This window comes from Drosophila sechellia, chromosome 3L (assembly GCF_004382195.2).
Source record: "Drosophila sechellia strain sech25 chromosome 3L, ASM438219v1, whole genome shotgun sequence".
NCBI classification, from domain to species: Eukaryota; Metazoa; Arthropoda; class Insecta; order Diptera; family Drosophilidae; genus Drosophila; species Drosophila sechellia.
This window is the reverse complement of record NC_045951.1, coordinates 10593573-10662726: the sequence shown is the minus strand read 5'-3', so window position 1 is coordinate 10662726 and position 69154 is coordinate 10593573. Positions and strand designations below refer to the sequence as shown.

The 69154-nt window shown below is 42.7% G+C and overlaps 10 protein-coding genes across 12 annotated transcripts; 4 read left to right on the top strand and 6 right to left on the bottom strand.

Annotated features, from left to right (window-relative positions):
- Window positions 1–26045: 26045 nt before the first annotated feature.
- On the top strand, window positions 26046–30374 carry LOC6605192 (diphosphoinositol polyphosphate phosphohydrolase 1). The gene is made up of 4 exons (XM_002029995.2): window positions 26046–27174; window positions 28291–28389; window positions 28534–28689; window positions 28751–30374. The coding sequence occupies exons 2-4, from the start codon at window positions 28291–28293 to the stop codon at window positions 29027–29029; spliced, it is 534 nt and encodes a 177-aa protein (XP_002030031.1). The 5' UTR covers window positions 26046–27174; the 3' UTR covers window positions 29030–30374.
- An 82-nt stretch (window positions 30375–30456) lies between these two features.
- Window positions 30457–31055, bottom strand: LOC6605191 (endocuticle structural glycoprotein SgAbd-8). Its single transcript, XM_002029994.2, has 2 exons — window positions 30947–31055; window positions 30457–30882 (listed from the first exon to the last, which is right to left on the bottom strand). The coding sequence occupies exons 1-2, from the start codon at window positions 30956–30958 to the stop codon at window positions 30526–30528; spliced, it is 369 nt and encodes a 122-aa protein (XP_002030030.1). The 5' UTR covers window positions 30959–31055; the 3' UTR covers window positions 30457–30525.
- A 1381-nt stretch (window positions 31056–32436) lies between these two features.
- On the bottom strand, window positions 32437–33320 carry LOC6605190 (larval cuticle protein 4). The gene is made up of 2 exons (XM_002029993.2): window positions 33221–33320; window positions 32437–32946 (listed from the first exon to the last, which is right to left on the bottom strand). The coding sequence occupies exons 1-2, from the start codon at window positions 33230–33232 to the stop codon at window positions 32554–32556; spliced, it is 405 nt and encodes a 134-aa protein (XP_002030029.1). The 5' UTR covers window positions 33233–33320; the 3' UTR covers window positions 32437–32553.
- A 981-nt stretch (window positions 33321–34301) lies between these two features.
- On the bottom strand, window positions 34302–34982 carry LOC6605189 (larval cuticle protein 4). The gene is made up of 2 exons (XM_002029992.2): window positions 34880–34982; window positions 34302–34742 (listed from the first exon to the last, which is right to left on the bottom strand). The coding sequence occupies exons 1-2, from the start codon at window positions 34889–34891 to the stop codon at window positions 34350–34352; spliced, it is 405 nt and encodes a 134-aa protein (XP_002030028.1). The 5' UTR covers window positions 34892–34982; the 3' UTR covers window positions 34302–34349.
- A 3531-nt stretch (window positions 34983–38513) lies between these two features.
- LOC6605188 (mitochondrial inner membrane protein OXA1L) lies at window positions 38514–40477 on the top strand. Its single transcript, XM_002029991.2, has 3 exons — window positions 38514–38732; window positions 38844–39900; window positions 39966–40477. Exons 1-3 carry the CDS (start codon window positions 38649–38651, stop codon window positions 40148–40150), a joined length of 1326 nt encoding a protein of 441 aa, XP_002030027.1. The 5' UTR covers window positions 38514–38648; the 3' UTR covers window positions 40151–40477.
- Window positions 40478–41062: 585 nt separating this feature from the next.
- On the bottom strand, window positions 41063–41952 carry LOC6605187 (MIP18 family protein galla-2). The gene is made up of 2 exons (XM_002029990.2): window positions 41574–41952; window positions 41063–41521 (listed from the first exon to the last, which is right to left on the bottom strand). Exons 1-2 carry the CDS (start codon window positions 41692–41694, stop codon window positions 41172–41174), a joined length of 471 nt encoding a protein of 156 aa, XP_002030026.1. The 5' UTR covers window positions 41695–41952; the 3' UTR covers window positions 41063–41171.
- A 597-nt stretch (window positions 41953–42549) lies between these two features.
- Window positions 42550–43993, top strand: LOC6605186 (sarcoplasmic reticulum histidine-rich calcium-binding protein). The gene is made up of 2 exons (XM_002029989.2): window positions 42550–42659; window positions 42825–43993. Exons 1-2 carry the CDS (start codon window positions 42648–42650, stop codon window positions 43893–43895), a joined length of 1083 nt encoding a protein of 360 aa, XP_002030025.1. The 5' UTR covers window positions 42550–42647; the 3' UTR covers window positions 43896–43993.
- A 312-nt stretch (window positions 43994–44305) lies between these two features.
- On the bottom strand, window positions 44306–45534 carry LOC6605185 (biogenesis of lysosome-related organelles complex 1 subunit 4). The gene is made up of 2 exons (XM_002029988.2): window positions 45301–45534; window positions 44306–45246 (listed from the first exon to the last, which is right to left on the bottom strand). Exons 1-2 carry the CDS (start codon window positions 45442–45444, stop codon window positions 44881–44883), a joined length of 510 nt encoding a protein of 169 aa, XP_002030024.1. The 5' UTR covers window positions 45445–45534; the 3' UTR covers window positions 44306–44880.
- Window positions 45535–45602: 68 nt separating this feature from the next.
- LOC6605184 (ATP-dependent RNA helicase DDX42) lies at window positions 45603–48275 on the top strand. The gene has a single exon (XM_002029987.2). The coding sequence runs from the start codon at window positions 45665–45667 to the stop codon at window positions 48023–48025; it is 2361 nt and encodes a 786-aa protein (XP_002030023.1). The 5' UTR covers window positions 45603–45664; the 3' UTR covers window positions 48026–48275.
- An 868-nt stretch (window positions 48276–49143) lies between these two features.
- On the bottom strand, window positions 49144–66063 carry LOC6605183 (zinc finger MIZ domain-containing protein 2). 3 transcript variants are annotated; one of them, XM_032719260.1, is made up of 11 exons: window positions 64926–66063; window positions 53930–54470; window positions 53674–53835; window positions 52464–53233; window positions 52286–52404; window positions 52088–52220; window positions 51807–52020; window positions 51000–51736; window positions 50801–50930; window positions 50297–50686; window positions 49144–50233 (listed from the first exon to the last, which is right to left on the bottom strand). In XM_032719260.1, exons 2-11 carry the CDS (start codon window positions 54455–54457, stop codon window positions 50102–50104), a joined length of 3315 nt encoding a protein of 1104 aa, XP_032575151.1. In that variant the 5' UTR covers window positions 54458–54470; window positions 64926–66063; the 3' UTR covers window positions 49144–50101. The 3 variants fall into 3 exon arrangements, with proteins under 3 accessions (XP_032575151.1, XP_032575150.1, XP_002030022.2); XM_032719259.1 differs by having other exon boundaries at window positions 65292–66062; XM_002029986.2 differs by lacking the exon at window positions 64926–66063 and having other exon boundaries at window positions 53930–54672.
- Window positions 66064–69154: the final 3091 nt, after the last annotated feature.

The following is a 69154-nucleotide window of genomic DNA, read 5'->3' as shown; positions in this document are numbered from 1 at the left end:
CTGGAGATGTGAGCGTGAGGAAACTGTTCGATGAGCTCTATTCTGAGTTATAAATTGAAGGTAGGATTTAAGTTAGTAAAAGCCCTGCAAAAATATTTCATACAACTTTTATTTAATTAATCATTTATTTAGTAGAGAGAACTTTAGAGCAAAGTTTGTCATATTTCAAGTTCTGCTCTCAGCATCCTTAAGCTGAAATCTCCTGCAATATATAGAATTAAATCTTTAAGCAGCTGTGTACTTGCAGGTATAATTACTTCTTTAAAGGCTATTTGGCTAAAGGCCATCTCTAGGTGCTACTGTGCTAAAAGTTTAGCATGCGGAAAATTAACATGCGGCTCAGTTCGGCTGGGCTCTCAGCTCTTTTTAGTTCTGGTCAGCCCCCCTTCTGGCTTCACCATTCGAGTCGGGTTTATCTCTGCGTGTTTCCCACTTACAGCGACGCGAGGGGAGTTGGAGAAAAGGCGGGGGGCGGCGGCGGCGGCTGGGAGATTTCCCTGGTGAGAAAAGTCAACGGGCAGCGGCTTCCGAGGGGCAAATTGAGCGTGTGACCAAAGTCAAGTGCAGTGAAAAGTAATTAACTGGGATTGGTGGGCCAGTGGTGCGGTGGTTGGTTAGTTCAGTGGTTCGCTGGTTCGCCACTCAGTGGGTGAGCGACCACCGAGCGGAGTAGACAGAGACTTTCGAATTATTGAAATCAAATGGCTACGATTATTAATTTTAATTCTGGGAAAGTTATCAGCCAGCAGTGACTGATCCAGTCTGATCCGACACAATCCCAATCGATTCGATTGGCGGTCCAGGACCAGGCCTATTAAAATATTTGATTGGACCACCGACGGAGTGAGGGACCATCCAACGTTTCTATGTCTTCTTATTCCCTGATTGAAACATAAAATTCGTCTCAGTCAGCCCCTAAATGATTTCTCCATCGGCTATTTTTAGTGAGAGAAGGAGGGAATATTTCCCAGAACTGTCCCAATCTAATGCAATTTGACATGCAACAAGGCAAAGTCAGTCACCGACTCCGGGTGACTTCCATATCCCCCAGCAGACTCCCCCACATGAGTACAGTGATAAAATATCCATGTTAATATATTTAATTGAATTAAATTTTCTACCTATCTATATATGATATCGTAAAACTTGTTATTTTATCATAAATTTAAAAGTTTATTGTTGATCTCTTTATTCTTATACTAGATTTGATTGTATGGCATGCATTGTATATTTTCTCAGTGTTAGCACTTTTCTCCTTTGCTCTGCAGACCAACGGATAGGAGGATGACACTTGTCTCCGACTGAGTATCCTCCCTCTTCTTCAACGCCCCTTACATCTGTTTAGGGTGATATTTTTTTGGAGAATGCATATCAAGCTCATTACATTGCAAATTGCAGACGCGGATTCAGTTTCCTCGAATAGTTTTCGCAGCGAGATCCATCTCCGAAGTTCAACACACTGAGGTTCTTCTGGGATGCCACTTTTCACACATGTCTCCTTTGCGATTTTCCCCACTTGTGGTTGGTGCGGGTGCATGTCTCATATATACATATAAAGTGTATATATTAAGATCTGCAGACAATCTGTGGAACAATGTGATAAATCTTCTGCTCTGCCAAGTGCAGGCAACTCTGGGTGGGAGTGTTTTCCTGGCTATCGTCTCGTTTGGGGATAAGAGGTAATAATGGGGATAAGGGGCTTATAAATTCAGTAAACGATGGACAAGCTTTAGAACCCATGGAAATTCAACCAACTAAGCTCAATATATAGTTATTATAAAATATTATTAAAATATTATAAAATATTGTGTAACTAATAAAATAGCTAACAAATGCTTATACATTTATCTAATAACGTATTGTATACATTGTACTTTTTGTATAATTTGTATCCTTCGCTATTTAGAGTACAGGGTATCTTGCGTATGATAAAACTCTTAACGATCGTGGATTTTTCTCTCCATTGCTCCACTGAAAGTGCAATGTTCAGACGGGCAGACAACTGCTCTTCCGTCCTGTTCCCCGCCATTCCGCCATTCCCGGCCATTTTCAGCCCCCTTAACCCCCTGCTCCCTTAACCCCTGTCTCCATTGACTCCTTCAGGCCTGTGCGCCACACCAACGCAGCCAACAACTTGTACATCATTTTCAATGCTAAGGCAACATGAAGAGCAGCCACAACGAACAACTTGGCTCATGTGGCCGGCAGATTTGGTCTGCTCGTGCATTTTTTCTCCACCACCGAATAGTTGAGCGCAAATTACAAATTCAAATTTAATTAAGTAAAAAATTAAACAAACATGCAGACGCGTCTGCGTTGTACTTTGTCAATCTTCTTGGGCAAAAGGCGAACCAAAAAAAAAACCGAGGGTATCCGGAGGTGGGGCGTCTGTCAATGTGACAAGCGACAAGCGGAGGAACATGGAGAATTCTCTTCAGTTTACCAGATAATACCCCTTACCCACCTTCAGATGCAAATCAATGGCAGCGCAATTGACATCGGCACTTCAATCGATTGTCGCTCCTTCTCGCACTCTTGTAATACCCGTCTCTGTCGCACCTCTAAATAGCCGCAGAGCTATAAATGTTTCAATTAAAATAAAATAATATGCCCACTCGACTTGGGGCTCGCCTTTTATGGCGGCACAGTCGAAGGTGTTTGCTACGCTCCTTCTGTTTTCTATAGTTTTTCTTTTTTCCCGCATAATTGCATGGAGCGCTAGCCAACCAGCCACCCAACCACCCAACCACCTATGAGTTATGAACCACCACTTCTCGGCCAGCGAAGAGTGTCTATTAGAGTCCGGCAGGCATCAATTTGCAATGAGCATTGAAAATAGGGCTGTGCAGCGAGCATTCAATTAGGAAAATCACAGTAATGTGGAAATTATGGCATCAAGAAGAGCCTTCAAGGATATGAAGGCGGATATTAAATTGAAATTCTACCAATTTGGAATATATATTACAGCGAAACTGAATTTAGTCATACATAAATGCATAAAGTGAATAAGGTGAGTATTAGAATTGCATAAAGCTAATGCCAATATCAAACATCTCTAATATAATGGTATAAGAATTATATTCAAAACTACTTAACTCATAGTTATCTCCATACATAAATCTATATGAAACTCAAAACTACAAAGTAAGTTAAGAGAATGCAACAGCAACATAAACAATTTGCTGAGAAAAATATTAACTGATCAGGCAATCCGAACACATTACCATATTCTAGCCCGTCATAACCGATCGCAGTTTGGTCACAGAATTCTTTAGCTCGACAAACAGGCAAATCGCCATGACTAATCGCAGTTCAGTGACTCGAAGGCCCAGCCCAGTGCGATTCCCCAGACTTTCCATATAGCACCTCGCTTTGCGGCAAAACCCCGCATCCCATCATCATCCCAACTCTCGGGCAGACCATCAGACCATCCAAAACTTCAGATGCGTTGCCGTCCATTTGCCATCCATCAGATGTGAGAGGAGTAGTACGAAATGCATTTGCATTTTGCATAAAGTTGGCAACGTTTTTGGCCTGCAGGGCGCATTGGGAATCGCGCTTTGTCAACGGTACTTTGTGCCATAAAGCGTTTAGCCAATCGTACGAGTTGGCAAATGACAAACTGGCCAATGGACCAAGAGACCAACAAACCAACAGACGTACCCAGCGGCCGGACAACCTGTTGCCAGCTGGCCAACTAATTATGGAATCGAATGAGCCGGGCGACGACATTAATAATGGAATATTTAGCATTGAGTTTATCGGCGGCACCTACATGAAATCATCATTAAATGTTGCAAACTCGTTTGCCGCAATTTGCGGCAGCATTATCCATGTGCCCATCGACTGGATGTGGAGGATGTGGCAGTTTCCACAGCCGGAACGTGACTGCTCCTCCGCCGAGGAACTGGGAAACCCAACGGAGGCAATTGATTTGACTTCCGCTCTGCGTGTTCTCGACCTCAGGAAGTGGCCCGACAAAGTCTGAACCCTTTTCAATATAAATCAATTTCGATATTTGCCCACTGACTGCTGAAAGAGAAGTAGGGAAAATCTTAGAGATGATTTTACAACGCTCTTTAAAAAGGATAGAATCAAAATCACTGGATTACAAAAATCTGTAAAATTAAAATGAACTCAAGGGAATAGATATTTAAAAAAAAAAATCAATTATTCATTTCATAATGGAACATAATACAAAAATTTAAAATTTGTTGATATATTTCATTTAAAGCCAACACAATTCATAGGTAAGATTTTAATATTTTGGAAATAATCTTTCTTTTTGTGATATTTAGAGCTCTCTTAGCTAGAGTAAAGCCCCAATGAAAACGGAACTCGCAACATACGTCAATGTGGCAAAAAGGACAAGCCAACTTGGCAACAAGGGCAGTGAGAAAAAAAACAAGCTAGCGAACAGAAAAGCCAAGAAAAGAAATCTCAAGACGTTTCAAATTTAAAATGCGATTTTCCGAGAGAAGGAAGGAAAGGGAAGGGAAGACTGAGCCACCGCACACATATGCCAAGTCAAATTGAAAGGATAATTCGCCCGCAAACACCCTCCTGGGTTTCGCATGTGTGTGTGTGTGTGTGAGTATCCTTGGGCGAGTTTATCCAAGACCCCGCCCGCCACATTTTTCTGTTTTTGCCCCAGGACTCGCTGGCAACTGAAGTCTACTGCTGATGGCATGCTAACACGCCTTTGAATTTGCCAATTGCTGTTGGCGTACAAAACACTTAAATTCTCACAGCCCGAGAACTGAAATATCCTTATGCACCCGTATTCCCATCCGAGCATATATACATATATATATTTCGAATATATATGGACGGCGGCTGCTGACTGTCTGCCTGGCCCAATGGAACGACTCGAAGAGCCTTGGCCTGCCGCAAGGATTGTAGAGCACGTTTACGAAATAGAATTTTTAAGCAAGTGCCGAGCTGTAGAAGGTTTCTCAGTGGATTAGGATTTGGGTACCACGTACTATGGGAATTATGGGGATATTGTGTTTAAAGAAGTCTCGAAAGGATAAAAAGGCAGTTTTAATTAACTAAACCACTTGGTTGTTAATTTTTCCAAAGGTACAACGACTTCTTTTAAATATTTTAGCTTAGTTTCGAATAATATTAAATAAGTTAATTTGAAGGTGACACCAAATAAAACATTATGGTAACCGTACCAAATATCGTCATGATCTACTTAAGGTATCTGATAGTTGACAGAAAATTCAGGTTACTATAAGATTAACTTAGTATCAGTATGCTTTCCTCTCCCATTCCTATCACTTTACAACTACCCTGCTTCCCTTGAGTTCAGCTGTTAGCACCCTCTCTAATGAATGTGCATCGGTTCAATATGATTTCCTGCACGATTTGTTTGTTAAAGGGCAATTAGTTGATAAGGGCTATCCTAGCACACTATCCTCCCACAGTTCCGGAAACTTTTCGGGGGGATTCCCCGGCACACACGAGTCGGTGGCGACTGCTGCATAATAAATTCGCTAACCACGTAATGCTGCAGCTGCAGTGCAGGGATTTCGCATACATTTTTTATGCGAAACACCCGCCCAGAGACGACGAAGCAGAACGGCGGAGAAAGGTGGAGAAAGGCAGACAGGAGACACCGAAAGGACTCCAAAAACTTGGGTCAGAAAGTTTAAGGCAAGTCAAGAGTTAACAATGCGGCTTCAACGTGTCGCAGGATCTGAAAGTTGCACTTTACTCCACTTATTTTCTCCCCCTTGTAGAAACCGAAAAACCTAAAGGATGTATTTGGGAAAATCCTTTAAGTTGGCCTGCTAATTGGATTTGCTGAGCTCAATAAAAACGAAATTAAATCCACTTTCTTGGTGTGACCACCAAGCCCTCTACTTTGGTTGACCATTGGACACAAAGTTTTTGGCAGCCATTATGCATAGACAACTATGAATATTTGGAGGAGTTGCCTCTCCCAGGAATTGAGTTTTAGTGACTCGCCGAAAACTTTTGCATATTAAAAGGGCATAAAAAGCAATGGCCACAATTTCCGTTGCCAATTGCATAAAAAAGAAATCTCTGGCTGGCTTTATGTTGCATAACCTACGTTGCGTATGCGCTATTTCTCCTCTATTCCTTCGTTTTTGGCAACAGCCGCCGCACCAGATAAAATGTCATTAAGCCAAAGTGCAACAAGGACGGAAGAGCATGGAAGGGGCTAAGAATTCGGCTGAGGAGGAGCAGCTGCCCACACAGTGGTCAAGAAAAGTGCTCGCACATTGCGTGACGACGCCTTCGCATGCCGAAAAAAACAGCCAAGGCAAATGGAACAGCAGGACACGGATATGGGATATGGATACGTGCTATGGGATATGCACTTCAAGGCAGGTAGAAAAGGAGTCGTAGTCGGAGTTGGAGTCGGAGACCGGGTGCCTCCTGTTGACCAGATTACGCGCACGATATGCTAATTTACAAGGGGCCACGCTCGCAGCGAAGGAATTGCAGATGGAGATGGCGATGGCGCTGCCTTGTTGTGGGCGATGACACGATGGCCACGCAACGGTCTTAAAGAGCACTGCGAGAAAAGCTCACGAGGATCCTAAAACTAACTGATTCATAAATGTAGTGTAATTAATTATTGTAAAATCCAGGATCTTTCTAAGTAATTATATGAAACCTAACTATATCGTTGCCAAATTTTTATGCTTTGCTTACCTATAAGTTTACAGAATTTGTGATTTCTTTAGATTTTTTGGGCATCTACCCTTTTCTGCGAGTGTAACTGCCTGATTCATATCAGGCGCAGAAAAATGTGGTAAATACAAGCAATCGAGTTGTAATAAATTTCAAGTGTAGCGCACCCGCGCCCCAAAAAACCAGAAGGCATGGCAAAGACTCCAAGGAAGAGCTCTTAGATTTGGAAGAGTGGGAACTTGTTGCACGCATGTGGACACACGCATGTGGAATCAGCGAAAGAGGAGCCATCGGCGGATTGGGGTGATACGTAAATAGGCGTTAGAAAGGTCTAAGCTGAAAGCCGTTGATATCTGGCAAACATTTCACCTGTTTGTGGCGCCCAATGGGGCACATAGGCCCACCTTTCCCGCACCACCAATTCAGCCATTACGTCCCCCTCTTGACCAACTTCTTTTGCGGTTTAAAGCACTTAAATATCGACTGGCTGGTGCAACGGTTGCATGCAACAAGCGTCAATCACCCGCACAAAACTGAATATAAAAACCGTTGCCTGTTTTGCTATGGAAAATTGTTGATTTGCCGCTTGATTGCGTGCGTGCTGGAGTAAAAAAATAAAAAAAAAATTATAATAGTTGGGGGCGACGTGGTTGAGAGGGGGAAACGGGGTCTCCATCCTGAGGCACCTGCACCTGACCATCGGGTGATTATAGAATCGCACTTAGAGCAACGGGAAAGGAAATTCAAAAGAAAGTTTTATGCCTTGAGGTTGGATGGTCTATTAAATGCTGTAAAGCGCCACCTATTGTCAGCGGGTGAGCACCTCGGGCGCAGTGCAAAGCTATATAAATAAATATATATATGCCGCGGCATAAGTCAGCCATCGAGGGTTAAATGTTAGGATAGAGCTCAAGTACAGGCCATGCGATCACTGAGTGGATAGGGAATGTATAGGGACTACGAACTAAAGTATACCCTGTAGGTACCAGCTTCTATACATTTTATATTCATGAGCAATTTAATCTTCACAATTGAAATATATTCAAAGCATATTAGTACGAATATACGAATTATACGTATTTCCACTGAAAAGTAAATATTATTATGGGTATTTGATAATGCCATAGCTTGATTCATAGTATTCATTCATAATATGCGTAATATTCGTAGTATTCATAGAACCCACTTTACCTGGCACCTAGTGTCTAGGTGCCGACACCCCAGCACATATCCCTGATGCCCCAGCCCACTTCATCCTGTGCTCTTTTATGACACACATTTTTATGCCGGAAGTCTGCCCCGTGGCGTTGCAGCAAACAGGAGGAGACATCCGCGGGGCGATTGCGAAAGGGGGCCGAGCCAGGAGGGAGGCGGTCTCGAGGGCCCCCAACTGGGTGAGCAGAGCCTGGGAACGGAAGCTGTTCTCCACCAGCAGCAGAAGACTGGCCAAACGACAAGTCGAGCTCAAGACTGGCCAGCGGCAGTCATTAACAGCTCCCAAGCGCGGTAATTAAGCGTCCTTCGCCAAAACGAAGGTGAGACTTTGAGTCAGAAGCCCAACTGCAACGCCTGGAAACCTGCAACCTGGACAACCCCCAATGCCTCCGCCTTCGTCGCCGGCAGTCAGGTGTTAATGGAAAATTTGCATTTTCGTTTAAAGTTCGCTGGGCCGCATGGTTAATGCCTTGCGACGCATCGATTCGTCATAAGCTGGTTAATTGAATGTTTAAATGTTAGACAGGCGCAGAGTGAAGGGTGCCACCAAAGCCCGAAACTCGTTGAGGGGCGAGCTCAATTGCTTTGGCAACGGTTGTAAAAACCGACTCAGACCAACCAGAGAACCACACATCTGTGGGTCAAAACTGACAGTCCTCAGAACTGTTACCAATATCAATTTAAACATAGAATTTATGACAACACTAAAATAGATACCAAAATATTGCATCACTATGCTTGCAAATTTCAAAGACTTTTTTTTACTAGATCAGTGTTACTTAAATCCTAAAATATTTCTTGAGTTTAATCACTAAAGTGTAGTGGAGAGTCAGTAAAGGCAAAAGCAAGCTATAGAACAAATTGTTACTAATTAAGCTATTGGTGGAGAAAAACCGCAGCTCTAATCCAATTAATAAATACTTTACCAAACACAATCCCCATTAAATGTAAAGTTTTTAATTAAATGTTCCAAGAAAATTCAGTGCAATGCTCGAAAAAAAACCTAAGCCAACGGACTATTATGCATCGTAAAGCGTAAACATGGTCAACTTTTTATAGATTTGCAGCTGAGATATTCCCTGGAAATCTTTGACGCACAATTATGAGCAGACTTCGGCGGATGGGGCAGTGGAATGTCAGCGCGGACCATTTTTCTAAACATTGTCCTCAGCGCTCCTTGGGCAATGGATAGTGATTATGGCACCCCGATAAGCATATTGGTCAAACGATCCGTCCGCCGATTGGCGCACCAAAGTGGCAAGAGCAATTTGTAGCCGGGTGAACGTGCAACGACCAAAACGGCAGCAAACCCAAGCAAAATCAAGCCAAGCCAGGCCAACCGAGCATTTCATTTCATTTTTTTTGTGGCTGCTACGGCCGCTTAATTAATAGACAGCCTCACTGGCCGATTGTGCTGACCACTTACCACTTGCATATGATCAGTATGTGTTGATTGCCGGTAAGCATACACTGCGAGAAAATATCACTCAGACGGAAGAGTAAAATAGTAACTATGTCACATACTAAATCAGCAGAGGTAGGCTTTCAGCTGGCAATATAGCTGACTTAAAACATTTTTATAAAATAAACTAACTCAAGAACCAATTTGTACATTATAGCTGCTCACTTTCAATGAATGATTCTATGAATAACTATGACATATGTTGTATTACAATACCCTTAATACCTTACAGCAGACACGATGTCATAAAATATAGACAAAAAGATTTAAGCAGAAAATTTATAAAGTTATGCATGATGATTTCATTATTATATTATTCCAGAAGTTAGAATACCTGGATCTACTGTATGCACCCACCTTGCCGTATTCGATATTCAAAATGAATTTTAAAAGACTGCTCCACATTTCCAATAAACATAATTCCGCCTCCGATTTGGCATTTTCCCCAGTGCCCGGCCAGTCGTGAATCTGAATCCGTATCTGTCCGGTGGCCGCGTATCGTGTTCGAATCTCCTATAGCCGCTGCTTTTATGGGCCGCAGTGTGTTGACAATTTTTGCCATATGTGCAACGGCCTTCGCGGCCGTTCTTGTCGCATAAATCAAGCTGCAGTTGCAGTTGCAGCAGCAGCAGCCACAGCAATTGCAGCTGCAAGTCACCGGCGCGGGAGAAAAACAAAAGCGCTGTTAAAATATATATATATATATGTATATGCAATCGTGTGGAATCGAAATTGCGGGTGTTGTTCGTTTCCCAGCCTGCCACAACGGGTTTTCCGCTCAGGCGACCTTAGAAAATATGCAACTGCAACGGCGACAGCAATTTATTGCCCAGCCATCAATGGAAGTCAATGAGCTGCCACTCCCCCAAGAAACCCCCCTCCGACTAATCCTAAGGTCGCATGTGGGTGTACCTAGTAAAATCCGAAGGGGTAACTCTAAAACTCCACTGCACCTGCTGCTGTTGTTGCCGCAACTACAGCTGCAACATGCCACATGCAAATTTGTGATTAAGGTCAGCCGGCAGCATCAGCAGTCGCTCAACTCCGCAAGTCTGGGACTCAGTCTAGCGAATTTTAATGCTCCTCCGATCGTGGGTGTCTCGCTCGAAGATGATGAGTTGACCGGGGGGCCAAAAGCTAGCGGAGGAGCCAGGGGCCAATCGTTTGTCAGCCAGAACTGACGGCCCCAACAAATGGAAAGAGTCATTTCAAGCTTGATTACTCATAGCGGATGATTAGAGACGAAATGTTGGGGGGAGACAAGTTAATGGAGATTTTGTTACTTTTACCTAAAAGTGGAATAAAATTAACTTTATTTTCTTATATATGATAACATTTTACTAATGTTTACTTATATTTTTGGTTTGCCTTTCGCACAATGGCTAAGTCTTTTAAATGGCCAATAATGTTATTAATGATTAATAATCTGTCATGAATTCCGGAATAAAATGAATCTTATGAGGAATCTATGATCTTACTATGAGTGAACTATCCTGAAATAACTAAAGACCATTCCCACACACTTTTAACACCTGATCCTGTGATCCTTCTATGTTTTATCCCAAAAAATATCATTGTGAAAGCCATTAAATAGTGGTGGAAACTCGCCCCAAGGAATCCACTATCGCTTAGCAATTTTGTGTGCAATTTCCAAGATTCTTTTGATTTGTTCTTCTGGGTGGAACCCCAAATTTCCCCACCAGTGCAGACAATTTTGCGGCTGTTAACGACAAATGACATTCGGAAAGCTATGAATTTTATGGGCAGAAAGAGTGGATTGAAGTGGATTCGCGTCTGATGGAGTGAAGTACGAAGTTTGCGGCGGTGCAGTGATGCAGTGGGGTTATGGTGTGCGGGTTATGCGGGTGCTGCGACCAAGGAACCCGAGTAGAAACCCCCCGCCGGACCGACCCCATCTAGCCGGTTTCACCTGCCAGTCGCAGCACCTTTCCTCCGTGTTGCCCCTCCCAGTGAGGTTGCAACGTGGTGTAATTAATGCAGCAGCAGCTGCGCTTTGCCTTCTGCACCACCGCCCCCTTTTGCCGCCAGCTCCGCACTGCCCCTTGACCATCGGGCTCTTATCTCTGGCTGGCGTATCGAACAAGAAAAGAAATCTTTTATAGTCTTTTGCGGTTTGTCTTTGAGTCATTTTGGCATGCATTTGGCATCGATTTAGAAACGCTCGCCTGCCCCGCGATCCGAGTGCGTGAGTGTGGGAAACGTGGCCCGAGTGCACCACCAATGCCCCAACGGGGACCCAATGTCCCGACACTGGGAAAAAAGAAGTTCAAATCATATGATTCACTGAATAGTTATGAGCAACTATTAAAAACATCGCTCAACCAAGTAATATATTTATTAATGGTTTATTCCATTTCATTAAATGATCATGTTTGTTTAAAGAATACAACATTTTCGCGCAGTGCAGGCGGGTGAAATGAGCGATTCCAATCGCGTTTCTTGGCTCTTTTGGCGCTGCCAAACGGAGCGCGGCACCCGCCGCAGACCGATTGGAATCGGCAGTCGGAAAGCAACAGCAACCACAGGAGCAGGAAAAGAAGCATCAGCGGGGAAATTGAAATGGCCATTGCAATTGCAGCACCACCGCCTCCTACAAGTTTTCAATTTCTCGTCTGGCGCTTTGACAAGCGAATTTTTGGGTTATTTAATTTCTGCCGCCACCGCAGCAGCCGCCAAACAGATGAAACCCGAGCGATAAGCGCCTCCCAAAAATTGCATTTCATTTGCACTTGCATTTCGCGCAGAGCAAAAACTGCAAATTGATGTGGGCCCCAAATCCGCCCAGAAGACATATCATCTAGAAGGAGCAGGGCCCTCACGCAAATGGCGGGTCAAGAATGCCATGTTTCCTGAACTGCTCAGCTCACATCCGTTCCATTCCGCTCCAGTCTGTGTCATCAGCATCAACATGATGCGGGTCATAAAACTGAGGGGGAATAGTGCACGGAAGACCTGGATACCCTGTAAAATGATGCGATAAAAGCAAGTTACTTGTATTGAGCAAAACATTTATTCTAAGATATATGAATTTTAAAGGTGTGAAAGTAGCAAGCCGCAGTTTCAGGTTATCATAGAACATTGTTGCACGAGTAATATAGACTCAATAAATCTACAGAGACAAACCTCCTCCCCCGTCTATCATACCCTCTCCTGCAGGGTAGCAAAGGCCAAGAGTCCCGGCCCAAAAAAGAGCTTCCAATTTGTGCGGCTTGTCGTAAAGTGTTTGTGTTGTTTCTGTTTCGCATTTTTTCGCCACTTGGCTCAGGCTTCAGGCAGGACTAGCCATTCATTCATTTGGTTTTTATGAGCCGAGGCGGCAAGCGGCGATGAATGTGCAGCAGGATCTGCAGGTCGTCCTGTTTGCCAGTTGATTAGAAGGCCAGGTGCCTTGTGGAGCCTGCTTAGCCACGTCTTGCTGCGGCATGTCCTGGCACTCGTGTCCTAGTCCTGTTTCGGTTTCAGGTTCTGGAATGGGCATGCAGAACACCTTGCTGTTGATTTACGCCTTGGCTTATTGCTTTTTGGCCTGGCCCAGACACCCACAGCGAAAAAATAAAATACTTAATGGCACAAGGCAAAAGGCTAGCGAATGCGCAAACAAATGGTTCGGCATTTTTTAGAAATGTCCAAATGTTTGGCACTGTGTTAATTGTGCGATAAATTTAATATTAGATACTGCCAGCGATCAGTAAATCAGCCATTGGATATGCTAGAGCAATATAGAAACGAATGCACTGAAAAAATAAAATAATAAAATATATTTTAAATGAGATATAAATCTGCTTCTAAATTCGTTTCTCTGTGGGATTGAATTAATCGAAATATTAAAAGTTAATTATGTGAATCTATGTCAACACAGTTTTCACTTGAATGCGTGCTGAAGTAACTGAGTTAACAAAAATATTTTAAATTGCAGTTTCAGATTGATTAAAATTTGCTGCACCAATTCGATGGACGCTCCCCTTTCTCCGCCCGAAATCCTCAGTAAATAATGAGAAGGCCGTGCCACCGAATTCACCTTGGATCGTGCCGCTCCATCTTTCCCCGCCATAAGTGAGTGATGAGAGATCGCAATCGGGAGCTGCTGATTGCAGATGATCCGATCCGCGGATCGTGTGTACACAACATATATACGAGTATAGCGAATATATCAGTATCAAACTGTGCCGGTCGGGCTACTCGAATTGCGTTGGCACCTGCAGCCAGCAGCTTCAACTGCTGCAGCCTCCAACTGGGCCGCGGTCCTCATTTTACAGCTCAATGAAGTGAGTGAAAGGGGAGAAGCAGCTCGAAACTGGAGCAGTCTAATAATGCAGGGAAACAACTGAAATGGCCGCCCGGATCCTGGGGAAGGGAATTCGCCAGCTGCTGATTTTTACTGCATAATTGATGACCTGCGAAAGGGGAGCAGACCTCGTTGCAGCCACTGCCCAACGAAAGCTGGGGATGAGGTGATGGAATGGGCGCAGCCTTGACAGCCTCGCACCTCAGGTTACGCACTGATTGCGCATACGCAGCGTGTAACGCACCGATTTTCTCACACAGTCAATTGTGCACTACAAGAATTTATGCAGTTCATAATTGGTAAATACTTTTTGATATTACAATTTTAAACAAATGTAGGAATGAGTAGCTATAGAGTACAGAAAGCAATTATTTAAGTTAACATTAACTCGAATATATTTTGTACATGTAGGTGATTTTTTCCTTGCTCTTGAAAAATGTTAAATGGGAGGAGCACTGAAATGTGCTGAGTTATATGCAGCTGTATTAATAATTATTATCCTGTTTTCTTGTATCTTTTAAACAAATTTATCTGATTATATGTATCATACTTTGTTAACTTGTAACGAGATCATCCCTTTCTTAATTAAGATATCCCTTATATCCATTGCTTTCGAAATCATAACGTCAACTTTCTCTCAGTGCTCGACGCGTTTTAATAATTGACAATTAAAGTAGCAATAATTGACAATAAATATTAAAGGCAGTGCCGTAGCGCCATGGGCCGCTTATGCAGCTACCGCGGGCTTGGCTCAGCTTGGCTCGGCAATTAATGGCGCGTTTTAGCCATATAAAGTCAGCTCTGAGTCTGGGCCTAAGTTCCAGCCCCTGTTTAAGCCCCAATCTTGATGTCAAACGTCAAACGGAGGCCGACTACGATGATGATAATAATGATGACGATGCCAATGCCTGATGCCAGATGACGACAGTGTGAGAGCTTTTGCCTGTCGTCCGATCGACCGTAGTTAATATAACTCAATTAGCTGCAAGTTGGGGCCGATAAATCAATCAGACCGATAACCAGAGTGGGTCATCTAGATGGTGAGGAGGGTAATGGTTGACTGGCGGAGCAGATTCCCTGCGGTTTGGCACCTGGCTGCGACTCGTCCACTGATGATTTGCGTGCCGCGCTGCCATTTCTCAGGATCGCATTTAACATCCGGTCCTGCCAAAACTCCCACTCCCGACTCCAACTTAATTGAAACATTTTTGCGTAAGCGGTCAGACAACTTAAAGGGGGGGCTGCGGCACAGGGACGTCGGACAGGGTGCCCATCGATAGAGGATAGAGGGGACATGGCACCTCGCCCACGCACCATTTTGTAGAGGAGACTCCTGTCCCGCAACTCTGCCACGGCTTGTCACAAATTGAAAGCTACAAGCGGCAAGTACACGATTTATGTGGGCCGAATGGGTTGGGGGAAACTATTGCACGGGGGAGGGGGTGAACAGATGGTACAGATACACTAGAAAAATATTTGTATCATGTATCAAATCGCACTTGAAAAGTTACTTCATTTCAAAATGGTGCCTTTTAATGATACTTTTTTATTTAAAGGTCTGTTATGAATCTCAATTCAAGCTGCTTATCAACTTTCATTTGATTTTCCACGACAGATCTTTTTTTTCAGTGCATAGGATCCGTTCTGTGGTCAAGAGCTTGTTGGTTGGCACTCGCAGTTCGGCGCTCTTAGCTTCGAACTGAAGTTAATCCAGCGACATGGCCATGAACGCCGCCAGTTTATGGCATTTTAATGGTCACTTAATTTTGTTTATGTTTAATGGGCACGCCCCTGTCAGCTGTCCCCCCTGCGCCCCATGCCTTTTGGGCACCCCGCCCCCGGAGATATATTGATTGCCGATTAACCGAAACGATCCGATGGAGACGCCATTGTTTGCCAAATTGCGCATAATTTCAGCTAGCTTTCGCAGGAGCGCAGGAGCTGTGGCACAAAAATATTTGACCAAAAGCCTGTGCAATTTTAATCAGCTTGGCGTCCCAAGGAGGAGCATCCCATTCCCACAGACGCCAATCGTCATGGTACACATGGCCATTGGCCGATCTAAGGCTGAATGGCTGAATGGTTGAATTAACAAAATCATAAAGCAAATAGTCCGACCATATCGGGGCAATCCCTAGGGTGAGCTGCGGTCGGGACACTCTAATGATGATGAGCGCATCGCTTTTTCAAGCAAATTGCAGCCACATTTCCTTTGTCGGCTCTCGCACCTCGGGATCCCAGTTTCTGGTCTTCCACTCTGCCATATGGGCTCTTAACCCTCTGCATACCCAGGTGACACATGTGTAACATTCCGAAGGATTATGGGGAATGCTTTAATACCACCTGCAGACTCCACTTATTGCCATCGATTTGGTGCGAGTTCGTAGTTAAGTACGAATGGACGTGGATATTGGCATTCTTCTGTCAATTTATATAATTAAAAATTTAAGTTGATTGCACTTTAAACTCCTCATTCTTGTCTTTTTTTAAATGTTTGCTTAAAAAATACCTAAAAAGGTTGATTTCCTTGAAGAATTAAATTAAATGGGTAAAGTAACTTTAGCTTGGATCCAAAAGTTAAATACTTTATTCACTGGCCAAAACTAAAAGTTATCAGTGGGTTAAGCTGACCATTGTCCGTGGAAACCACCGCCCGCTACCCACTCTCCCCTCGCCCACCCCACGAATCGTAATGATTTATTGGCCGCAATTTCAGCGACATTTTATTGCATTTTAATTAGCGTAATTTCAATTCTTGCCGCCGCCGCCTCTGCCGGGCAAAACTTTTGATAGAACTTTCCGAGCTTCGGGGGAAATTAGAGAGGCGATTAAGGTGGGGATTACGATTATGGGGCCAGGAGGAGCAAGGCGAAGGGGTAGGGAGTTTCCTCAAGTGAAACTCAAATGCTCATTAAATTTGATTTAACCGCCTGTCACTCGCCGCACCCACGCCCTTTATTTTCCCCCAGCTCGCGTGTCGTCGCTCGACGCCCACAAATAGTTCATAAATCCGCAAGATTTAATAACTCATAAATGCATGTAGATGCAACAAACGACGAGCAACAACAAAGCCCGTACAATGTGCCACATATTTTGAATGTCGCATAAAGAGCTCTACGCCACTAAAATCAGGAGAAGTCAGCATCTGCACACATGAGGGCAAATGGTGAAGTCGAAGCGTGAGATACCCTAGAAAATATAAATAATATGTTAAATATATTATTATAGCAGCTTGAATTATTAGTACCTTAACAACCAAGTTCCCCAAAGGTAAATTGTAATATTTTATAACGGATAGTAAAGTAATCATAAAATCATTAATAAATTGTTTTTTTTTTTTGTCCAAATTTAATAATATTTAGAGTTATGGAATGTTTGTATAAAATTTAAAGATATATATTAACTTTATTTTCAAAATGCCTCAACTCTTTAGGCAGGGCATAAGATCTTAAGTGGAAAATTGGTAAAGAAAATGTCTCACACCGAATCTTGAGCCAGATACCAACTACGAAATCATTCACCATCGAGAAACAACTTCCCACGAGAAGCAAGCGATGTCCTTCCTATAGAATAATTCATAAAATCGCAGCTAAATAAATAAAATCCCATGCACCGAGGTAAATGATTTCGCCAGCGAAGTCATCTTTCTTCGCAGCGCTGGCAAAACGATGACAAATTGCTTGAAATAATATAAATTTTGCAGCCAAGACAGTAAAAACTGTCTGCACGGCTGTCCGTCTGTCTGTCTGGGCTTTTGGTCCCCAAGAGCAGCTCGGGCTCCATACGAAATAGCTGGAGTTGGAGCTGGAGTCACACTTTGGAGCTGGTGTTTTGGCATGGGAGTCTGGCTGGCGAGTAAACTGTTGTTTTTCACGACGACGCGTGTCACATTGTCCACCCACAAGAGCAGACGACAGGCCAGACTGTAAATCCGTATGTGGAGATCGGCGGAGTGGGGAGTGGAGGGGCTTAGGAAATTTGCATAATTCGTTGGGAATTGCGTCTGGGGAATAGCACACCCACGCCTCCTCCGCGGGGCAGACTCCAAAATAACGCCCTCACTTTCAACCATTTCCTACAAGGGCCAGCTTTTACATCTTGTTATTAGTAAAATCGAATGTGAAGGAAACTTGATCTCTTGCTAAGAAATCTAGCACCTCTCCAATTTAATGGGATTTAGAATGGTTTTGGCTTTTTCATAGCAACTTAGTAACCTAATCTTAATTGTGTAGTTATTCCAATATGTCAGCAGTCATAAAGTAAATGTCTAAACTAAGCTGCTTACTATATGTATAATATCCGTCCTTAAAATGTATTTACAATCTTTTTCCTTTTGGTATTATGATCAAGTAACCAAATAGAATTAGAAAACGAATCATTTTGAAAACACATTAATGTACATATTCGAAAACCCTAACGGGTAACAGCGGTTGTTTGGGCTGACAATTGACCACTATTTCCCAAAGATTTTCATGTTTAACCCTTTGCTGCGCCCGCATGTCTCTCTGTTGCGCCAACAATGACAACAAATTGATATCAATGCGATCTGGACTCATTAAGTGGAACAAGCTCATTACTCGCAAACGCAGCCGAAGTGATCAATAATTGTTGGGATTTTCATTTAATTTGTTTGAATTAGCAAGACGGAGGCGGCAATTCCCCAGCCACATGGCGTGCACATCATAAATCTTTGTAAATTTATCGTTATCGCCCAATAAAGTGTCACTGGCGATATAGCACCTCCAACTTATGCAGCTCCAAGCTCCAGTTCCTGGCATCCCGTATGAGTGATAAATCGAGTGCGTCCAGTGCGTTTGAAAATCGCAGGCAATTAAGGAGCCGGAACAGCGCTCCACCAGCAGCTGTCTGGGAACCAGCAGCCCAGTCAAAAGTCGCCACAGCAAACACCTTCTGCCGCATGTGGCCACTGTGCACCGTGGGCCATATCAGCACGGCATCTCTCACTTCGGCGGCGGCGTCCTCTGATTGCAGCGACATGCTCGAAATTACTTTTCTGTGTACAAACTGGCACTCGCTGGCGAGCCAACAATGCCCAGCTCCGCCTGGGATGTGGGAGATTTACGACCTGAGCAGACGCCTAAATGCCCTAAAAAGTGTGAACTTCAAGAAAAGTATCTTTAACTTAAGTAGGCATATATATATATTTAAAGGTGGATGCATGACAATTACAATTATTAAGCATATAATTTGGATTGGAAATCGAATCAGGATTGCTGCTGTGTAAGTATACTAATGGTTATATATTGATATCCTATTTATGTATCTTCTTATTATTGTAGATTCGAATGCCATTTATTGCCCACCCTGATAATCATTCTCTATGAACCCAACTCATACCCTTTCCAAATGCACCACTCATCCCTAACGGCTGGGAAATCTCGGTGCTATGCCCATGCCAAATGCCAGTTCAGATATCATTGTCTTACCAACTGCTACACATTTTCACACACTCCTCGAGGATTTTGGCCAAAGGAGTGTCCAATCGGGATTGGTGGTGGTGCGGAGACGAAGTGGAGCGGCATCGGCAGCTGCGATAAGCGGGAATTAAATAATTTTACACTCCTCGCGATTATCGGCAGCGATTGGCGATGCCGATTGCCATGCGGATACGATTTGGTATATGCTAACGAGCTGGCTGCCTATAATTGGCCCAAAGGAGCGGAGACTCTTCGCCAAGACGAAGGGGCGGAGGACGTGGCCACGCGCTTTCGATTCGACTCCTTTGGGTTTTGGACCGATAGCTGGCTGGCTGGTTGGCCTTTTGGTTGGGCTGCTCGCTGCGTCTCGGGAGTCCAGTAATTGACAAACAATTACCTTTAACGCAGCATTGTTCCCCGGGACTCTTTGATCCATCGGCATTCGTTCGGCATTCTGGCTTTCAAGTTGCGAAAGGAGGCAAACACCTCAATTTTGGTAGCAATAGCCACCCCCCCACCCCCACTGCTTTGCCTATTTGGGAGGGGGGTACTCCAAGGAATCAGCGCGGACCCATTGAGCATCGGAAATCGGTAAGCAGCTCCAGCTCCATCTCCATCTCCAGCTCCAGCTCCAGCACCCGCACCCACCAACACCTGCCTTTCGGAAACGGGCAACTGCACACAACGGAGATCTCGGCCAGAGCCGGCGACCATAATAATAAATATTTCATGAAGCTGTCAGCAACAAATAATCTAAAAACTGCACCGCACTGGCCAAAAGCCACAAAAGAAGCCGCCAGCCAGTGGACCACGGCCCAAAGTCAAGCTCAAAGGCAGAGCCGAGCCCAAAGATAGTACGAAGTGCACTCGAAAAGATATGAATATGAATATGAATGATATGAATATATGAAACATTTCTTTGATTTTATTACTAAGCAATCAAATGATTTGTGTAGAAGAGCTTTACATTTGCATTACTATTATTTGAACCTAATATATTTTGGTATAAATTGCATGGCACTTCTTTTCTCTCAGTGCACCCATCAAAATCAGACTTGAGCTGAGAAGAGCTAGCAGAGCTATTTGCGGCTCACAATGAACACTCGTCGGCTCTTGTGGGTGTTATTTCGCCCATTTTTAGAAGTTTTTTTGGGGGGGGGGCAGGGGTGATGAAGGCTACCGATCGGAATGCAGAGTGCACACACACAAATAAACAATACATTAACTTATAGATAGAAAGAGCAGCGCATTTATTAAACATAAATTCATGGCTATATGGATATGAAAATCAAATTCAACTGAAAGAATCCCCCGGGGTTCTCAAAGATTTCAGTCGAGGATTTGGTCCATTGTAATGTGTCAGGGGACATGGAATTAGAATTTATTATAAAGAGACGTCGATAAGGTAAGTGAACTTATATCATAGTTTTTGCTAAAAGGTACTTAAATTTAAATAAATTACGCTTGATGCTGCATTAATTTCTATGTGAAAGTATGCACCTATATAAATTTAACATTTTTTACATTAAATCATAACATGTTTGAAACCTAGAAGTATGAATTTGATATTCGAGATGCTTTTTTATTAAAATTAATAAATTTATGGACCCTTTATAGCTACATGCTTTTAATATGAAAGGCCTAAATAATAATTTAATATTCTCACAATATGACGAAACCGCTTGAACCTCCAAATTCCCAAGCCTTCGATCGCAGTGAGTCCTCTTGGACAATGATGGATGCACTGACTGCCATGCAGCAAAGTCCCCGCATCGACTTATAGCCACCTTCTGCCCATCAGCGATCGCGGCCAAACCGTACCGATTTGAGCCTGTTTCAGTGATCTGGAGCAGCCGTCGTCCGGCTCCATGCACCTGTCAATACATTTGACATAAACCGGTCGCCTCTGAGCTTACGCACTGCTGGGAGTTTTGGAGTTTGGAGCTCGGAGTTGGGAGTTTCGGTGTGGAATGGGCAGTTGGCAAGCTTGGGCGGGGGCTCAACTCGGCTGCTGGAGTGGGATTCGATCGGGAATGGTATCGGGGAATGCCTGACGGACCTGTTGCCGTCATCATCATCATCATCATTATGGCCATCTTGATCGTAGCAGTTGTGGTCGTCATCATTTGATGCGTCAAACATGCGCTCAAACGCCTCGATAGCGACAGCGAGTGCAACTGCAGCAGCCACTGCAACTGCAACTGCGACGCGTTGGCGACTGCAGAAAATTTTTATTATTATTATGACCATTTTAGCTACCAAGCAATGCGTGGAGCAGGCGATCAAGTGGGCCGTTCAATGCACTGAGAGAAACTTCGTCAGAATACCCAAAAAAATGTTTTCAAAAATGTAATTAATAGTGGGCTGAAATTATCTAAAATTACCTTCTAGCATATAGCTAAATTCTTTTAATAGTTACATGTTGCTATTTCTTATGATTTTCTATTACACATATGTATAGCCTGTAAGTAAATGGTTTCAATAATTAACTAAATAAATTGAATATAAAAATAAAAAAATTAAAATTATACTATGGCTTCAACTTTAAACACTTGATTTAGTACCCTATTTCAGCTCTCTTTTCACAAATTTAAATTTCATTTTTTCATTCATTTTTTCGCGCAGTGCACCTTCAATGTCTGAGATGCGTCTGCGCCGGCGCAGCAGTCGGCCAATAAATTGTGACGCTAATGTAAAGTGTGGCAAGCCATTAGTAGAACGAACGGCAGCTCAGTCAGGATCGGTTGTTGAACCCCCGGGACAGCTGACGGTTCTGGATTCTGGATGCTGAATGCTGCATACTGGAAGTTGGATACTGGGAGCGGGATCCCATGCTGGAGCTGGCTGTGTGGGAAGAGGCGAGATCTGAGGCGGCTGCCACGCCCTGCAGCAACTGCATATATGTATGTACATGCATACCTGCCCACTAAGTTGGCATTTTTATGGCATCCGCCGCCAACAGATTTCACTTCCAGCGGAAAACGGAAGCGGCCAGTTGGGCTGCACTGCATCGTCGGTCGTGATGGGTGGAGTTGGGTTGGGGCCAATTCAAATCAACTCCCCAGCGGAGACGACTTCCTCAATGATGGCTGCAGTTACTCATACCCTGAATGGAGAGAGTGTTACTTCTAAGCAGGAGACTGTTCATCTATAACAATTATATTTTAGCACTTTATATTTAAAAGAATGTAAGATTAGTTCCTGATTATTACTATTTTGTCACTAAATTCCAATATTCCAATACAATTTAAAAAAAAAATTAATAAAAATGTTTTGGCTGATGCACAAACTTCGATTTAAGCAACCAAAGTAAATATTAAAGTGTATTAAAAAGTTCGTTGTGCTGCTGGAGCCTTCCTTTCTGGTTTTTTGTAGGCGCGCTGTACTCTCGCTTGTGGTTTCGATTTAATAGATTAATTAGAGGCCACACCGGACCAGCGGCCGCCCAGTGATCAAGCAAAAGTAGTTGTCGCCGACGGACTTCCGTCAAAAAATATAGAAAGAAAAAAAAAGCAAAAGCGACGTGCAGTTGTCACAGCAGCAAATGCAATTCCAGCAAGTTAAAGTTTATAAAGCGCTGAAATCGCAGAGGTCTTCGCCTGCTGCGGTGGCTGTCCAAGTTTTTTTTTTTTTGCGCCGACCTCAACTTCAACCTCATCCTCAGATGCAGGAAACCACAAGGCACTTGATGCCAAGCGATGGCGGCGCTGGTGGCGATGCCGCATTTCACTTGGAGGCGGGAAGGCTGCTGCAGCAGGAAAAGCGGGTGGAAAGCCGGGGGAAATGGGGGGCGCGCCCAACGAGGACAGAACGTGGTTAGCAAATTTATTATGTAAACGGAAATACGGCATATCCTTGCCCAGGCAATGTCGGCGCCGCAGCAATAGAAATAGTTTCTAGCCCGCTGCTAAAAAAAGCAGGACAAAGGACTCCCGACTCTCAGAGATGCAAAGGGGTTTTTTTTATAAAAAAAAAGATAGCAAAAAAAACTATAGAAATTAAATGAATCTAAAGGCTTGAAGAGGAACAACAAATAAAATATTAAATGTAAAATTAAGTGACTTGGGAAAGAATCATTTATATTTTATAGAGATGTGATTTATGAATTTAGTTTGTATATAAAGCACCATTGTAAATGATTTTAATATATTTTTTGGGTTATTATATTTTTAAAATATTTATTAGCATTTTGATTTTTATAGGTACAGGCTATTTTTATAAATATATTTTTTTTTAATTTTTACCACTAATACATTATGAATATCGCCAAGTGCCCATCACTGGACGCCAGAAGGCGAAGGAGCCTGCTCGTAAATCGCATAAATTGTATAATTCTGTGCACTCCGTTGCTGTTGTTCTTGTTGCATGTTTGTTGCTTCGTATTGCTTTGTTTTGTTTTGCTGCCTGTTTGCTGCATTTTGTTGCCAAATTGCGTTTGTAGGTGACTCCATGTCCTTTATCTCCGCCCAGCTCCTTCCGACTTCAAGTGAAACAGTATGCTGCCAAAAGGAAAAAGGGGGCGGCAAAGTTTCCCGGCCCGATGATAGGGGCGTGGCATTAGTGGGATTAGTGAATTAACGACAGATTGCGACACCTGCGCCAGGAGTCAGCAAGTTTGGAAAGTCCTGTCGGATTGAATCCCATTTGCCGGCTCAATTAACAGTAACTTAAGGGAATCGGGTTCATTTAAATTCATGAAGTTTCCTTGCCACGTGGTCACGAGTTTTCCCCGGCAAAGGGAAAAAAAATGGGCAGGGCAAAGGGGGCGAACAGGACAATGACAGTAGACAGGACGAACGAGCGTTGACCACAACAGCCGCAGGATAACGTACGAAAAAAAAAATAGAATTGGGAAACAGGGAAAGGAAAACAATTTTATGGAGGAGAAACAAGAAAAAATTGTGCAATTGCGAAACAAAAATTAAGTGAAGGCAGAACGAAAATAAGTGCATTTTGATTTGGTCTATGGATTTTCGAGTTAGTCCTTAAAATTGCTTCAATTGGAATACGAAATAAAAAAAAAGGCAATACCAACACAGTTAAAATTTAAATTTGCACAGCTTGCATTTATAAAGATTCTCAGAAAATCAAAAGGGGATCTCAAAAACTCAAAATATTCCGGATATTTAAGCCACAGGGCTTAAAAATTTCATTTTGCTAAAAATATTTGGTTTAAACAACGTTATTTAGTTAAATTACACAAACGCTAAATACTGCAGATTTATAACAAACACACTTCAAATATTTTATTATTTGATTGTACAAATTTAAAATCATAGAAATGCAATACAACATATTTGTATTGAAGCATTTAACGTATACTTAATATTTTAAAGTTGTGTTATTCTCTGCATGAACTTGCCGTTCTAGTTGCCCGCTTCGATACCCAGAGTTCCTGGAGGACCATTGCCATCGCCTCCTGTCCACATTTGATTTCATTGCTCTCTATCTGGTTGAGGTCATACGAACGCATCAAATAGGCAAATTTTTTGGTAGCCAGAGCGACGCCTCGTGCCAAATTTATGACATTGAATTTATGTGCAGCAAGGCGTGCCGCTCCTCCAGCCGAAAAGTGGGCGGGGCTGGACGAGGAAGTCGGGCAGGAGCAGTCGATCGATTTGGCAGAATTAACATCTAAACAAGTGGAGCTGTGGAAGATGCCCAAGAAGACCGAAGCAGCCGATGAAAAAAGCGCGTTAAACTGCTTAACACTTCTGCATGGTCACCCAAAAGAAAATGGAAATGAAAACGGCAATGGAAATGGAAACTGAGGCCATAACTCATGCGACACGATGCCGGGGCAAATTGTCTAAGAAAAGCCAAAAAAGGAAATGGCAATGCATTAAGAAATAAGCAATTTGCCTCAGTCGCAAGCAAAAAGCGCCAAGCAGATCGCAAAAGGAATCGCCGAAGGAGCCAATTGGGGGCGGAGTACTCCCCCCGAAATGGCTAAGGCGAGCCAAGGACACGAAGGAATTCCCAAACCCCATGTGCTCCATGCTCCATGCTCCATGCTAAGTAGTTGCATTAAAAGCTTACAACAAAACCTGCGACAGACAACAGGACAAGAAACAAATTTTGGGTAACTCGCTGCGCCTGGGTCATAAAGTCATGCCCTCCGACCTGCCCGAAAGTCCTCCTGGCACTCCCCCTCCATTGCCAGTGTATCCTCACCGAATTTTCCTGGCAGCGACTCAAAAATGTGCGACTCTCTGGGCGGCGTTGGGGTTTCTAGCGTGTAAATCATGCGGACTTGCATGCAGAGTTCAAATGCTTAAAGATAATTTAAGATTAATTTAAGTTTATTTATGCTGAGATACATTAACACTATGAAAATCTTGTTAGGTTACTACAAATTTTTGAAATAAACATGGATGTTCTTCTCGTTAAGAATTTTATAGAAAAATAACGATATAAAGACTTTTCATCGCCAAAAACAAAAAACAGTGACCAAATTTTCATACAAGAGAGCCGTAAGTTTTAATACAGAAATAAGCTGCAGAATATTAAAAATTGTTATTTTTATACATAATTTTTATTCCCATAGTATTGGATCTTGAAATATACATGAGCGCCCTCCAGCGGCTATTATGTAAACTGATTATAAGGTCGTGTGAAAAGCGAAAGAGGGCGCCACAGCAACAACCAAAAAAGCAAGTAAAAGCTCCGCTTTAGCGGAGACCCCACCCATAAAAGCAATTGAACTTCTACAAAATACTAATGTATGCAAACCTAATCTGCACTATTGCACATTATGTTTAAATTCATAAACTTACTTAATTTTAACTAAATATTAAAATCAGAAAATAAAACAGCTCACAAAGAACGCACAGAATTAACAAGCTTAAACATATCCATACCCCAATTCGAAAGAGCTTTTTGGTATATTTACAATATCAAAAACGACACAAGCGGTATATAGATGAAAGCCGGATGGTTTAACTTTCCGATAGTCGTACGGTCACACTCTTTGAAAGTGAATAGAATAAGCGTGAATAAAGCGAGAAAAGCAAGCGCTAAACGTGAGACTGTGTGCGTTCGCCGTCTCTTCGCACCGAAGTGGATTAATTCCGTGGATGGAGTGGCACAATAAACACAACAACTGGAACGCGTTTTGTCGTTTTGTTTTCCGCTTTTCCAGCAGCCGTGCGCCAATTCACTTCGCACATTCTTCGCAGCCGGATATTGTGGAGGCAATGGAAAGCGCAAGCATGTGTGCATGTGTGTCGCTGGGATAACGGCGAAAAAGGCGAAAGAGGAGCTGTGAAACGGCAACAAAATCAAATAACTTGAGCTGGGATCTAAAATCGGATCTCAAGTTTGAGGACAAAGAACGAGTGAGAACGTGAGAGAGACGAGGAAAAAGCTACTCACACACGCATACGAATAACCGCTTCGCACGCTCTCCCGTGTAAAACCAATACAACAACAAAAAACAAAAACAACATGCAATATTTGCAAAGTAGTTAAATAATTCTGCCCTGTCTGCGCTTTATTTCCTTCTTCATTTCGGTTCTCCTCGTTTTTGACTTTTTGTTGTATATTTTCAACAAGTTTCTGTTTCTCGCTTTTTCCCCCACACACACACACACACACACACCCACCCACACAAACAAACAAACAGTTCTTTTTTCGTTACTACTTCCGAACAACAACACACGGTACACGAACACCGACCACCAATACCAATACGAAAACAACGTCTCGTGTGACGTGCGAGCGCAGAAAGTGTCGTCTTTAGATTTTGTTTGTGCACTTTTCGCCATTTCCTTTTGTATTCCATCGAGTGAGGAACAGCGGAGGCCAGGGAGCGCAAGAGTGGCCGAGAAGCACCTGCGAAATAGCGGCACGAGATCGCCAGAAAAGCAGAAAATCGCAAGAAGCAAAAGCGACCGGCTCACCACTTCCACACGCAAATACACAGAGCCCCCCATCACACACACACACACATCCAACACTTGTTGCAGCAGACGAGGAGAAGGGGCGACAGAGCGATAAGAGAAGAGGGGACGAGGAGCAGGAGGAGAACAAGTGCCTAAGAAGACAACAACGCGCATCTGCTATCAGCGAATACCACTGCAAACGTAAGAACGGGGATAAGCAATGGGGTGGAACAGACCTGAATGATACCCTGCAAGCAATACGTTGATAGAGCCCCAAAAAGTAAACATATATGTAATATCTTATGTAAACTATGGGAAATGCGGTGATTACACATCTAGATACAACAGTATAAGAATGCATTGATAGTAGCTTAAAATGTTTACAAGTACTTAAAAGTATAATGAATTTCCTTTGTGGGTCTTAGTAGACTATTCAAATCTCAAAAAGATTGCATTAATAATGTGTTTGCATATAATTCCCTACTAAGTATAGAGTAATTGTTGGGGAGTGTGGAGTATTCAGGCATAAAAGTGGAACATCGTTAGTAAGATATTTAGATAATTTATTTAAGAGTTTCGGTTTTAAGTATGCCAAGAAAATTGACTTATATTGCAGCTAAGTATCTTTGCAAACTTAAGCACAATTGGATAATTTGAAGTAAATGTGGCTCTTTTTCCGTGTCCAGTTATTGGTGCTATAAATTCGCGTCTATGAAGATAACGCTTAATACTATTTATAGTTGATATAGTGCCAATAAACACGTTCTAGGATCTCTGCGGTTATCCCATCTAGCTTGTTTCGTATGCTCTCCCCACCGAATTTAACGGTCTGCTAATCTGTCCGATTGGGTTCCTAAACGTTTTCCGATTATAAACACAACACCGATCAATCAATATGTTAGCAACGTGTTGATATTGCTGCCCAGTCTGGTTTCCTCCTCGTCAGGTGTAAAATGTAGTGCCATACAATAGTACCAGTAATACCATTGACGAGGAACGGAATCGGAAAACGAGTACGGCATGCTATCCACGGAGAAAGACCGGCTGATAAGTGATAAGCCGGACGGACAGGCAGTGCAATTCGCCGATGGGCCCACAATCTCGCATCTGATAAGGTCGGAATCACGATTTTCATGTGCCGCACATTTAAATTAAACGCGTCAAGCTATAAAATGATATATGAAGAGCTTTGCAAGCTATCAGCGATTGTTATTTTCGAACGTGCACATAAGGGGGTAAATTATTGAGGGGATCAGGCAGGTTAAACTTATGGCCATCGAATGTGACTGTTCCTATTTTGGGTGTTCCACTTTCCAGATGGTCAAGGAGAAGCCCAACTCGACTCGCATCTACGACAAGGATGGATTCAGGCGCCGAGCTGCTTGTATTTGCGTGAAATCGGAGAACGAGGCGGAGGTGAGTAACAATTCGTAAGCTTGATTATATAATTTGAAGTCCAGATACTTTTGGCTTCGCAGGTTACAAATTATTTCGCAATTCAAAGAAATAGCATTAGGGTTTTCCCAGAAAGTAACTAACAAAATATTTACTTGTACCCAGGTGCTCTTGGTAACCTCATCTCGTCGCCCGGAGTTGTGGATCGTTCCAGGAGGCGGCGTTGAACCAGAAGAGGAGTCATCGGTGACAGCCGTACGCGAAGTGCTCGAGGAAGCCGGCGTGGTTGGCGATCTGGGTCGTTGTCTCGGTGTCTTTGAGGTAAGTTCGAAGTGAGCTATATTCCATTCAAACTGATTCTAATCTGTGTGCCGCCGTTCAGAACAATGACCACATGCATCGCACCGAGGTGTTCGTGATGAACGTCACTCAGGAACTGGACGAGTGGGAGGATTCGCGGAGCATCGGTCGCAAGCGCCAGTGGTTCACCATCGATGATGCACTCTCGCAGCTGGCGCTGCACAAGCCGACTCAGCAGCACTATCTGATGCAGCTGCAGCACTCGAAGACGCTGGACAACACGAATCGCGTGGTGAACGCCACGCATCCGCCCAAGTTGACCAATGCCGCCACCCCAGCCGCATCGCCCACTACGGCATAAAGACATCAGGATGCAGGATCCGGATCGCAGGAAGCAGTAACCACACATGCACACCACACTTAACCGCGAGAGTAACACTAACCCCAAAACTAAACCCATACCGAAAACCAACCATACACATTTTGACATTTTGGAAATTAACAAATAGACAGGCAGTCTTCTAGATTATGTTGGTTAAGCGACACTTATGTTACCCCGCATCCCCCACATAGCCCCATTTGCGTTTAAGTTTAAGTCAAGGCGTTCATTTATGTCTTTAGTAAATGTATCGGAACTAAATTTATATGTTTACTCCAGAGCGAGTGGAGAGGAGGTGAAGAAACAAAAACGCTACTCGATCAATGCTAAGCGATAACTTATATTATTCGAGATCTATAACACGACGCAGAAGTAGACGGAAACCACATGTAATAATTTTTGAGCGAATAGCACTTTTTGCAAACACGAAATGAAACTTAAAAAAAAACTAAAACTAGTTGGACTAAACAACAAAATCCAGAATAGCGATATCTATTAGATTTTTCTACTCTTTTTTATAATTTACTCAAAAGGCGTCTTAATTGATTAATGTAACAAGCAAACCAATTGGAATCGGCTTTAGCAAGTGCAAAAGGAGATCTTAATTAACTATGCTAAGCGGCCTAAATAAAACGAAAACTATTTAAGCGATGACTAACGAATCGATTTCGTTTCAAATCACCCACAGTCAAGAACAATTTTTCAAAAAAAAAATAGATCAGAAAGAAATGAAACCTAAGACTCGACTTGCGACGAACTAGACAAATGACGGAAACTAAATCATTAGAAAACCTAATTATATTAAACAACAGTTGCCTATGCAAGAATATAAAACCCACTGCAGGGGAAATTTAAGGATAAACGTTAACTTATTGTAAAAAAAAAAATGCGAGAAATTAGAGGAGCCAGCAAACAAAATATTATGAACTAATTCAACTACTAAGAGTGCACGTTGTACTTTTCAGAAGCATAAATAAATAAAAGAACAATTGCGATTATAATATAAACACAGCTAGGAACGAAGAAGAGTAGCATGTTTTCAATGTGATTTAAGAGATACAAGATACATACGAGTTAAACAATTTGATGTGACATTTTTTCGATGATTTTTTGGCACTTGAAAAGCGCGCAACAAAACGAAATTTTAATTCAAGCTCAATGGAAGGAAAGTCTGGCAGTTGAATCTATGATTTGATCAGTCTATCAATTGTACTTTAGTTGCAAACTAAAGCCGACAAACGAACTTTTATCGGAACGCTAAATTATATCACAAATTGTTGCAATTAAACAATGATTTACAACCAATAAAGAATAAAACAGAACACAGCGTGAGTTGTTTGCTTTTAAAAATCAATATGTCACTATGTTTTCTATTTACTTTCAGCTTAAGGATCTTCAAACAAAAGATGGTTCTCTTAAATTTAGTTTATTTTGTATAATAATTTTGCTACATTAAATCTATTTTGTGTGTTTAAGGACTACTTCTTCAGCTGAATCCTCTGGAATGGATGCGCCTCGATGTAGGCCAAAGCCTTGAGGATGTAATCTGGAATGGGAGGCGGCGTGGGCAGATGAGCACCAGTCGGACGGTATCCGTTCTCGTCGGCAGTGTACTGCAGCTGGATGGGTGTTCCATCGGGAGCAGCGTAGCTCACGGATCCCGTTGCTTGAACTCCACCCACTCCACTCTCCTGGGCATCGATGCCGTTGGAGGTTCCGTATTCCCAGCTGTATGAGCCATCCGGCTTGATCTCGTTGCGGTATTTGGTGGTCTGTGCCTGTGATTCGTCTGCAGCTCGGATGGCGGCCACCAGGAACAGGGAAATGATTAGCGCCTTGATGCCGGAAAAGATACACCAATTAGATGTGCTATTATCGCTATTAACGCATCGGACTTACGGTCTTGATCATTTTGGTGCTGGACTTGCTGCAGTTGCTACTGATTACTGATTACTGATCTCCAAGTTCGGCGACAGATCGTTTTATACTCCCAACGATCACTGACCTACACCTACACCATCGCCGAACAGGTGACTCCTCGCCATTCCTAATTATTAATTTAATTCGCGCATCTGAAAATATGAATTTGACCGCGTTTTTACGAACTTAGTAGTTCGCCTAATAGCTCCGTTGTCTTCTGTTGTTTGTTTTTACTACGGCTTTACGACCCAGGTGCTCTATAACCCCGGCAACTTATGAGTAAAGGCCTCTCCTTATCTGCGCCTTAGAAATCGCAGATCAACGCTCTCGATTTACAGACGCTGCCACACAATGCCTCTTTTCTTATCTAATCTTGACTTATATTCATAATAAATAAATAAATCGTAAGTCGAACATGGAGTTGCTAGAGATATTTCAGCGAAGATGGCACACTCTCTTTGAGTAAAATAATTAAAATAGGGGTATATGATTTAAGAAGTGATATATATTTTAAAGGGAAAAGTTGATTGTACTAGGAATTAATTTTATTTAAATTTAAAAATGTATCATTTTAAAGGATTTAATTAAACTAAAAATGTTACACGCATTTCAGTGATCACCAAAGCCAGTTACCAAGTCAACCTACCGCCTTCTGAATAGTTAGAGTATCCGATATGTAGGCGCCAAAATACTATACGCTCTGTCACTCGATTAGCGGCTTTTGTTGTTAATGATATGCAAATGAAATATGAATGCGGGCAAATGCCGGCAGAGCAGTTTGCGTTTGGATATGAGACGAACTTGAAACTCAAACAAAACACCAAGTGTCATCGTAAATTTCTAACGACTGCTGCCGATTTGAGATAGTTTAGCTTGCATTTAAATACGTTTTAAAACGTTTGACATTTTGGTATTATCCAAAAAGTATACTATTGAATATGAATTTTTATTATATATAAGCAAAAACAATTCGTATGTTAATAATATAACAGATTATAAATCACTCCAACAAATACAACTAAGTTTTATACCCGATAACCGTAGAATAAGTGGGTACACTAGATTCGATGAAACATTTTTAACAGGATGAAGGATGTGCGGATGCCACTATCCACGTCGATCTGCCAGTGTCCGTACGTCTATTTGTCCGTCCGTATGTCCGTATGAACTTTGAGATCTCCGGAACTATGAAACCTATAGGTTTATTTGCTTACAAACTTCAAAAAAATGTCACGCCCACTAATTTTTAAAAATTTTGGAATATTTTGATTTCATCAAAAGGTATCTAATCGTCTATGAACTCCATTGTTTCGTCCATCTAATCGTCTATGAACTCCATTGTTTCGTCCATCATAACCTTGGACCTATAATGCTAAAGAATTGGGATATATTTTTTTGATATTTCCCACGGCTTAACTTATGAATTTTGATCTTGGCCCTAAGCAACGAAAATTTGACTTTCAAGATTGTTTTCTTTACATCTTCGTCGTGTATTTGTGTAATTTTTTTCTTCTTTATTTTAAAAAATTTTTTAAATCGTAATAAAGCTCTTTTGAAATGTTATCACATAAGACTTCCACTCGCGCTTAACCGATGAGCCTCTTCAGGGCGGGCCTGCGGTACTCCTGCTCGACGTACTGGGGATGGGTGCGGATGTACTCCAGGCTCTTAAGGATGGCAGCTGGGATTGGGGGAGGAGTGGGCAGGAGAGCTCCCTGGGGCTGGTAGCCGTTCTCGTCGGCCACGTACGAGATCTGGACGAGCTCACCCTCGGGAGAGTACCAGGAGAATCCTCCGGTGGCGTGGTTTCCTCCAATTCCGGACTCCTGGGCGGCGATTCCGTTGCTGGTCTCGTACTGGTAGTTGTAGTTTCCCTCGGGCTGGATGTCGGAGCCGATCTTGGTGATGTAGGCACCAGCTTCCTGGTTGTAGGTGGCAGCACCGAAGGCGCAGGCCAGGACGGCGGAGGCGACGAGCATCTAGAAGACAAGGATGCAATTTGGGTTTTGATGACACATGTAGTTGAAGTTCTCAATATCTTAAAAGGTCAGTTCTATCCTTGGTATCTATAAGTCCGGTAGGTTTTTTTATTTAACTGATTTTTCGATCGTTAATATAAACTATATGTTATATTGGTTAATATTTTGATATCCTTAAACATTTTAGTGGCACTAATTGTTGGGAACACTGTTTTTCTGCCACTAATTGTTGTTTTCCATTGCTTTTCTATAGTTATCCTTGCGATATACTTACGTAGCGGAACATCTTGGGTGATTTGGAGGAGTTCGTGTGTCTGCGACTAAGAGACGACTCTGAATGATGACTCTGTGGCTGATCGGCAATGTTTTATAGGTATTCTCGATGCGAAACCCGATCCACCCAAACAACTTTTACGGCAGACGGCAGGAAACTCATATGAATGACAATGGCCAAACTGAGATTGACCAAACTGGAGCGGCTTAAAAAGGTAAAGAGCCACATACGCACATAAGTTTGGCTCTTAACTTTTGCGTAAGTATTCATCGGGCAAGATAGTTATATTTAACATAAAATTCTGCATATAAAAAAGTCATATTCACATATATTTTAATAGTATCTAATAAGTTTTGAATTATGAATTAACATCTACTAATTGATTAAATTCCATCCTTATAAAGTATTATTAGATTGATTTCACCCAATTATGGTACAAAATATCAAAGATAATATAATCAAATCGTTATCATTTTACAATGAGCAGATTAATTAAAGAGATTAAAAAGGCAGATTAATCAGATAAACCTATAATGCTACTGATATTCTTTTTTTCAGTAAGCAATTGTTTTTAATTAGTTAATTAAAATATATTTTTTTAATTTTAAAGGTCATAAAAATAAACAGTTCAACCTCGTTCGCAAAAATGCATATTTGTGCATATTTTATTTAAATAAGTGGGGTCAAATAGTTGGTATTGGTCGGAATAAGTACTATAATTCCAAGGACTTGATAGTGGATTTCTGTTTGATACTGGATGGAAAGTATTTGGGTTGCCCAAAGGTTTTAATTTGGTTCTTAAAATCTAACATAGAATTGCCAGTATTTTCCCACTATAAAACAAATTGGAAGGTAAAGTAGCATATCCTTAAAAAAAGAATTTTAACAAGAAAGTTTGATAAAATTGAAATATGAAAAAGTGAAATATAAATAAGTTTGCTGCGTTACCTCGTAGAATATTAAACCATATTTAATATATTAAGCACCCATTATTCTTGTCCATCTTAATAGTTTGAAATATTTTAAACAAAAATATATTTATGTAATTTTTTCTTCTTTATTTTAAAACATTTTTTAAATCGTAATAAAGCTCTTTTGAAATGTTATCACATAAGACTTCCACTCGCGCTTAACCGATGAGCCTCTTCAGGGCGGGCCTGCGGTACTCCTGCTCGACGTACTGGGGATGGGTGCGGATGTACTCCAGGCTCTTAAGGATGGCAGCTGGGATTGGGGGAGGAGTGGGCAGGAGAGCTCCCTGGGGCTGGTAGCCGTTCTCGTCGGCCACGTACGAGATCTGGACGAGCTCACCCTCGGGAGAGTACCAGGAGAATCCTCCGGTGGCGTGGTTTCCTCCAATTCCGGACTCCTGGGCGGCGATTCCGTTGCTGGTCTCGTACTGGTAGTTGTAGTTTCCCTCGGGCTGGATGTCGGAGCCGATCTTGGTGATGTAGGCACCAGCTTCCTGGTTGTAGGTGGCGGCACCGAAGGCGCAGGCCAGGACGGCGGAGGCGACGAGCAGCTATAAAGGCAGATGGATCCCAGTTAGTTACAAATTTTTGGATTGAGTCCATGGAAATATTTCAGGAAGTTCAAAATATCTTAAAGAATTCTAAACACATCTCGTTGCAGCTCGAAGTAAATATCCTTTTGACTTACGTAGCGGAACATCTTTGATGGCTTGGAGTGCGTTTGTCTAAACTGAGAGACGACTCTGAATGGTGACTATTCTGCAGACTGCTTAGGGTTTTATACCAATTCTCGACTTGAAACCAGATCCAACCGAAGCAACATTTACGCTCTGCTGCAGGAAACACATCTGAATAATAATAAAATCGAATAGCCAAAATTGACCAAACTGGAGCACTAAGAGTGACCTAAGAGCCAAAGAGCTACGAACAAGTTAAAAAATCCACTCTTTTAGTTTTCAATCAAACCAAGATGTGATGCACATTCACACAACTAAGGTGAATAAATAAGACAAGTAATCGAAATTATTTATGAAAATATTATACATACACTAAGGCCGTTTCAAGCATTAATTTTTCATAAATGAAGAGTTTTCCAAATACTTTAAAGCTTCATTAAAAAATAACAATATATTTTTTAAAAGGTTACCAATGCTATTTGTATGTTAACTAAGTTTATTTAGCGAGTCCTTATTTCCTTTAACATCATTTTTCGTAGCTAAGATTCTTTTCTAGGCACCTTATTCCTAGATTGTCACACATCGGTCGTACCAGCTTGACCGCTGCTGTGCGTGTGGGCACAGCAAAGAGCAAAAGTTAATACGAACCCCATGCGGCAATGTCAATGTCGCAGCCACATAGGTCTGCTTGGAGGTTCGAGATCCGCAGACTCCAGTTTCTGGTTCCAAATTCAGTTTCAGGCGGCGCACCCAAAAAATTGTATTAATTAAATGCATTTAAAACACCGACCAGTCTCGATACAATTTTAGCATAATTTATGGTTTTACTCCGGTCTGCTCAATGGTTAACTTTTCCAGTTCGATTCGTCAAACCTTTTCTGGCTCTACGCGTGTGTAAAGTCCGTCAGAGGTGCTGAAATGTGTGCGTTTAACAAATTGGGCCATTAAAGTGAGTTAATGCCTAATTGGTACACAAGTGAGATATCAAACTGGATTAACCCGTTGCCAGGCGCGCCTAATCCGCCTTATCCAAAATCCAAAGACTGCAAAACGTATCGTGTCACCAGCGGCACCTTTAATGCGATTTTTCGAAATATCAGCTCATATTCTAGCACAGTGGTTCGCAACTAGTTCTTAAGCCAGCAGGAAGTTGCAAAAAGTAATATTTTCTAATATTTTTGAACACCAGTCCTCAAAGTAGCGATTAATAGAATCAGATATAAGTAGAATCAAATATTGATATCCCATTTAGGGATGGGTTTTATTTGACTAATTTCTTTTTGCAGTTTTAAATATTTTGAAAATAAATAATATATTTTCCTTTTAAAATGAATTTAACAACATTATTTAAATCTATATGCAAAAAAAACCTTAAAAAATTTGTATATCCTTTTTTGAAGCCTTAGAATCTTTTGATCCTTTAATGACTGCATTCTGTACACTGTGCTGATAGGTTTTCGATGTGCCAATGAAATTATTCAACCTGGGGGGCATGGCCTTGGGCAGATATCCATCCGATGAGAACACGTCGCTCGTAAAACTAAACTTTATGACACGCCAATAGTGAAATAGTCCGTCTGGGCGGATCGATGGAAGTGCTTGTGTTGCGTTTAATACAAAGTTGGATTTGTGGGTTTCGGTAACATGGTAACGTGCCGAAGACATTCAAAAGATTTATTGATTTGTGCCGATTTTTTGGGCATAGTCTCGTGTTAATTCTGAGAACAGATCGAACATTGATTACGTATTTAGCACCCTTGGATTTGCTGTCGTCACGAAGTCAGTCGGGGCATCCCCTCTGAACTTTATTCCCATAATTATGCATAGTGCCGAGATACGATTATGATTATTAATTTAATGCCACTTATTAAGGTCTCTTAAAGTGTGGCTATAAGGTGATTGGATCTCTTAAAGCTTAGTCTTTACTGTCACTGATCAACCTTGTCGAAGTTTTCGCATAAATTTAAATAAATCATACTAAAATAGTTTTAAGTCGCTCAAATTAGTCGAATGTTGTTAGTCGTTTTAAGGGCCAAGTTTGGACTAGATGCCAAATGTAGAAATAAATCCCAAAAGATAGTACCGACATAAAAAGAGTAAGGTCGATTTGAGATGCCCAAAATGATGACATTTGATATATTTGAGTGACTACTTATTAACGATTATCTTTTGTACTCTGATCGATATTCAAAAACTGCATCATTCGTTCGGTCAGCAACGTTTTAAGCGTAAACTAGTTACAAATATTATATTATTTTTAGTCGATTTATTCGGTTTTCTCGTTTCTTTTTTCATTAATAAACAAATTGGCATCGCTTTGAGATGCGCGTCAATGGCTTCGGCGGCTTCAATAATTCACACCGATTTTGGGCTATAGATATGTATAATTTCGTATATAATCTCTCAGGTTTCGATTCAGTTTTATGCAGATCAGGCGTCAATATTGGTGCAAGTTTTGTCAACCAATCCGAAAAGAATTTATAATTTATTTTTCCCATGCCAATCTTAACATAAAGGGAATCGTATTTCTAATGAGAACTGAATGTTTTTGATTTTTAAGCACAGGCGAAATATACACTATTTTAAATTAAATTGAAATATTACAAAATATTATATATTACCAATCGTTCGAAAAAATGTAGATAAGCAAAACTTATTGGATTACTTTTCATTTTAAAGAATATTTTATTTGATTTACTTAGATTTATTTTCATTTATTTCACTTACTCCCATTTAAAGTGGGAACTTACTTTTATGTTTTTTAACTAGCAAATAGTTTATAAATAATACATTTATGTTATAAATAATACATTTAATGCCTAGGTCAAAGCAAACACAACCCGCTTATTTCGAGGCAAATAATTTTATTCAAGCTGCTTTAAAAGGTTGTCATGTGTCCAAACATAAAGACTTCATTATTAGTGTATTAAATTGAATGCAAATTAATTGGGCTGAACTCGTGTGCATATTAATTAGACTAAAACTGAAACTGAAACTGATACATATATTGCCAAATATGTCATATTGACTTTTAGCATTTTCCCATAACCTGTTGGCCTTCCGGGATGTCATAGAGCGGGTAATATTTAAATGGCTTTTAGCAGCGAGTTGCGAGATTATTAATGTAGTTTTCCAAAAATGAACTGGCTCTTAATTTATAGGACTCCTAATTTGAAGATGACTTTTAGCACCTTGCACAATGTTGTTTGCTTGAGAACCAATATTATTTTTTATTTGAATAATAATAATAATAAGAATAGTAAAGATTATATTTCGTATCGAAATAAAACATAACTTCCTAAAGAATTTGAGGAAGTTAAGAGGCAGGCTCCTGGATTTTTGTCAGTAGTGATTTTATTTCAAATAAAATTTTAAGTCAACACGAAATTTTGACCAAGCTTAATTTCTCAAGAGGTTGATGAACACACCCAGAAACGTAAAAAGTAATGTAAGCGAAATGTTTAATAAATAAAAGTATTTAAAAATTCAAAAATTTTCCTAAAGAAACTTGTCATTTTATATATAATGATTTACTTTATTTATGGAATAAGTTTTGGGAATTTATTTATTATTTTTCCTTTTAAATTTTAGCGGTAATCAGATAGTCTTGCTAAGTAGCGCCAGAGGGCGCTCTTCGCGAACAGCTGTGACTCTGCTTCTTTCTTGTCGTTCACCCGGACGCGTGTTTGTATCCATCTCGCTCGCACTCGCCTAGCTCGAAACGAGACGAATTTTATCATTTAATTTTATTTTGACCAAATTACGAGCGCTGCGCAGAAAATGCTGGCCCACAGGATGCAGCTTTGGAGGACAACGAACGCGGCAATGGCCATGAGTTCCGCAGCCGGTCGTTTCACCCCACAGGTGAGTGAAGATCATTGAAAAAGAGCCGGCGACCTGTGACATAACCTGCAAGTTGGCCAATGTTTGTGTTCGAAAATGTACCCAAATTTCAATGAAAACTCTGTTTTCTAGGCATCCGCGGGTGGCAGGAGAGATCTCCACCTCCAAAGGCTTACCAGGGGCAGCAGTCTGCCCTTAACGGCCCCCGGAAACTGGTCTTATCTCGGCCAGCTTCGTTTCGCCAGCGGTGGAGCAACTGCGGCGGGAGTTTCAGCCACCAAAGGCGAGGAGTTCATGCAGGCTGTGCCGAAAACGGAACTAGTGGATTTGCCGGACATACCCGCCGCTCCAGTGCCTCCACCCACAGATGGTCTGAATGTAATTGATGTGATGAATGCCGCTGGCGAACCCTCCTTCGCCTCCATTGGCTTGGGCGGCTGGTCGCCGGTGGGCATGGTACAGAACTGCATGGAATTCTTGCACTGCACGTGGGAAATTCCCTGGTGGGGCACCATCGCCATTGGAACGCTCGCAGTGCGAACCATAATCTTTCCATTGGTCATCTTGGCCCAGAGGAACTCTGCCAAGATGAACAACAATATGCCGCAGATGCAGATGCTGCAGCTGAAAATGACCGAGGCCAGGCAGTCGGGAAATGCCATTGAATCCGCTCGTTATGCCCAGGAAATGATGCTCTTCATGCGGGAGAAGGGCGTCAATCCGCTCAAGAACATGGTAGTTCCCTTAGCCCAGGCACCGCTCTTCATTAGCTTCTTCATGGGACTGCGACAGATGGCCAACGCCCCAGTGGAATCGATGCGGGATGGAGGACTCTTCTGGTTCACGGATCTCACAATGGCGGATCCATACTACCTGCTGCCCTTGATCACCAGTGCCACGTTGTACCTGACCATTGAGATCGGAACGGATTCGGCACGCTTATCGGCTGCCAACATGAACACCATGAAATATGTGCTCAGAGCACTGCCCATTGTGATCTTCCCGTTCACGATGAACTTCCCCGCTGCCATTTTGACCTATTGGGCCTGCAGTAACTTTATATCGTTGGGACAGGTTGCGGTGCTGAGGATTCCCTCTGTGAGGGAGTACTTTAAGATCGAAAAGATGTTGACCCATGCGCCTAGTGCACTGCCACCCAAGAAGGGATTCGTCGGCGGAATGAAGGAGTGTAAGTAACAGGGATATTCCCACTTCATTTTTTAGCTCTTTCGATTTTCAACCTTTCTTTTCCAGCCTGGGACAACATGAAGATTTCGAAAGAAATCGAGGAGCGACAGCGCCTGGACGAGATCCGATTCGCCAAGGCCGGCAAGGGTCCGCTGGTCAAGACGTACAAGTTCGATCCCACGAAGGTGGCAAAACCCATCTCCGCGGAGCCGCACATGCGGCTAAAGGAGCCGCCGAACAAGCAGGGATAGTTCCTCGCATCCTGTAATCGCCGCTGAGCGCTGTGTCCTGTTACGTTAATTTAACCCCTTAGTCTATAGTCCTTCATCGTCCGATCGTTTTGCTGCTAAAATATAATTTGTAAATGCACAGAGGCAAACTTTTTGCTGATGAAACCTGATTTGAGAAGTTGGAGACAAAGTTTTGGTAGATGTAATCGCTGTAAAATAAACTCGTCATGGAAGATACGAATGTATATATGAATACATGACCAGTCATAAATTAACTCAGTGTTTTCAGTTCAAATAAGATACGGTCTTGAGTGACAATCAAATATACAATTAATTGCGGATAGCTAACACATTGTTATTACTATAACAAATATGGAAATGCTCCTCAAATACTATTAGCCTCAGTTTAAATGCTGTACAATCATTGAGTTAGACTAAAAAATCAAAAACCATCAATCATCAATCGATGCCGGGGTGGATTTTCAAGTTGCTGACCTCGATTACTAGCTATTAGTTAGCATAGGCTCAGATAATAAATAAAAGATTTAATAGCAATTCTAATAACTAGAGAAGTAGAAGAGGTCTTTACCTCATAAATGGATTCGCAAAGCATTTACATGTTTTTAATGGCAAACCATAAAGCTAGGTTGGATAGTTTAAAAACCATTTTGGATAACAAGTCTAGTCATGGACAAAAAAAACAATGATAATACCTAACCATACGTGGAAAGCAAACTTGAAATAGGAAATAATTTAGTTTCTCTGACCGATAATTAGATTTGAGCAAAAGGTTATTACTACTACTTAACTAGCTGAGCAAGAGGAGAACCTAATAAATTTACGATATATGGCCAATGTTATTGCTAGCTATTAATAACAAACAATTAAGATAAATAAACATTACCATATCTCAAAAAATAAAATCGCTCCAAATTTCGGAAAGGTGAAGCTGGCACAAACTTCTTTTAAACCAATATTATTATTACTAAACCAACATAATTGTATTTATACATATATCCAAAACGAGGATAAAATCATGTAGTTAACCCTTGGCGGCGATGCACTGGTTGATCACCTCGGCGAGGTGTTTGTTCTCCAGAGCGGCGGCCACTCGTTCCTTGTCCGCCAGTTGCTTGTTCACCGCCAGCTCGGAGGCGTGCGTGCCGGGCGTTATTTCCACGGTGACCTTGAAGCGGGGTGGCAGCGAGCGGAGCAACTTCACCCGGATGGAAAGGCCAATCAAAGTGGCCATCGAGCAATGGGGAATCGTCGGGGTGAAGCTGATGTGCACGGAATTCTGGCCATCGTTTATCCGGATGAGATCTTCCTGCACCACATGCAACTCCTCCAGGGTCAAGGGATGTTCCGGGTCATTTATATTTCTAATGAGATCTGGTTAAACGATTTAAAATATATATTCCTCAGGTATCTTCTTTGATCTCACCAAAAATCTCTCGTTTGTCAAATGGATCCGGCACGCTTTCGTCTTCTTCGTTGGCGGTTAATACCCTTTCCTTGATCCTGTCATAGACATTGGGGTTGATGTTCTCGATTTCCGTGGGCATTTTGTACTGTTCTTTCCTTGAAAACCCTTTATTTACACGTTTTTATTTGACGAAGAACAAACTGAAACAATAAGTTATGTCTTTCAGTGTGTCCGCACTTTTCAGACTATTAGATGCTAAATAACACCACATTCAGTTTATGGTGTGCACACACTTCTTGGGCGCCAAATTTATTTGAATTTGAAATTGATCTCATTTTGTTAATTTTATTAACCAGAACATTTAATTAAGTATACATTTATGCGCGCCTCACACAATTAAGGTTAGTTAGTGATGTTAAGTGCAATCTTTTTAATTAATGGCAGTAGCCTTTTTTTAGGTTGGAATTATTTGAATACAAATTCAGGAAATTCAGAGCAATTACTAGATCAATCAAATCACACCGTACATTTCCAGGAAAACATCGTACAATTGATATGTTTACCTGTCATCTTACGTAAAGGGCGTAATTACAGACGACTCGCGATCCATATTTATGTGCTCTTCAAATTAGCTGGGGAAATACTTAACTTAAGTTAGCCAAGCTTAACTTTTTTGCGAGCCAGTGCTAAATGGCAAGCAGATGTGGATGAGGATGAGTCCGTACTTGGCGCTGCTGACTAAGCCTTGAGCCCATTTCGCCGGCCAAACCCGCTTTTATTTTCCATATTTTTATTCCATTTTGCCGCTTTTACGAGAAGCAGCGATGCCGAGAAGCCGGCGCACTTGACGCCGATTTCCTCGGGTTATAATTAGCCAGACTTATCAATATCAACGTAGAAAAGCAGATTTACATTGTGAACGGGTTTCCGCGCACTTGGAGTGCATCTATTCGCAATTAGCACCGAATTACAAACTGGTTAACAGCCGCTGCCAACGGAGTGGAGAAGCTTCCGATCGCCCAGTTGGGTTTATAAAATGGGTCGCCACTTGGCTCAGATCAGCAGTTTGGTTCACATCTCCAAGCGTTCAGCATGAAGTCGGTCGTAAGTCTTTAAGATCACCCAGGAAAAGTGAAAATGCTATCGAAGTTTTCCATACAAACTATTGTAATCGGCTAATTAAAGAGTGCCATAAATTTTAACTTTTGAATGAAAATATTCAACAATCAAAAATACGTTTTAATGTATATGTTTTTCACATTTTCTTAGATTATTCTCTTAGCTCTGGTGGCTTTCTCCCACGCAGCACCTTTGGATGTTAAGGAGTCTACCTCTGGGGAGCTCTCCAGGCCCAGTCCCATCAGTCCCGATGTGCTCGTTGATCCCAAGCCCACCGCCAAGGTAGTCTTGCTGAAGGATGCTCCCGTCCTTAATCGCCAGAGGCGTAATGAACCCAAGAAACCCGACAGCGTGAAGGCCCACGAACAGCTGCATCACTCTGAATCGGCCGTTCCTGAACATCATGAGCAGAAGCCTTCTCCGGCTGGGGCACATGACCACAAGCACAAGAGGGAAGCTCACCACGAGGAGGGTGACCATGGTGACGATGCGGTGCCCCAGAAGGAGGAAGTGAAGCAAGCTCCGGAGGCCCATGAAGCCAAGAAGGAAAAGCGAGAGGCTCACCACGAGGAGGGTCACCAAGACCACGAGGCTCCTCATAAGGAGGAAGTGAAGCAGGCCCCCGAAGCTCATGATGCCAAAAAGGAAAAGCGAGAGGCTCACCACGAGGAGGGCCACCATGGTGACGATGCAGCTCCCCATAAGGACGAAGTGAAGCAGGCTCCCGAAGCACATGAAGACAAGAAGGAAAAGAGGGAAGTTCACCACGAGGAGGGCCACAAGGATGAGGCGGGTGATCGTCCTCAGGTGGAGGATCTTTCGCTGCCCCATGCCCTGCCCGCTGTGGCTCACACCGCCGAGCTGCCCAAGAAGCAGGAAAAGCGCGAGACTGTGGAGAAACCCGACAGCGTGAAGGCCCGTGAGTCGCTCCAGCACAATCCCCAGCGATCCGAGGAGCTCCACAAGGCCATTGAATCTCTGGCCGGCGGAAAGGCGCCGGAACAGCGTCACCAGCGCGATATTCCCGTGCCCACGCAAACCAAAGCCACCACCACCAATCTCCCATCCACCAGCAAGTCGGAGCTGGGAAGCACCACTCCGTCCATCCACAATCTCCACATTCCCCATCCCATTCCCGTGGCCGAGCTCTTCGAGAAGAACAAGCATGCGGATAAGTCCACTTCCAGTTCGGAGGAAAGCAAGGAGAAAGCTAAGGCCTAGGCTTCCCATGCCAAAAGTCGCTAATGAAACCATCACGAGATTTGTAGTCAGCGAAACGAACTAAAATAAACACAAATATTTACATGCTTATATAAAAAGACTGGGTGTTAATTATTTAATAAATATTTAGGTGAATGTCTATAAAAAAAAGCACTTAATACAATAGGGAAACTAAAAAAAGGTATCTATAGCATTTCATTTAATAAAACTTAAAAAAATATATGAAGCTTTAAATGTAGTTCGTATTTGTTAATAATACTTCACACTACATGTTCCCAACACTTTGGTAATAATAAATTTAAGAACATTGTACCGATTTTAAGCGCCTTCAAGCGCATTAAATTTTTATGCGTTAAAGTAGCTTCCTGGTAACAAATTTAATTTATGTTCTAGGCAAAGGCGTGGAATGGTTATTATAGTAATGCTGTATTGCAGTATTTTTAGAATTTTACCACCATATAGGCAACAATTCAAATGCGAGACTCCACGAACTTGCCTATAAATTCGAGTAACTTAACTACGCGCTTCTCGTAAAAAAACATTGAATATTTACGTAAGCACCTCTTCGCTAATTATTCACTAAATATTTATGGCATCCACGTACCTAACTGCTATTTTATTCACTACTCTAATGTAAGTAATCAGTAATATAAATATAAACAGCCAGACTTAATGTAACAATAAACAACGTATTGTTTGCCTCGGTTTTTTCCATTCTATCTGTAAATTTTCGCTATAATTATAATGACAATTATAACAAGTAGGTACTGAAGTGTAATTACGAAGCTGAATTTAGATGTCTTGGTCTTAATTTGATAGTTATTGCATATTCAAAAAGCATTACAAATGCCTCATTTAAAAACAAAATGCAAATTAAGTTGCTTTAACAAAGTTTATAAAATTAACTTTATGTTTGTACATCTGCAAAGATCCTCAACTAGGTTGTTCTAACTAGGTTTCTTCTAATTATTTCCTATATGCTTAGTCATTTGGCTAAGTAGTTCTCCTCCTCCGACTTTCCGAAGTAATCGTCGGATTTGTAGATCTCCACAGGCTGATATTCCGCCTCTACGAGATTGGATCGTGGCAGGGAGCTGAGTGTGCTGGAATCGCTGGCACCTAACTTAGCCTTCAGGGGCTTCAGGAGAAGTCCCTTCAGGCTGTAGTCTGTGACATGCAGCTCCTCCTCTGCTATATCCACAGATCTTTCCATTTCGGACAAATTTGCACTAACTACACCCACAAATTGCTCCAGACCATCGATTCTTGTCTTCAGTTGCTCGAAACTGTCTGCGAAACCCAGGATGGCGCACACATTGTTTGCCATCATGCCATTGGATTCCGCACGCACCTAAAAGTCAATAAACTATTAGTAACATCACTAATTTTAAAGAAAACAACTAACCGAAGCCAGCAAAGTCTCAAATTCATCCAATCTGGCCAGCATATCCTCGATATTCGTGCACAGTGGATTTATCTCCTTCTCCAGATCGGCGCTCTGCAGTATCTTGGCATAGTCCCGTGATACATTCTCAATATTCGATTGCATATTTCAGGCGTTGTTTTAATTAACTGAATATTTGTAAATATAAGCAACAATTGTTTTCTCTTTCGACCAGTGTGACCATATGTGAGGAGGGTAAAACTCCAATCAGTTAAAGTGTGACCCCAAAGTATTTTCTCGCTGTCCCGCTGCTGCTGCGGTCATACTGTTTTCTATTGATTTTGGAAATTGGTAGCTTGCAGCATTTGCTTGGATTTGTAGCACGATGAGTGGATATCGAGGCATAGGCGGTGGGGGATTCCCCTACCGCAGGCCAGCAAGTTCCGGCACCAACATGAACGCCGTACCGCCGCCCCCGATTCTGAATGCCCGTGGCTATACTGGTTCCCGCGGAGGAGCAAACCGTGGCGGGGTCACCGGGAGCACTTCATCGACGTCCAAGCACGGCTACTCCACCCTGGACTCCATCAGCCAGTACACCAATGCCACCAATCTGGTTGGCAAAAGAAAGCACCACACGGACGATGACTATTTCGATGATGACGATGAGCCCAGGGAAAAGGAGATAGAACAAGCGTATATACCGGCACCAGGATCCCCGGGAGCCCCGCCAACGTCGGCCAAAAAGCAAGAGGATACCGATTCGGATGAGGATCCGCTCGAGCAGTTCATGGCGGGCATCAACCAGCAGGTGGAGAAGGAGAAGCGCCAACAAGCACCTAAGGCACCAACTCAGGCGGTGAGAGGTGACATCGATGACGAGGACGACGAGGAGAGCTACTATCGCTACATGAAGGAGAATCCAAATGCTGGACTTCGTGACGAGGGATCCGACCAGGAAATCGAATACGATGAGGATGGCAATCCCATAGCCCCACCGAAGAAAAAGGACATTGATCCCCTGCCGCCCATCTACCATTCCGAAATCGAGTACGAACCCTTCGAGAAGAACTTTTACACACAGCATGACGACATAGCTGCCCTGGATGAGGAGCAAGTCCGGGAATTAAGGCGCACACTGGGCGTAAAGGTCACTGGTCCATCCCCACCCAAACCAGTCACCTCCTTCGGCCATTTCGGTTTCGATGAGCAGCTCATCAAGGCCGTGAGGAAAGCGGAGTACACACAGCCCACACCCATCCAGGCACAAGCAGTGCCCACAGCCCTGTCCGGCAGAGACATCATTGGCATAGCCAAAACTGGTTCCGGTAAGACAGCAGCTTTCATCTGGCCCATGCTAATGCATGTGATGGATCAGAAACAGCTGAAGCCAGGCGACGGACCCATAGGTCTTATCCTAGCACCCACACGCGAGCTTTCCCTGCAGATCTACAACGAGGCCAAGAAGTTTGGCAAGGTCTACAACCTGAACGTGGTCTGCTGCTACGGCGGAGGCTCCAAATGGGAGCAAAGTAAAGCTCTGGAACAGGGAGCGGAAATTATTGTGGCCACGCCAGGACGTATGATAGATATGGTCAAGATGAAGGCCACCAATCTGAGGAGGGTCACTTTCCTAGTGCTTGACGAGGCCGACCGTATGTTCCACATGGGCTTTGAGCCCCAGGTTCGCTCCATCTGCAACCACGTGCGTCCAGATCGCCAATGCCTGATGTTTTCGGCCACCTTTAAGAAGCGAATTGAACGTCTGGCCAGGGATGTCCTTTCCGATCCCGTGAGAATAGTGCAGGGAGATCTAAACGAGGCAAATCAGGACATCACTCAGTCTGTGTACGTCTTCCCCAATCCTCTGCAGAAATGGAATTGGCTGCTGTGCCACCTGGTGAAGTTCCTTTCCGAAGGAAGCGTCCTGATCTTCGTGACTAAGAAAGTAGATGCCGAAACGGTGTCTAACAATCTTTTAATTAAGGAGTACAATTGTCTTTTACTCCACGGCGATATGGATCAAGCGGACAGAAACAAGGTCATCACTCAGTTTAAGAGAAAAGAGTGCGATATTCTAGTGGCCACCGACGTGGCAGCCAGAGGATTGGATATACCCCATATCAGGAATGTGGTAAACTACGACACAGCCAGGGACATTGAAACCCACACGCACAGAATTGGAAGAACGGGCAGAGCCGGTGAAAAGGGTAATGCATTCACTCTAGTCACCGATAAGGACAAGGAGTTCGCTGGTCATCTGGTGCGTAACTTGGAGGGCGCCGATCAGGTAGTGCCCGACGATCTGATGGAGCTGGCCATGAAGAGTTCCTGGTTCCGCAGCTCACGCTTCAAGCAGGGCAAGGGAAAGAGACCGACAAATACCCACACAGGATTGGGCTATCGGGAGAGAGGAAATGGAGGTGGCTATGGTTCGGCTGGTGGCTCGGAATCCACTGCCAGTGTGTCTGCCAAAAATCCTTCCGACGGACCCTCTAGCAAATCCTTTTCAAGCTCAGGACCAGCCACAGATCGCTATACAGCGATGAGGGAGGCATTCCGATCCCAGTATAACAACCAGTTCCGTGCGTCCAGCGATCGCACTTGGGAGAAAACTCTGCCGGACTCGGGAGTTTTCGCTGCGCCAATGGCACCGCCCCCATCATCAACGCAGGGTGCTTCCGCCTCATCGGCCAACAGCAGCAACCAGGATGCCAAAAGAGCCAAGAAGAGTCGCTGGAATTGAACACAATTAACTGATGCTGCTTTTTGGTTTATTTCTCTTCGTATTATTTAATGTGTATTTGCTTTTGTTCCATCGTTTAAAATTACAACTTATGAACTAAATTTAAACATATTATATATAATCAGATATATACCATGTTCATTCATAAAGATTACGTTAGTTAAATACTCGTATGTACAACTCTCTTCCTTCGCAGCAAGTTCCAGCGAACGATCCCACAGATCCAAATAAAAATCTTCATTAATTGTAATCATGGTTATGTGTATTTTATTTTAAATAAAATCACATTTGCGCATCCCAACTGCCTATCGATATTGTTAATCGTTAATCGTGTTCTTTCATTTTAATTTTTCATTTCATTAAGCGAGAGAAGAAATCGAACTGGAATATCGAAATCTTGAAGCTAAATTGTTCGTTTAATCATTATGAAATATTGTTTTACAATGAAACCACTACGAATTTTGTTTCTTTTTCGCTTTTGGATATACGTGTTTATATAATAATTAATTAATTACGTGTGTTTTTGATAACATTGAGAAGAGATTTGAGATTCATTTAACTACCACATCGAGGCGATTTCGCGTAAATTTTCGACTTTTCGATTTATTCGATTTTTTTCGATTTGTTTCGTTTTGTTAAGCGCTGAACGGGGAATTAGCCGGGGCAAAGCTTAAAAATTTCGCTATATTTGAATATCATATCAGATACGTACATGAATATATATATATTCCGTTATATATAGTTCGCGTATATACTCTATTCAAAGACTCGTCGGTGTGTGGGTGTTATACATATATATATATATATATTTGTATATAAAAATTGGTCCATGTTAACCACATCGTACGAAACATATAGACGAACTCAAATCGGAAAATCAGGGGAGAATCCAAAAAGAAAACGGGGAAAGTGTGTGGAAAAATAAGACGCAAACAAAATTATAACACTGTAATTTTAGTTTTGAAATACTTTTTGTTTTCTTCATTTATTATTATCATTATTTAAATGTATTAATTAGCTTTTGTGTGTTTTTTGGGGGAGGGGTTGTGTTTTTTTTTTGTTGTTGCCGCATATATAACATACATATCCAATATATACAATATATTTTAGATCTAGCATTAAATTTGATTTACACTTTTAATAGTTTGTTTCTCTCTTCCACTAATTATGCAGTTTCGCTTTGTCACTTAATTGTACACATTTACTTTCTGTTCGTTAAAGTTAATATTTCCTTAATATTTCCTCCGCTGGTCTGTTAAATTTCGTTTATCGTTTACCAAGCTAAATCATTTACTTTTAATATGTAGATAGGCTTTAAAAAATAATTAAAATTATGCAACAATTAAAATGTAAATGTTTTCATTTTATAAATGTAATAAAATTGTTGGGATTTCACTTGTATGTATTTTGTGTTTCTCGATTTCGTTTTTGTTTTGTTTTTCTTTGCTCATGTTTTGTTGTTGCGCTGATTTAATAGATTTTTTTAATACTTTGTAAATGAACAAGAAACATTTTGCAACAAAAGTCTGGGATAAGGCAAACAAAAAATGTAATTTTAAAATAAACGAACAAAGGACTTTCTGCTGCATTTTAAATTCGTAAATTTCATTGAAGGAATTTTCATGCTCTCAACTGAAGTGATTGATTTCATTTTTTTTTTTTTAATTTTTTATATGGTATAATGACTGTTTGTTAATTTTTACGCTTTAGTGTGCATTTTTTTTGTAGTTTTCATGGGTTTTTCTCAGTTAGCTTTAAATTAAATGCCAATTAATTTAATTAATTAATTTTTAAATCACATTTCATTGTTTTTCAACACGGGCAAATTCAAATTTCCGCTTCGATTTTTCATCCAGTGTGTTGTTTGTAATAGTTTATCCATTTTGTTTTTTGTTTTTGTGTATTTTTACTTGTTGCTGCTGTTGGTTTGTGTGAGGAAACGAAAATGTTGGTTGAAGTACGCGACTGGCGTCTAGTGCACATTTCATTAAAATTAATAATACTATATACAATTTATGGTATTCTGCCACTTCAATTCTCCAACTCTCTCCCAGCTTCTCCCCTGCCTTTTTGGGCCTAGTCGAATAACGTGGCCAGCAAGTCGTCGCTGGCGTTGTTGTTGCTGCTGCCACTCGAGGGCGGCGTGTTAAGATCGGGCTGAGGATCCAGATAGGACAGGATCTCCATGGGATCCACGTCTTGCAGCAGCTATAAATGATTTCGAAAATTAATATTTTTCCCATTGTTCAGAGTCATTTGCATTATACTTACATTCAGATCGTGGGCTGTATCGTTTATGGCCGCTGCCGCCGCATCGAAGCTCTGCAGCTCGGCACTTAGATCGCTTTCGCTGAACTTCAGCTGGGTCTGACTGCTCATCAGGGAGTTGAGGAGCTGCTCCTGCTGCTGCTGTTGGCTATCCGCTGAGCCTGCTCCTCCCATGCCGCCGCCGCCCATCCGACTGGGCGTGCCCGGCGTCTGTGGCGAGTTGTGGCCCGTGCTGCTGTTGTTGTTGCCGCTTCCGTTCGTGGCACTTCCGCTTCCGTTGGCGTTGGGCGTACCGCCGCTGATCGGTTCGTTGTGGGAACTACTGACGCTGGGCGGACCGCCAGGTGTCATCGGATGACTGGCCGCTCCAGGAGTGTGCGGGGTGTGGGGCATCTGAAGTAGAGATGGCAAAAATATTGAAATTAGTACGGTTTTTTTTTTATTATTATATTTAATATTTAATTATATTTGTTAATTATTTATAATCAATAATTTGTAGACTCCTACCTGATCGCTGAGTGACTTTTCCATGGCGTTCAGCTGGTCGAGGGAGTTGACACCTCCATCGCCGCCAGGCAATCCGCCGCTTCCATCGCTGTGGTTGCCACTGAAGCCGTCGTAGCTGCTGCGATTGCCACTAAAAATGGGTTAATAATACATTAATTCACTTGCCAAAAAAGTATTATATTTTATATTTAGTACTCACTGCTGGTTGGTGTTGCCGCCGTTGCCCATCATGTTGCCGCTGGCAATGGAGTTCATGTCGTGCATGTTGTAGGGACTCATGGCCTGCGCACTGTCCCAGGTGGGCAGTTGGGTGGATCCCGGCGACATGACCTTGGCGATGTCGTCGCATAGTTCCTGTTTGATGACCGGCAGGGTGGGGTTGACACTTCCGTTGCCGGAATTGGAGCCGCTGCCGCCACTGGGATTGCTAGGAACATTCGAGGGGGGCGGTGCATTGGGCATGCCGCCATTGTGCTGCAGCGCCCGCCAGTTGGCCGACGAATCGATGATCACCTCGTCCACATCCGAGTTGCCCAGCGTGTTGAGTATGGCCCAGATGTACTGATCGATCTCCAGGGTATCGGTGATCGCCGACTTGCTGCACTCCGGGCATCGCCACGATCCCCGCTCGCTGTTGATCATCAGATACGCCTCCAAATCGAAGCACTGCACGTGCTTGCACTCGTGTCCCCGCGCCGGAAGTCGTATCCGGGACTTGGTGATGGGGCACTTCAATGAGATCTTGGCGCACTGCTGCCCGCCACCCTGCTGCTGCTGGGGCGTGGCATCCGGTCCGGCATTCGCCTCCGGCTGGCTCAGATTGCGCTTGATCTTCTGCACACTGTGCTCCAGCGGCAGCAGATTGCGCTTGTGCAGCGTCTGCAGCACCTGGCGCACCGATGGTCGATGGACTAGCTGCAGCACGAACAGGTGCGACTGCGAGCGGGAAAGGGAAAAAGGATTTATTAATCCCACTTGCCATTTGGTTCGATCTTGATGTACTTACACAACAGCAGGAACTGGCGGTCAGCTGGAGCGTATTCCTTCCCGGCTGGCACACCGCCTTCAAGTAGAGCGGTCGTAGGGCGGTGCTGTTCTTCTCGGAACGCTCGATGTTCAGGGGCGTGGCATTCGCGGAGACGGTGACGGTGTGCGGCCAGTTGGTGTTCATCTGCCGGTCGTCCTGGTGGAAGCACTTCAGCTGCAGCTCCAAGTCGTTTCTGCAAATTAAGAAGAATATATATTAATAAACCGAAAGTTCAATGTGAATTGGTCAGAGGGTCCTACCTGCACATCAGGGTGTTGTAGACATTCTGCTTCAGATGGAACACGTGGTTGCTGACCGACAGGTTGTGCAGCAGGCGGAAAGGAGCCAGGATGATGCCGTCGCGCACCGGGAATGTCAGTCTCATTTCTTCGCCTAAGAAACAAGTGGAAGGTATGTTAAGAGACTTTCAAAGACGGATTCACTTAAGCGGAACTCACTGTTGTCCATGGGTGGCTTGATATCCGGATTGGGGCTGACATAGGGCACACTGCAGGCGGGCGTCAGCGGTGGCGTGGGATTGCCAGGAACTGGACTGTGCTGATAGTTTTGCTGGAAACTGAGCACAAGAGGAATACATTATTAACTGATTCATTCGAATGGAGTTTCAGAACTCACCCTTGATTCTGGTAGGGATTGCCGGTGGTGGCGACGGCGCCCGGACCCGCCGGGCACATGCCACCTGCCTGCTGCATTCCAGCACTTTGGCCACTGCCCGGATAGAACTGACCCTGATGGGAAGCGGTTCCTCCGACTCCACCATAGCCCACTCCGGGCATGCCGCCGCCGGATCCTTGGGGCATGAAGCGCTGCTGGCTCATGCAACCTGGTCCGGGACCCATACCTCCAGCGGTCATGCCACCGGGACCCATGGGTCCCATCACTGGTCCTCCGGTCGGGCCCATGCCATTGCCCGCCGACATACGCCCGTAGCCGCCATTGCCGGCGCCCATGGGTCCACTGCGTCCGTAACCGTTTCCTGCTCCACCCGCCTGCATGGGCAGTGGAACTCCTCCACCGGATCCCGGATGCATCTGCTGATTTCCGTACATCTGCGCCTGCTGCTGCTGCATGGGATTACCCGGGTACATTCCGCCCGCTCCTCCCACTCCGGCCGCCGCCCGCTTCTGGGCCATGTGCATCTGGGGGTGGGGATACGGGGCCATTCGTCGCTGCTGCTGTTGCTGCTGCTGCTGGGTGAGACTGGGTGGCGCCTGCTGCGGATATCCACCATTGGCCATGCCCTGCATCTTGGCCATCGGATTCATGCCGCCCATTTGCTGCTGCGCCGCCTGTTGCTGGAGGGGATTCATGCCGCCGCCCATGCCGCCACTTCCTCCGACTCCCGGGCCCATCGACATATTCTGCATCTGGTTCATGGGCGTCATCTAAAAAAAAGAGGGGGAGGCCATTGATAAGAGGACATTCTTGACTTCTTATATGAAACTTCTCGGAAAATAGAATTGCTACTCCACCCTTATCTTTATAAACAATATACAGTACAAATAAGTGGGGTTTCCATCTTAAATTAGGCGTCAAACTTTTTGCCATTAAAAGCAACCAAAACTGAGGGACTGGGGCAAATAAAGCCAGAGAGCTTGAGCGGATTACTGTCGCTCTGGCAGTCAGAAATTTGTCATTTGCTATGTCGCGGACTTCTGTTTTGGGTGCGATCCGAATGATTCGTTAATGGGTAAACGCTTTCAAAGCTAAATCAGTTTACTGCCGCAAATGAATTGTCAACAGCTGGTCATATAAAAGTGGCGGCAGTGAAGTCATCCGTCCATGCCCAAAAAACCCCTTTAAATGCATTCCAACTGGTACTCACTTGATGATGCCTCTGGGGTCCCATGCTGCCACCTCCGCCGTAGCCCATGCCCATGCCCTGGGCTCCATTGTAGCCACCCTGGCCGGAGCCGCCATTCATGTACTGGCCATTCATGTTGCCCATCATGCCGCTGTTGGGTCCAGGGTGCATGCCGCCACCCATCTGAAGGATAAGAGATAAATGGGCTAGGTTAGACACTTGAAATGGGTAGGGTGGTGTGTAGTTCGATGTGCATTTCTCAAATCGTAATCCTCACCTGACTGTAACCGCCCATGGCATCCATGCTGCCCATGTGCTGCTGCTGCTGCTGTTGGTGGTGATGTGGCTGTTGCTGCTGGTGTTGCTGGCTGGCAGCAACCATGCCCGTGTATCCTTGACTGCTCGAGCTGCTCAGTCCGCTCAGCGAGGAGGATGCCGAGCTGTTGGCGCCTCCGAGCGACGTGAACTCCGAGTTGGGACCGAAGGTGTTGTTCAGGCTGCGCAGGCTGTCGCCGCCGACAAGGTCATTGCCCAGCATAAAGTTACCACCGCCGCCGACTCCGCCGCCTCCCGATCGCTGGAGCTGCTGCTGTTGCTGTTGCTGCTGCTGCTGCTGCTGTTGCTGGTAGGCTAGGAAGTTGTCGCGCTGATGCTGCTGCTGGTACTGTTGCTGCTGCTGCTGGTTGTAGTACTGTTGCTGCTGTTGCAAGTGTTGCTGCTGCTCCACGCCGACTGTTGTGGCACCTGGCGGTGAGATTTGGCCCCCGGTGGCTGGCGCCCTTGAGGAGCCCGCCTGCTGGTTCATTTCATCATTTTTCCTGCAAAGTTCGTAGACGAGATAAAGCCATGAGTTAGTTGGAATCCACAGCGTGATAATGTAGTATGGCCACTGCGTATAATAAACGGGAATCACGCATTGAGGCATTATTTCCACTGAAATTTCCGAATTGAGCAGAAAAGTTCAAGATCAATCATGCACGATATAATTTTGGCTGTATGTGAATGGTCGTCCTAGGAAACAAATTAGCTCGGGAAACTAAATCCCATGCCTGCTCTTACTCGGAAATCTTATTTTCTAAATACTTCACGGGTTCTAAGAAATTGTGATATTACTGCGCATTGCTTTGTGTGTTCGCATGGCCTATTTATATATTTCGTATTCTTAAAGTTCCTAGCCTGCAGTACATATTCTAATGTTTAAGTACTTTTCTTATCGTTATTGTTATTAGCATTTTTTTATGGAGTCTCTTGGGTTTTTCAATTCGTACAGTTCTTTAGATCTGTTTTTGGTTTTTACCAACCAGCGATTCTCTTATCTCGCGATTCGGTTAGTCACATCTGAAGAACTGAGTATCGCTTCTGATTCTCCGATGCCCTGCTGCTCGAATCATTATTCGACCTCCACGGATGATGTCAGCCTGAGGCAGCTTATGTTCGTGATTTTACCCCAGTATACGCAGCACCCTTCCATCCAAAAGCCCCCTTTCCAACCACCTAGCCGTATCTCCATCATCGTCATTGTCAACGTCATTCATTTGTACTGTGTGTTGCTGTGTGGCAATTGCCATTGCGATTGCAATTGCATTTTCCATCTTCTCTTCACTGCTTATAATTCCCATTGCACTTGCTTCCCCTCGATTTGCTATGACATTTAAGCCCGAAAATGTCAAATGGGCTCAGGGTTTAGGTTTAGGCTTAGGTTTGGGTATGAGTATCGGTTTGTTTTGCCCTCGACATCGCTCCCTTCAATTGTTCCACCCGTCCATTGAAATTGTTTTCGCATTCGCTTTGATGGCGCGACTTTTAAGGTAAAAATAATTAAGCATATTTGCCAGGCGGACAATAACAATATGAAGCATATGAACGCAGTGCGAATGCGCAGCAGAAAGCACATAAAATGAAAATCAACTCGATAGCCGAAGATGGGAATACCCTAGCATTGACAAAATTTGACATCGGAAGGGATAAATTTAAAATAAAAACATATGTAGAAATGCAGCAATTACCTAATTATCAACGGTGCGTATGAGTAATTTTGAAGTTTTGAGGATAGAAAACTGTAATTCTCTTGAAACATAATTTTATTTATAAATCACTCTGCCCTTTTTTGTACTCAAAATGTACTTTTAAACATCTAATTTGTTCTTTATGGAAAAAAACTTTTTTTGTCAAAGGGTAAAATCCTAAACGCAACAACAAAAAAGTCGCACATTAAAAATATAAAGTAACACGCTCACAATAATTGCGCATCTACAAAAGCAGCTCAGCGCAAACACATACACTACACACACAACAACACAAAAGCAAATAAAGTTGGAAACAAATAAAAATAAATAAACAAAAACAACAACAACAAAAGACGTAACAAAACGTAACACAAAAGGCAACAACAATTGCAGCGGCGAACGAAATGCAAATAAATGGCACACTAAGCGATTGGCTGATAATCGCATGACGAAAAGCCCGAGCCGGCAAAGTCTACAAAGATCGCTGGAGAATCGCCCGACTGGGCAGGGGAAAGGGGGGTGGAGAGAGAGAGGAAGAATTGACCGGGCGGGAGAGTCGGGCGGGGAAGAATGGTTGGTGGAACTGAACCTGTGATTGCCGCGAGACTGTGACGATAAATTAGCATCGAGCACCTAGCAATTTCCAAGTGCAAAAACAGAGCGGAGAGGTAAACAGAGCAAAGCGGGTCATTGGGTCGAGTGTGTGAGAGGGAAGGGCATACAGAGTGGGAAAGAGATCGCAGGTACAGTCTGCAGTGGGGGGAGGGAAAGCGCGGGGCAATAACTCGCATTACAGTGCTCACTCGAGTGAAGAGAAGTGGTAAAACAGGGCTACATTTGACTAATTTTGTTTCTAAATGCTGAATTATAAATAAATAGAGTTTTTGAATAGGAAATACTTTTTAAAGACTTCAGTGTTATTAATAACTCTGCCAGCTTCCGAAAAGTATGCTTCTCATATGATATTTTAAGCAAGATCTGGCACATAACAAGTTGTAAACCACAATAAAAATCACAAGAAAGCATATTACTCCTTTTACTCTTATCAGCATGCTGCACTTAGAAGCCAAGTGACCTTCATTGAGTACTGAAAAAGCTCAGATGCGAGATAAATAAACCAAAGATAGCTTTCGAAGTTGTATTCAAATGGAAAAGATATTGTAGGGCGCCGAATTCGAATGAGCAAACAAGCAAGTTGTGCACTAGCGATCATATAATCGCCTCATTATGTGACTTGCACTGGAAAGCGAAGGTTTCTTTTTTTGTCGAGAGGTGAGGAATGCGGGATCTGTGATGACGCCGCATGGCTTTGTTTCAGCGTTTCAGTTCGAGTCGCCTCACCGTTGTTGCTGCCTTTTGTACCTTGATTAGATATAAATTTCTTCATTGATTAGATAAAAATAAAGCAAAACAGGTAACTCGCTGGCGAGCGAGCAAGATAGACAGTTTAGAACCACTAAAACTCAGTTCATAGGCCATCGGAAACACGTGCTCGCAGATATAGCTTCATATCGAAATCGGTGCACGATCTCTGGCCCCATCCCTCCGCTCTCAACCCCTCTCTCCTCAACCACCCCCCCTCCCGATTCCGACGACTTTAGTTTGCTTGTGTAATTGTAAATTGTGCGCACTTTGATTTGCTGTGGTAATAAAAATTATTTCTCATTTGGCACACGAAATGATTTCCGTATGTCAACGGACAGGGGCGTCGTTAAAGGTTTTTCGCCCGGGGGTTTATGTTTTTTTGTTTTCAATTTATTTCGACTATATTTTCACAATTTATAGACATTGTTCCCGGGCACTATGAATTATGGCCCAGACGGCAATGCGACATTCGGGATGGGCAGAACATCCTTTTGGAGGACACGTCTGGTAAAGTTTATTACGCTGCCGAGGCACAACAATCCTTCAACAAAAAAATCATACTTTTCCTCCTGATTTCCTTTTCTATTTTTATTGTTATTGTTGTTTGCGTGTTTTTTTTTCTGTTCAATTCTGATTTGTCTTTGCGTTTTTGTTATATTCTGTTTCCATGCTTTTTATTTCACAGACGACAGTTGGCGTCATGTAACAAAACAAGTAATATATACCACATGCACATATGTGTGTGTGTGTGCGCTTTAGAGACCATGAAAAATTGTGAGACACGTGCGTGGAGCCAATGACAGAACGATATGTTTGGAATAAGTTTTCTCAGCGCAGTGGGAGGTTTCAATCAAGTATGATATTAGAACTGACACATATACAAAATATAAAGATTTTGAAGTAATTTGCATTAGAAAACCACTCAAATAGATAATCAATAGTTTAAGATCATATCATTTGAGTTTTGTGCTGAATATTATACCAGCTTGTGTGCAAATCACCAGAAATGCCTTTTTCAAAGTGAAAAAGAAGGCTTCTGTACTCCCTGCAAAACCAATAACACATCAACAATGTGCGACTTGCTCTCTTCGCCGTTTCAGGACCTTTTCGGGCTCATCAGTCACTCAAACTCCACTATGTTTGTCTTATTGTTTCGCTGCAGTTTCAGTCCACCCACCTCCCCTCCCACCGCTGAAATGCGTTTGACAGTTGTTTTTCAAGGGTGTTTGCAACTCAGCCATCGGCACCACCGAAACCACCCGCTGCTGGCTGCACTTTTCGCATATGAAATATACGCAGATAAAAAAGTTGGAAAAAATACAACAAAGAATACTTTTTTCGACATTTTCTTCCACTCCTTCCAGTCCAATTTTGAGTTGGCAGTTGTCGTCTGTCTGTTTTTTGCCCCCGACTCTGTTGTGGATTCATTTTTTCCATATTGGCCTGTCAGGGGAGGTTGTGTATGGTTTTTTCGCGTCCTGTTCCTTTTTTTTTTTTTGATTTGAGTGCCCAAGGATGGGAATAATTTTTTGTACGCAGCTTAGTTTGAGGACCTTGTGTGCCATTCGCATTTGGGCGGCGCCTGTTGGTATGCAACACTTTTTGTCGCCTCAAGCTCACTGGGAAAATTCTTCGCTTCGCCTCGCCACGCCTTGTCCCATCCCATTTCAATTGAATTTCCCGGCGAGTTTTCCAAGCCCTCTTCGATCGCGTTCATAATTCATCTGGCTGGCATAAATTGCAATCAGAATGGAAATAAAAATAAATCAGCATAATAGACTCGACGCCAGAAAACAAAGCAAGGAAAAAAGAAAGCAACCACCAGGAGCAGCCAACAACCCTCCGCTCGAGTGGTTTTTTAAGCTGGTGGCTGGAGAGGTGAACATAATAAAAATCGAACTGTAAACAGCAGGAAAAAAAAATAGAGAAGCCGAAGAAAAAGCTGCGGCTAAAAAGCGAAGAGAAATCGCGCAATTTTTGATTAAAAACCCAATGCAAATAATACAGATGGTCAGCAGGCGGATGGACTGTGGTGGTGATTCCGAAGGGATGGGCGCATGGGGGTTGGCAGATTTTTGAATATGTGCAAAAACATATTCAGCACTCAGCCCCCTTCAATCGCCGACAAAATGTTTGCCTCCCACTTTGTGCTCGGTTTGCATTCTGCGGATTTGCAAATTCATTTTTATAAATGTTTTGCCGCTTGCGGTGGACAAAAGGGAAAACGGGCGGATCTCTGTCCAACATGTGGTATGAGTAATATTTGAAATATTTCTACCCTCTCCGGTTGTGTGTTGTGTGTGCGCTGTGTGTGCATGTTTTCAGCACCTGTAACTGGCTTTTATTTATTGGCAAGCCCCATACTGTTAGCGGCTGCCTTTTCGAAATTGCGTATACGCAGTGTGCGCTAGGCCCTAAAATATTCGTTTTAGTTTTCCGGCGTGTGTCTAGCGCTGATTGTAATACAACATTATATTTGCTAATTTGCAATTTCTAGGCTTAGAGTTCAGGGTACAGTGGTCACTGTTGCAGCAATGATTTACGAATCATTAAAACTACATGGTGTACGAGCTTGGTGAAATGAGAGGAAGATTTGGTATTCTAAAAATAATTGGAAAACTAATTCAGTTCCAGCTGACGTCATGCCTATAGTAATTAACGCATTTTATGACCCAGTCAAAATAGATAAGTTTAAAAGGTCAAACGATGTTCGGAAGATAACACGTTCGGTATATACTCGTATTCAAATCGAGTTATCAGGCCATTGTAATATTAGTAAACGTTATGAAATATTGATGTTGGCCACTGTGATTGGCACTGGGAACAGATATTTACAGGTGTCTATGCATTATTCAATTCGGAAATTGCATTTCCCTGTTGGCTACCCATTGTATTTGTTGTCGTCTGCTGTTTTGTCCTTGTGGTGTTGTAACCAAAATCGTTTTGATGGCTGATGGTGTCGCCATTGAAGTCTGCTCGTGTTGGCGATAAAAAAAACTGAAAAAAACCTAAACAAAAAGCGCTGTGCTTCGTGTAACACACGCGCTAATCAGGTCGCTAATGGACGAACCAGCAGAAAACCCCCGGCACCACCGACCACCAACGACACCCCTGTGACTATCAATCAGCGATGTGGTTTTTGCACACCTTACCTAGCCACTTTTTCGGTTTGGGGATCTGATGTTTCGGGCCCGATTTGCTGGCGGGTCTGGTTTTGCTTTGCTTATCTTATCTATCGCGTTTTGCTCAAACTAAATTTATGCCAGTCAACGGAGGCAGAAACAGCATTGGAGAGGCCTTTTGAGCGGAGGATGGTAGGGATTTAGTACTCAGTGCGATCTATTCCATTGTCATCGGCTTTGTTGCGTTTTTGGCATTTATCTAATCGCCAATTAAGTAAGCAAAAAACCCAACAAAAATCATAAACAATCGGACAGACATAAACATTAAAAATAAATCGAAGGCTGCGACTGTCAACGCTCGCGACAACAACAACAATAAAATCCACAAAAATAAATGTACGAAAAAAAGAAGCTGCAATAATTTCGTTCAAGTATTTTTGCACACTCACACAGTGAGGAACATGCATAAATCACATTAAAAATAAAACAAAACAAAATAAGACAAAAATTGCAACAGCCAGCAAAACTTGAAGCGACTCAAAACCCAACGCATAAATCGCAAACAGGGACGTCGACAGCGACGTAAGCGTCGTACTTGAAAACCAGTTTCGAACAAAAATGTCTACTGAAGTACAGCTAAATAACAGTCGCAAAAACAACAACCAAAATAAACCGATCGAAGTGTGTACAAGAAAATGTTAGCTAAAAATACTTGCCATCGGTAAAGGTTAACACAGAAAAGATACGGGAAATATGGGACAGGATGCGCGTCGATTGATAAGTATATATATATATATATATATATACTATATATAGCACCGTTTTGCGCATCTAAAAATAATAAATACTCCACAATGAGATATTAACTTGATTAGCAAGAGGAAGTTTGATTTTTTGTTACCTAATGATTAGATTGGCGTCTGCTTTGATTTGGTTATCAAAATGATCTAATGCACTAGCTATTTTTGTAACAGCTTGTTCTAGAAAATCGTCGATTGTGTACTAATCAGTTACTTTGCTAACATATGGTTTAAATATTTATTCTTACTAATCATTTGCACTCGCTTGCTTCCTGAGCCTAATCAATTGTGTCCCTCTCCCTCTTTTTCCCACCGCATTTCCATGGCGTTCCATTCACAAAAACCCAGCGACCATTTTGCGGAGAATGCCGAATGCTCCGAGACTGGCGTACTATATGAAGGTACTACTACCTGGTCGTAAACAGCGATAAGCAATTATCGATAACTGAAATATTTCTGCATACCTAAACGCGATTTAATGTCGGTCAAAACAAGAGCAAAAAAAAAAAAGAAAGAAGAGCAGATGGTAGCGTACAGGTAGAGCCATTCAGAGAATGAAACTTTCCATTGTTCCAGTTGTTCTTGTGCACCCAAAACATAATGAGAACGTGGGGAGTTTCGGTTTGTTTCGGTTTTTCGATATAGATATTGTACGATCTGCTGGTATAATTAGCTTGTCGGTCCCCCACCGCTGTTGTGATAAGAGTTGGTTACCTCTGATTTGGACCTCAGTACGTTCTGGGCACATCGATTGTGATGGCAGTGCTTAGTACTTTTTCGGTGGTTGACAGTTATCTGTGCGGTTGTTGTGGCTGCTAAGCATATATTTTACTATATCTATGCGAATGTGTTGGTTTCGGTGCGGTCTAGTTTGATATCATGTTCGTTCAGGGGCTTTTAATTGGGTCGTTAAATGTTTTCGTTCGGTATTCGTTGCGTTTTGGGAACTTTTATCATGTGACTAAACGAACTCTGAGTTGTATGGAGTGTGCGACTCTTCAAGGTGCCTCGAAGAGCCCGAGGCGAGTCAAGAGTCAACTGCTTAACCCATTAATGCCCAATCAAATTCAAATTGTGTGATTAGATATGCACCGTAGATCTAACGCTCACTCTCTCTCTCTGTCTCTGTCTCTCTCTTGCTCTTGGGTGCCATGTGTGACCTTCAATCTGCACTGATGAGGGGTTAAAGTCGGCGCGATTTTAGGGGTGGCTTTGTCGGCTTACACATGTAACTATTGTTGCGCCCTCGAGTGTGGATTTCGTTACGGGGGTTGCTCAGTTTCCAGCCCCCTGGCTGATGGGTTTATTAATATCGGACGCTCCTCCACTCGCTAAATGTTCCGTGTGTGTTTCTGTGCTCTGCTGTTCTGTTTCTGTTTGTTTCTTTCGGGGTTTAATCACCGAGAATTCAGTGCGCTATCCCTCTTTGAACAGAGGCAGAGGGTTGTTGTTGCCTTCTGCGATTTGCAAATGGTTTTCCACGTTTAGGTTTTGTTTTTCTGTCATTTACTCGTGTGAAAATCGCAAACAGTTGAGGGAAACAGGAAGTGGCCAGGAGCAGAGGCGAGGAATTCCCCTTCAGAAACGGTGGGCATACATAGGTAGCAATAGCAATATTTCTCAAGTCCTTACGGTGGTTGCTTGATGGGCTGTGATTTGGTTGCCTCGGTGGTTGATTGATGATTGTCTCGCGCTTACGCAGTTTCCGTTTTATGGGAATCCCAAGTGTGGGGCGGTGGTGGGTTGATGACATTAGAGGGTGTTTACGATAAGCTCAGGGCGTTAATTAATCGTTGGATTGATCTGCCGAACCGGAATTTCAAACCGTTTCAACTTTAATTCTTTACGCATTTAAAAAAATAGGAAATTTTGAGGCTTGTGCTGACAGCTCTTTTGGTAAACTGCCAGCGAACAGGGTAATTTTAACACACTTGTAAGATTTATATCTGGTATTGCTGTACAAATTTGAAAGGGATAACAGATATGGGACTTGGCAGGATCCTTAAAAGGTTCTATTTGCTGAATGGTTTGCCCTCTTATCTTCCGAGAAGGTCAATTCCCATCACATTCGCATATTCTAAATAATTTTTCACCCATCGAGAAGAATGAATTCTCGAGATACTTCGAAGCACTGCACTGTTCAGTATTTTCTTGGGAACTCCCTGGCGACCCAAAGCGAAGTGCAACTACCTGTTTTCTTGGGTTAAGAGCTGCGACTATTGCAAATGGGTTAAGGTTTACCTGTGGTCGGCATTTTTCCTTTTCTTACTTTAAGCCCCGTACCTTTTCCGTTGCTTTCATCTTCTTTGCAGCGATGATGAATTACAAGCGAACCGAAAAAATGTCTGCCGAGAGTTTTCCCATTGTCTGTGGAAAATAAGAGGGGGTGTTCGGCTGGGGAAAAATGCGTGGCATGTGAGAAAAAACGGCAAACGAGATACGGCAGGGAAAATGGTAGGGAAAACTGGAGTGGGAAGAGGTTGCCTCTCTTGGAGTGACCTTTTTCTTATATGTATATATATTTTTTTTGGGTTCCCCCTTCATCTTGCCACAAAAGAAACTAAAACAGAAACAGAAGAGGCTACAAACACGAATACACACACACACGAGAAATGGGCGAAAACATTGTCGAACTGAGAAATAAGTGACAGACTTGAGCGGTGTTTTCGGTTGTTCGCTTGTTGGGTTGCTCGTTCGCAAACGAAGCGGATCGTTGGGAAAATTTCTTTCTCGGTATCGATATACCCACTTCCACTTCCACATCCACAATTTACTTCTCGAGAACGATTCAATGGAAAAGGAAAACTCCGGCCACGAATACCTACTCTGCGTAGAAAACAAAGCAACAGCAGTAGGTCGAAATGTTTTTGGACTAAAACCGAATGCTTTCTTGGCTTCACTTCAGATACTTTTCGAGTGTATCTGTATCGGTGTAACGTTGTATCTGTGTGTCTGCGTCTATTTGCGTCTGCCAGTGTGCGTGTCAATTATGGGTCAGCTGTGCGTGAGAGCGAGAGAGTATTAAGCGAGGGGGCGGCGCTGGGAGGCGGTCTAACTAACAGCTGATGTGGGAATTCGGTCAAAATGAATCCACCGGCTGGCTCTTTAAAGTGTCTGAATGGGTTTTCCCGGCAATGAGGGTGTCTTCGCATTTTATAGAATTTAATTTGGGCGGTTTCGTTAATTTACTGGATATGCTGGTGCTTGAAGTAAATGTTGATGTAAATGTAGCAGATATAAACCCCATAATTTGTTTATATATTGATAATTCTTGCGAGTATGTTCGTTTGATTTTAAAGATATGTGGTAGCAGTGACAGTAGTTTTTATGCTGCCTAACGAAGTAATAACAATCAATTAGAAAAAAAACACCTCATAAAATGTATGTCAATTAAATATTCCAAGTACTATTTAAATCAAACAAATACTATTTTAAGCAGTAGTTTTTAAAAACACCTCATAAATGTATGTTATTTAAATATTTCTGTCAAGGTAATTTGCTGTCTGGAAATTTCAGGAATTAAATGAATTCAAAATTTCCTTAACAAATTGTTAACTAACTAAATATGCATATGACTCAAACAACAAACAAAGCATAAGGAAAAGACACAAAAAAATTTACATAAAATATCTAAAAACAAAAGCACATTCCATTTGATTATTTTGATTGTTCGTAATTTTGATACAAGCACAACAATTAAAAGTTTCTAGTGGAGAAGAAATAAAATTGTTGATGGCCATAAAGAATTTTTGCACTTTTCGTTTATAAATTGTTTTATTTTTAGCCAGGCGTGGATTATTATTATATTTAGCCAGCCAGATTTTATTGACTGTCAAGTTGAGGAGAGCACACAGACAAAAAGTTGAAGTTTAAAAATTCTTTTGGCTCGTTTGCTGTGATTTTTTTATGTTTCTCTATTTTTTTTTTGCATTTTTGGTTTCTGTTTCGGTTTAAGTGGAATTTATTTTTAGATATTTTACCTAAGTTTTCTTTTTCTTTTGGGTTTTATGGCAACAGCGCGTGGTGTGTAAATTGTTGTTGTTCGTAGTTGAAGTTAAAGTTGTTGTTGCTGTTGTTGTTGCAGCTGTTTTTTGGCTGGGACAGGTGCACCACGTGAAGAAGAAGAAGAAGCGACAGCAGCAGCTGTGGAACGCTATCTCCCTCCTCCGGCTTGTTGCTGTCTCTCTCGCCGCTGTTATCAGTTTATCAGTTCACCAGAAGGGTTTTCCTTCTCGTTTTGCTTGTTTGTTTGTTTGCTTTGGTTTGGGCACTTTTCACTGTTTGCTCTGCAGTCTGTTTTCTCAATTTTCAATTTTCAATTCTTTCAGAGGTTCTTCAAAACTTACTTTTTGGAATTGCGCTTCGTTGTTTGTTTGGAATACATGGGAATTTTGTCAACAATCAATTGCATGGCATCAACAAATACATGGGACAACAACACTTGTCTCTCTGTGTTGTTGCTGCTGTTGTTGTGGATTTATAATTTGTTGATGGGTGTTTTTTTGTGTTTGTTAATTTTTGTGTGTTTCGAAATGGTTCACTGCAGCATTTTCAAACACTCACTTTTTCTTACTTTTCACTTTTTGTTCACTTTTTGCTCATTTGTTTTTCGTATCTTTTGTTTGTTTGTCACGCTTTCACATTTGTTTTGGGATGTTGCACAAGTTTGTTGTTTTCGTTTTTTCTCTTCTCTTTATGTATTTTTCTTTTTTGGTTGCCTAGCAAATTGTTGTAGTTTAAAAACGATCTAATTTTGTTGAAGAAAATTTTGCGATTTTTGTGCTAGTTTTAAGTGATAATACTGTTGTTTATAGTAATCCAAGTGGTTGGTGTGTGTTGCTGCTGCTAACAGGAACTATGTGGCACTTAATCCAAAAAATGTGCTGTGTTTTGTTTGCGTCAATTTGTCAACTTTGCCACTTAAAAATTGGTTGCTTGCTTATGTTTTTTAATTTTTTTTTTTTCGAAAACTTTTTACGCGATTTTTCGAAAATTTCTGATAACTGTTTCACTGAGCCGTGGCTTTGAGATTTTGGCCTGGCTTTTTGGCGAGCTGCGCTTTTCGATTCGATTCAACCGAACGACGACAACGTTCGACGGCAGCCAGAAAGGAACTGAATGAAGTTGGTATTCATTCCAGACGTCCGGCGACCGTATGCCGTGCAGCCGAGGCCGACTTCGGCAGATACAGATACAGATGCAGATGTATTTGTACAGTACGCGCTCTCTCGGGTTGATTTATTTCAGGTTGGTATTTCGGATTTCGTATTTCGTATTCATTTCGGTCTGTTAAGGGGCGACGACGCGCGAGCACTTAAGTAAAATAATAATTATGTATACGTATGTCAATTTGTTTGACTTCTTCGCCTCGCGGGCCCCTTGCTGTTGGTTTCCATACGAGAAAAAGGAAAATAGTAGTTTTTCTACTCCGCTTTCTGCTACCTTTTGGTCGGCTCTCTCTCTCTCGGCAGCATGTCGACTGAAAATCATACCTTTCTGCTACCTTTTTGCGGGCAGCTGACATTTATTGGGTTTGTTTTGAAAGCGTTTAATGGCTGCATGCGTGTTTGCGAGTGTGTGTGTGCGAGCGTGTGTGAGTGTTTGCGTTAAGTAGATTTTTCAGCACATTTGTCTTAATTGTTGTGATTTGTGGTTGATTTTTGAATGATTTACGGCGTGTGCAGCGCCATCGGGATTAATTGTTTTTTAAATGTCAGCAGGGCAAGAGACATTTTTTATTTTTAGTTGGGTAAAGCATAGCATATGAATAAACATTTATTTGTTTATTGATATTAGCTATTGTATTATGTAGCATTTAAGCATGTGCTAAGTTTATGCCAAATCGATTGGTATAATAATTTAATACCCATCTGAAAAGTTGGCAACCCTTTTACCGAGCAGACCGCAAAATTGAAATACTTTAATTACCCGAATAAAAAACATTTAACAATTTAATCTGAGCATATCAATTGCCCACACACGCAAACACACACGCACACTCTCTCCTCTCTCACGCTCTCTCTCTCTCTGGGCCAAAATCCACTCCCAATTTATCACTCAATTAGCACAGAAAAATGTAGTAGTGTATTTACTACGCTTCTGGGCTCGGGCCCTCGTGCCATCTCTTTCGCTTCGCATATACCCATCTCTTTCGCCGTCGTGGCACAGCGTGAGAAACTCTCGTATCGGGTGTTCATCTCAATGAAATTGTAGCATATTTGTTGCCATATCGAGATTAAATTTTCAAAACACAAACGAGCACAGCACGAGAGAGCCAGAAAGAGAGGGCGCTATGCGGCGCGAAAGAGACAGCCTGAGCCGAAGTGAAAGAGAGAGAGAGAGAGCGAGCGAACGCAGTTCGTTTGCGTTTGTATGCGTGGCTTGTAAGCTTTTGTATAATGTTTGAGGTGGGCACACAATTTTCGGAGGGGAGTACGAAGGTGGTTCCAGTGGGTGGTTGGGTGGCTGGGTGTTTTGTGGGTGGTTCGTTGGGGTCGCGATTTATTGATGACGTCGACGCCGACGGCGACGACCACGACGACTGCGCTGCGACGACCGTGTTAATGTGTTTGTTGCTCTCTGGCATAAAATTATGTTTTATTTTATTTAACATGTTCTGCCTCGATTTTTGGCAGTCCTTGTCATAATTCCCATGAAATGTCGGTGGATTGAGCGAGAGGGCTAGCGAGGTCCTGGGCGAAAGGAAGTCCTTTTTTCTGGCTCGAGTGCCAGGCAACAACAATCGCTGACGACGATGATGATGGAAGTAATGATGATGTTGGTCTGTTGGCAGAGGCTGCTTCATTGGGTTATGCTTATGGGTTTCTGTTCGGGTTTGGGTTTGAGTTTGGGTTTGAGTTCACATTCACACACGAGTGGCTAAAATCCCTGTGTGATTGTACAGTGGTCACTCGCTATTGGACATTACTGCAGTACATATTTATGCAAGAGAAGAACTTCTATTTATTTTTTTAGCATTTAAATATTATATTATAAAATATTGTTTCTAAATACATTTGTTCACTGGGCTTCTAAATAATAAATAGTATCTAAATACTATTTTTCACTGAACGAATTTAATATATATTTTACTTCGGGATTTCTAGAGTCTGCTGGTTAAGTGTCGAACATTCGAGGGAGTACTGTGCTTATGAGTGTGCGTTTGCACGGTGTGTAAGAGGAAGTGTACAGCGTTGTAGGCCGTCGTCATCGTCATCGCCTGCTGCTGTTGCTGATGTTGTTGCTGCTGCTGCTGCTGCTGCTGTGATGCTGCTGTTGCTGATGTGCCGATGTTGCTGCCGCTGCTGCTGCTGCCGCTGAGGGCGAGGGTGGGGGAGGGACAATGGGTCTGTTTGTTGCTCGGTACCCGGTTGCCGGTCCTCTGCCTTTTCCTCCGACCCCGTTTTCCCCATCCCGCCCTCCTTGCCCTGCATGTCCCTCATCCTGCCAGTATCTGTATCTGTATCCGCATCTGTATCTGTGTAAATGCGTTGGTTGTTGGCTTGTTTCGTCGCTCCTCCCCCTCACAATGGCACACCTCCCCCGCCCCTCACCCACTATGTGTGTGTGTGTGTTGGTTCCTGTGCCTGTTCCTATTCCTGTTACTTTTGCTGTGACGACAACGGAGACCAGAGCACTGTGCACTGCATACAGGGTGTCCCAGGACGTGTGGAGTGGGCAGGACTATTAGCTAAAGACGGTTCACCACAAGGCTTGTCCATTTAGATCTATGCCGGAATGTTCCAGAGTTTTGAATGCAGAATAAATACAGTGGCATATTATAAATGCAAGTCCTTGTTTGGTGCTTATTGTTTTTTTTTTTTAATAACTACTTATTTTTATGTTTGTATATATTGTACCTATTAATGATTTTAATTTTATTTTGTCTCTATTTGTCAGCCCAATCAGTGTACCCATAAAATAAATGTGATATATGTTCATATAATGTTAAATAAACATGTTGATAATTAATGACTTCGGGTAGTTGATTAAATGCATTAAAACTGCATAAATCTAAATTGTCATCCAAGTTGTCAGTATAACTGGCTTACGAATCACCCTGTTCTGGCTGCCAAAAGCGGCTGTAAAAACAATTTAATGCATAAAACGACAAAAATCTGGTTTTCACAAAAACCGAAAACCCAAACCAGCAACAGCAATAACAAAAGCAAAAACAAGCGACGAAAGCGCTGCCACCAGTTGTTGGATT

Bases quoted from the DNA above. Each gene is read 5' to 3' on its own strand.
- LOC6605192 (XM_002029995.2), top strand. From the start codon at position 28,291: ATGGTCAAGGAGAAGCCCAACTCGACTCGCATCTACGACAAGGATGGA. The intron at 28,390-28,533 runs GTGAGTAACAAT...ACTTGTACCCAG, and splicing joins AATCGGAGAACGAGGCGGAG to GTGCTCTTGGTAACCTCATC. The intron at 28,690-28,750 runs GTAAGTTCGAAG...GCCGCCGTTCAG, and splicing joins GTTGTCTCGGTGTCTTTGAG to AACAATGACCACATGCATCG.
- LOC6605187 (XM_002029990.2), bottom strand. From the start codon at position 41,694: ATGCCCACGGAAATCGAGAACATCAACCCCAATGTCTATGACAGGATC. The intron at 41,522-41,573 runs GTGAGATCAAAG...TCGTTTAACCAG, and splicing joins TGACAAACGAGAGATTTTTG to ATCTCATTAGAAATATAAAT.
- LOC6605188 (XM_002029991.2), top strand. From the start codon at position 38,649: ATGCTGGCCCACAGGATGCAGCTTTGGAGGACAACGAACGCGGCAATG. The intron at 38,733-38,843 runs GTGAGTGAAGAT...TCTGTTTTCTAG, and splicing joins CCGGTCGTTTCACCCCACAG to GCATCCGCGGGTGGCAGGAG. The intron at 39,901-39,965 runs GTAAGTAACAGG...TTTCTTTTCCAG, and splicing joins CGTCGGCGGAATGAAGGAGT to CCTGGGACAACATGAAGATT.
- LOC6605184 (XM_002029987.2), top strand. From the start codon at position 45,665: ATGAGTGGATATCGAGGCATAGGCGGTGGGGGATTCCCCTACCGCAGG.
- LOC6605183 (XM_002029986.2), bottom strand. From the start codon at position 54,577: ATGCCTCAATGCGTGATTCCCGTTTATTATACGCAGTGGCCATACTAC. The intron at 52,021-52,087 runs GTAGGACCCTCT...CTTAATTTGCAG, and splicing joins TACAACACCCTGATGTGCAG to AAACGACTTGGAGCTGCAGC. The intron at 50,687-50,800 runs GTAGGAGTCTAC...TCTCTACTTCAG, and splicing joins AAAAGTCACTCAGCGATCAG to ATGCCCCACACCCCGCACAC.
- LOC6605185 (XM_002029988.2), bottom strand. From the start codon at position 45,444: ATGCAATCGAATATTGAGAATGTATCACGGGACTATGCCAAGATACTG. The intron at 45,247-45,300 runs GTTAGTTGTTTT...ATTGACTTTTAG, and splicing joins TTGAGACTTTGCTGGCTTCG to GTGCGTGCGGAATCCAATGG.